Below are 72,089 nucleotides of genomic sequence, written 5' to 3' on the forward strand. Positions count from 1 at the left end.
TCAGTAACTTTAACATTATTGCCATTTGTATTTTTTTTTCCAGAACACACTATGGTTTTCACCTATATTTATAGTTCTTACATTTAGAGAAAATTTATTATATATCATTGAACACAGTCTCTACCTCATGTGTTTGCAGTCCATTTATCTTTCTATTGGCTTATCTCTATTTGAGTTTATATGGATTATCTTCTCTCTCACTCCTTTAGTTTGTTTTTTTCCTTTGCATTCATTGTGATCATTTCAAGCTTTTTTTCTCTTTAGCTGGCAATTGAATTTAATGGATCTGTTTTCATACATACATACATTTTTTTCTGGTGTTATTTTAGCCCACTTCCTAACATCCAATTTTTACAAGAGGTAGATATTATATAATTTTTAACTGTGGAAATAGGTAAGTAAACCCCATAGGATTGCAGTGGAGTTTTTTATTAGTAAAAGAGAAGGGATTCAGACTCCAGTTTTCCGAGCAACATTCTTCCTTCTCTACTTTTTCACTACCTATACCTAGTAACTTAAATTGTGTAAAATTAAATTATATTAAATTTTTGAATCTTTGCAACCAAACCAATTTTAGGCTTTTTAGTTCAACTCTTTGCTGCAAAACTGGAAACTCTTCCATTATTTTTTATAGAAAATAGTTAATTTAAATATACTTACATAAGGAGAATAGAATATTTGTTCAGTCACTCGTGATCTATGGCTTGGAATGTTAAAGCAAAAGAGAAAGAATATTTAAAGAATTGTTTTCTACCTTTTTTTCATCATTTCAAATGTCTTAAAGTCTGAAACATTTGAAGGTTCTGTGTTGCATAGATCTGTTAGGGAAAGATCACACATGGTTAAGTATGACTTTGCAAAAGCCTACGTAGGGTTGTTAAACTCTGCCAAACGGCTTATTAAACGTCTTTTAGGATTTATAAGCATGCTGTCTTTGCTTTCCTGTAAAGTAGAACTTCACAAAGAGGAACACATTCTGTTCAAATGATGACACACATAGCTTGTTTGGTTAAATTTATTCATTTATAAACAATTACAAAAATTAAAGGAAAAGGGGTATGTTTAAGAACTTCAAGGGTTGCTAGCAGAATTGGGAAGAGAGACAGAGTCTGGGGAACATCTGGAGTGTCTATTCAAAAATCAGTTGTTCCATCAAGAGACTATTGGAGAGGTCCGAGAATGAGGGACTTGAGCATGAGTTAACCTGATGCCCAAGTTTTTACACCTTTATCCTTTACATTTGGGTATTCTAAAGGGAAATAGTAAACTTGACCTCAGTGAAATCAATGGGATAGTTTGAGTAGCCAACTTCTTTCTTTGCAGATTGGAATGTCAGTAGTTAAAAATTATGTTTTAACCAGATTTGACATTATAAATCCTCTAACACTTAGATTAAGAATAAAATATTGTATCTAATTTTCCCAGAGCAAGAACTCAATAAATTTTGTGGAAGAAATAAAAGGAACAGTGTTTTTGAGAGCAAGCATGAGCCTGTATCCAAAAAGGACATAGAAACCCAGATGTGTGTGCATGTGCACATGTATGTATCTTTTTTTTTTTTTTTTTTTTGTCTTTTTCGTGACCGGTATTCAGCCAGTGAGCACACGGCCATTCCTATATAGGATCCGAACCCGCGGCGGGAGCGTCGCTGCGCTCCCAGCATCGCACTCTCCCGAGTACGCCAAGGGGTAGGCCGGTGTATGTATCTTTAAACAAGGGGAATAAGACACATCTGAGCCCCTGGAGGTGGACATGTTATCCCCGAGCACACTCTGGACCTGTTCACATTGTTGCCTGAGCCACAAAAATAGACAGATCTTTAATTGCCCTTCTCTCTTTCTATCAAGTCTATTTTACTCAAATTTACAAGTGTATAAATGTTAGCAAAACCTTGACTATTCCTTTGAAGAACTATTTTTCTCATACAGTAAATGCAATCATGTAATATTACAGAACTGACCATTTGGTTTATTGAGAGGTTAAAATAATATCTGAAGCTAATATTTCGTTGGGCCATATGTTCTGTTGATTTAAACCTTCTGCCTTTGTGGGCAGATGTCCTACATCTCTTCCCATATTGGTCTTACACACCAGTAGCTTCTGTGGCATATTTAGTACCTGGCACTCATATTTTTTAGCTCATTTTCAGCTCTGCTAAGAAATAGGCCCGATTCTGACTGTAACAATAAAGTGTCCTCTTTCCTTTTCTTTAGTACCACAAAGAAATATTTAAGACTTCATACCATTCATCTTAGTTCTTTTGGGAGGACCTCAACTGTTTTAATAAACTGTTTTTCATTATGTTAAATAGGATCGTCAAGCCTTTGAGCACAATTCATTTTTCCTAAAGAACCAATTTTACTTTTGCAGTAATGAATGGATATAATATCCCCAAACAAGATTAAAAGCTCTTTGTCAGTGCCAAATTGAGGATTAGGGGATTTTTCTTTGGCTTGTATTCTTTCCTATATCTTTTTGTCTTTTTCCCTGCTTAGTAAATGTGGCAATTTTCAAATGTAGAAGTAGCCATGTCTCTTGAAGATGTGTGTTGTATCGCTCTCATTTTTTTGAGCAAAGCAAAGATTTTTTGATACACTCATTTATCTAGATCTCAGAGTAAAGTTTGTCGGCATATACACAAACAGCCTGATAAATTCTGAAAAGGGACTAGTGCCTCAGTACTTTGATTTAGATATTTCCATTGAAGTTCAATAATTCTCTTTCACGTGACTTTGAAATTAAAATGTTTTCTATGCAAAACAGCAAAGAATGGGCTAAAATTAAACTTAATGCTTTAAACATTCCCAGGAATTAGTAAAAAACAATTATTTAATAGGGACAAAGAATCAGGAAAATATCAAATATCTCTCGATAATATTCCCAAAACCATTTTTTTTAAGCTTACAGTTCTAAAGTTTTCATTCCACCAGAAGTGTTTGACTTTCATCACTTTCATCTTTTACAGAAAACCGTCAAGAGGCTAGAATGCTGGCTGGACTGAATTAAAAGTGCTATGCTCATGGATAATCCCTGAGTTGAGCAAACAGAAACCTGAAAAGAAGATATTGTCATATCAGCACAATCATATGCTGTGAATTTGGGAATATCCTGTGCTAATTTGCACCATTTAGTTCTAAAAATGTGGGTTACTTAGCTATCAACAAACTTTTGGATATTTAGGACAGTTTTGGAAAGAACCTCAACATTCAAGCCAGATATATTTAAAATCTATTCCCAAATTTGCTATTTAACAGCCTTGTGAAAGCCAAGGGTCTTAAATGCTTCTCAGTTAATAAGTTGACAATCTGTGGTGCTAAATACTGGTAACTTTCAAGCTTTGGTAAGATATAACAAGCAGCTATCTTCTCAGCTGTCCTTAAAAAGGAGTTGAGAAAGAATTGGCAAGGTGAACAAATTGTATGAGTATTTGGAATATTTTCCATTTTCCACTTTATGTTTGTTTATTTCTCATTTCACTATTGAAAGTGTCATGGATTTACAGTGGAGCCTCACAATATAGTAAATTATGCTTATTGGAAAGTACCTTAAAACAGATTTTCTAGATTATTGATGACATCTCTTTTCCAACTTTTAATTATAACCTGATTATTACTAAAATCTCTAGGAGTTATTTGTTTAATTCATTTGGATAATTTCCAAATGGCTTAAGATTTTATTTGTTCAAATAATTTTCCAATATCTCAATTACATAAATTAAAAAAAAAAACACTTAAAATCAATGAATACACTTTTTTAGTGTGTTTTACAAACCTGAAAAAGACATCCCAGACCTCACCTTAAAAAACTATGTACTTTATTCACTCAAAGGCTAAAATCAAAACAAACCTGAAGTTGGTTATCTGATTTTTTCCCAGTAGATGGCACTTAATTAGAGTTAGAAATTACAATTTGGGCCAGAGGAGACAGTAGAAAAGATGCAAACTCCAGGCATAATATTATTAGAATGGCAGCATGCTGGCTTAGTTTAGCATACTGGAAAAGAGTTTCATTCACTTGGAATAATTTCTGAAAATCACCGTTTTTCTAGCCTAGTAAAATATCTGCATAAAAATTTAACCAAGTTAGGTATGTAAAATATTTTAGAAATATTTCTGTTTGTAGTTTTAAAATGTTTTGGGACTTACCTTGCTTCTCTTACCAAATAGTGAAACTTTGGGAATATTAGGCAACTCCAGCAAAACTGGATTTTCAACTGAGCATTATGGATAGACTGAGATTAATAAAAAGGAAACAAAAACCATCTAAATAAAGAGTGAAAATTTTCCATATTAACAATAAAAATTGCTTTCAGAAATGGTAAATATAAATGGCAGTTCCACGTTTTTTGTTATTGCTTGTTTTGCTTTTTATGCCTCAAATTTCCTTTAATGGCTTTTGTTCTGTGTCTAAAAATACAACATTTTAAAAAATATTAATATTTGTAACCAAGCATTGGTAAATCTCTTCTATCTGCTCTTAAAAAAATATTTGTTGATAGCATTTTTTCCTCATTCTGCATTTTTTAATTTACATTTTCCAAAATAAAAATTAACAAATTTAGAAATTGATTTGAACTGTATTGTTTTTTAAATTCAAAAGCAATTTTGCTGGGTTTATTTTAAAACATTAACATCTAATTTTTAAACACTGTAGATAGAAGATTTTCATAATTTTGGCTGGCAGATGTTCATAATTATTTTAAGTATCTGACACACAGCAAGTTTTTTCCAGTTTACAATAAAAGTAGTTATACAGCTATGATAGCCTCATTGGTGAACTTTTTGATATAAGTGTTTGTGGAATTCTAGATTATTACACAGGATCGATAATGTAAACTAGCTGTTAAACCACCCATCACCAAAAGCATTAGTGAATGTTCAAATTGCTAGACTCAGTTTATGTTTATATGATAGAATCAAATACTGAATCAAGCAATCTTTCAACGAGAGCCAGTCTGTCAATTTTCTCTATTAACTCCCTATATTTAGAAATTATGTTTTAAGTCCCAGAGATGTTTTGAGAATGTGTTCTTTAGTCCTTAAGAGTTCTTATTATGCCTAAACTGATTTTTTTTATGCTTTTCCTCCGATTATTATGCCTCCATAATAGCCACCCGTTCTAGCTCAGCTTAATTTCTATCTTGCCAGTAAATATGCCCCCATTACATGGCTGTGACCTTTCTCTGCTTTCTCATTTTCAGGGATAAAGATCTCTCAACATCTGGCAGTTCAGGTTATTCAGGATTTATCTGGCAGTGGCAACTCAACAGGCATTGGAAGATAGCATGGCCCAGTAGAAATCAAATTGGCAAGCTGGGCCTCTATTTTGATGGATTTTGGAGAGGAATAGAGGTTAGTTTGAAAATTTTCTGGTTTTAGGTGCAGGGGGAACGGTGACACTTAAACTTTAGCATGCATCAAATGGAGGACTTATTAAAAATAAAACAGATTGTTGGGTACCAAACCCAAATGGTCTGATTCAGTCGGTAGGAGATGGATCCCCCAAATTTGCATTTAAACGAGTTCTCAGGAGATACTGGTGCTGCTGGTCCAAAGAATCACATACTGAAAAACTGCACCTTAGCCCTACCCTGCAAATCATTGTTGATGTTGCCAGAGAGTATAGCTAGACTCTTCAAGAACTGTGCAGAATAAGTGGCCAGGGTCTGTTCTTCTTGCTTTTCTTAAGGATAAGACTGTTCTGGGCCGAGCCCGTGGCGCACTTGGTAGAGTGCGGCGCTGGGAGCGCTGCGACGCTCCCGCCGCGGGTTCGGATCCTATATAGAACTGGCCGGTGCACTCACTGGCTGAGTGCTGGTCATGAAAAAGGACAAAAAAAAAAAAAAAAAGACTGTTCTACCAGTTGATCCACTAACCAGTAAATGTACTCTTAAAAATATATAATTGGTAATATTTGTTTCATAAATCACTTGCCCAGCAGCCAGACTTCAATTTGAGGAAGCACCACACTTTATACGTGAACCTTCTCTAGCAGCTTTCTAAGTAACACTTTAATCAGCTCTCTAACAGGTTCTAAAATTGGCTCCAACAAGATTGTTTGGTTTCCAGAGGAATAGCAGCAAGGAGTTGCAATAAAGAAAGAATCAGAAACGTTTCCTCACGTTACTCAGACTTTCTTTTTTTCAGAATCTGGCTCTACCTCTTTTTTATTAGAATATGCTAATTTTGTATAATAACTGCTTCTTTCTCTCCAGTAGTGGTTTTTGACTAGGGGCAGTTTTGCCCCTCAGGAGACATGTGGCAAAGTATGGAAACATTTCTGGTTAACACTTTTGTGGAGGTGCTACTGAAATCTAGTGGGTTGAGGCCAACTATGCTACTAAACATTTTACAATTATAGAACAGCTCCCCACCAAGAGAATTATCCATTTCAAGATGTCAATAGTGCTGAGGTGGAGAAACCTTGCTCTAGAATAGGGGTTGGTAAACTATGACAGTGGGCCAAATCCAGCCCCATGACTTGTTTTTGTAAATACAAGTATTCAAACACAGCCATAATCATTTGTTGGCTTTTAAGCTACAATGGCAGAGTTGAGAAGTTGTGATAGAGATGATATGGCCCACAAGCCTAAAATGTTTACTATATTGCTCTTTACAGAAAAAAGCTTGCAGACTGAAGAGCGACCCTTGAACCACATCATCATTACCGTCACTTGGGAACATGTTGGGAATACAAATTTTGGGGACACATTCCAGACCTACTGACTTGGAAATTTGGGGGGTGGGTCCCAGCAATCTGTATTTTGACAAGATCTTTAAGAGATTCTGATTTAGGTCAAAATTTGAGATTACTGCTGCAGAGTATTGTATTCTATAAAATATTATCCAGACTGGTATAGAGTTTATAATGTGATAATTACTTCTTTTCTTATAACTTAATAAGATATTGGAGAACTTAAGTATTGAATATATATTGTTAGTAGACTTTGCAATAAGTAAAGACTAAGTTTATTATGGTCTACAATCCCGTATCCCAAACTCCAAAGTCCAACAGTCTCTGAATTTTTATTTTTATATAATTATTTGGTGGAAAAATGTGACTTAAATTGACCTGAGCTTATTTACAGTTTTTATTCCTTTTTAGGGTGAATATTTAGATGTTTCGCTATAGCAATAATATTGTATTTATTTATGCCTAGCTCTTACAGATACCATTTCAATCTGAGGTTCTGCCACAAAGGAGGAGCTGCATTATAATAGACTGAAGTTCCTAAGCCATGAGTTAAACATGGAACAGTTTTTCTTCCCAGTCTTAATAGAATATAGATTTGTGTGTACCATCTCGGACCTAATAATTTAGAATCTCCATTCATATGATCTGGGCTACTGTACTTCTAGCTGCTCTCCAAATGACTTTGGCACCAGCCAGGCCCCAAAATAAAGAATTGCACAAGATGTTTTAATTTCTAGATTCAAAAGAGAAATCGAAGTCAAAATGGTTATTGTTTGGCTCTTTTTCTTTTTTCTTTTTTTTTTTTGGTAGGAATCTGAGGGAATAGAATATTGTAGTTAACTGACTGCTTTGGTAAATGAAGAATTCTGAGTTTTCAAAGCATAAGGATTCCAAAAAATATTATTAAATCAGTTAAGACAAAAATAAACTAAGTTAGGCTTAAATCAATGAGAACATTCATGTTGTGCTTTAAGTCACGGGTAACTCTTCTTTGGTTATCAATATGGTCAACGATCCAGGCTCATTCAGCCCTTTCCCTTTGCTAACTCCTTTGTGATTTCTGACTCTCCATCTCCACCTGATCTCAGTATGGCTGCTGAGGCTTAAACAATCATGCCTATGCCTTCTTCACACAGGAGCAATGTCCAAATTAAGGAGCAACGGGTTACTGGAAAGAGAACTTATTTTTCTTCCATACCTTTCCTTTGTCATGGAGAAAAATTATTATCCAGAAGTTCTCAGCAGATGTTTATTGTGTTTTATTGAAACGAGGTCCAATGACCACTCTTAGAGCAGTTATTGACAAAGTATGATGAGAAGGTCATAACTGACTTACACTATGATTAATCCCTTTGGACTGGGCACATATCAAACCAGAGCATGGCTTCTGAGGAGGTAGGAAACCAGTCATGTATGATGCAACCATAAGCATTAAGAAGTTATTGAAAGTAATTTATTATCTAATGTTTACAAATGTGCTTTAGGATGTTGTAGTTCTGCATGTCACCCATATGAATGCATTTCCATCAGGTTTCTTTTTGAGACTCCTATTAAACCATGAGCCTGGGATATGTTATACATGTGTCTTACTTCCTCTGGCTTAGTGTCTTCACCTTCACTTCCCTCAATCTCCTCATCGTTCAGTTCAGAAGGCTACCTTCAGATATATAACTTACAAGAAATCCAGCTTAAGGAAGTTTGGACATTTGTTACAACTCAATACACACATATTTTGAAACATGCAAATTCAGGAACTTGCTTAAATATCTCAAAATTCCATGAGAATGCTTTCAAACACCATTTATTCAAGAATATGAAATTGTTTAATTCTTGGGTACAAGTTTTTTTTTCTTTTTTTCATATTGTACTCTCCAAACTCTTTAATAATATTTTGATCCTATGATTGTAAAAACTGAACAAATGATATTGGTAAAAATTCATATCCAAAATTCCAAAATTATGCTAGTTAACTTCACATTAAAATTTAAGTTTTTTATTATTTGTCTTGAAATTACAATAGTGGCCAATTGCTAAAAACCCAAATCTCAATTTTTTTTCCTAATATGAGGATGGGTTATAATAAATGACAGAGGCTTTGTTCTTTCATGACCAGTATGACATGTTTGTGACACAGATGACCTTCAGTAAAGATGCAAGGAAGATGATCTGCAATTAAATAGAAAATGGCTTTTACTCTCCATAAAGCTGCTTATGATTACAATTAAATACAATTTTCTTTTTACTTATTATTTTTTTATTTACTTATTTTTTATTTACTTATTATTTTTTATTTACTTATTATTTTTTTACTTATCAACTGAAGTGTTGATAATAGGAAGTTCCATTTAAGAAAAGCAATTTTTTAAAAAAATTCATTTCTCTCTTAAGTGACCTTTGTAAGCAAGAAACAATTTGCTCTTTTCTCATTGCAGGGTAAAATGAATAATTACGCAAGGAACTCACTTATGGATTGTAACAGATTTACAGTGACTTGACACTGTTCCTTAACTATGTCAATTGCAGATTATGTTTGTGAGTGTTTCTACTCTATAAATTGATAAACATCAGAATTCTGTGTATAGTTTTATAGAAGTTGATAAATATCTGTATCTGTTTAAATTGTTTTACATTTTTTAAAAGTGTTATAAACTTAAAAACACAAAGTGCGAATATGCCATTTGATATTTATGAATTGGCTAGAAATCTTGAAATGACTATTTTTAACACTTTATTTATAGGATTTCCTATTCCCTATTTCACTAAGAATAAGAATTAATGAGTATAAACCAGTAAACAGACATTATCAATGTTAAAGTATGAAGAGCAACATAGTTTCTCCTGCCATGAATCTTCCTGTCCATATGGTAAAGGTACAATATTGGCACTGAAACTTTCAGTCCATCTGGACAGATCCTAATTTTCCTGGATAAGGCAAAGCTTTCTAAATCACACCATCTGCTTGTATGCCTTAAAAGAACCTGTAAATAAAGCAAGGCAATATGTACACATGAAAAGAGAGATCAGAGTTAGTTTGACATTGATTAGCACAAAATAGAACCAATTATGAACACATATTGATAATTGTCAAATGCATTGTTTTTGCTCTCTTGGACCAATAAATGTAACGTATGGCTGATAAAGAATAGCTAATGCATGTATTAATTATCAAGACCCAAAGTCTATAAAACTAGAATAGACCTCAAATTTTTATCAGTCCAGCCAGCTACTCTTTTTTGTTACCTACTGAAAAACATCCACTTGTTGCTTTTATCAAGGCACTTTGTAAAACTCTTTCAGAAAAATTTTACAAGTGCATCTTCACAAGAACATATAAGGAATGAGTTTGAATGGGTTACTCCAGAAAAAGATATGAAATGATGTGTTCAAGAGAAATTGTTAATACTTGTCCATTATAAAGCAGCTTTAGTATACAGTTATGATAGGCAAAATTCTAAGATGGCTCCTGTATTCATTCATTTCTATTTCTTATAACAGAATACCTGAAACTGGGTAATTTATAAAGAAAATGAAGTTTATTTCACTTTATTTCAGCCTCCAGTTTTGGAGGCTGGGAAGTCTAAGGTCCTGCAGGCACATCTGGTGAGGGAGTTCTTTTGGATAGGAACTCTTTACAGCAATGCAGAGTATCACCTGGCAAGAGAATGGCACAAGCAAGAGACCTAACCTTCTCACTTGCTCTCTCCTTTTAAAACCATCAGAACCATGCCCATGACAATCTATTAGGCCGTAAACCCATTACTCCATGAATGGATCAATCTATTCACAAGTCCTTGGAATCCAATCACCTCTTTTTTTCCTTTCTTTTTATTTTATTTTTAAATTTTCTTTCATTTTAATATTTCCTTGTACATATTTGTGGGGTATAGTGTGTTCTCTCAATGGATGTTCTGCGCAATGATTCACTTAGGGTAGATAGCATAGTTTTGTACCCATTAGTTAACCACTTAAGGCCCCATCTTCCAACACCATATTGGGAGTTAAGTTTCCAACATGATCTTGGGGTGACATTCAAACCACAGCAGCTCCCATGACTCCTTTTGTCCCTAGGTGTTAATCCTGTAATTATATTACTTTACATGGCAAAAGTGGTTTTGCCCATGTAATTAAGGTTACTGAACAGTTGACCTTAAAACAAGGAGATAATATGAATGGGGCTATCCTAGTCACATGGGCTGTTTAAAAACAGAGAAGTAGCAGAATCAGAGTTGTGCTCACGCTGGCCTGAAAGGTAGTAAACGTGCAGTTTTTGAGTAGCCTGTGTGTGCTACAGGGTAAAAAACTGTGGGCAGAAACTAGGGGATGAGAGCAGCCCCTGGTCAAGTGCTAGCATGAAAACAGGGGCCTCGGTGATCTAATTGTAGGATTTCAATTCTGTCAACAGCTAGTGAATTTGGAAAAGAACCATAGGACTCATATCAGAACTTCAGACCTGGACAACATCTTGATTTTACCCTGGTGAAACCTGAGCAGAGAACCCAGCCATACCATGCTTGAGCTTCTAATGTGCAGAAGCTGACTGTGTGATAATAAATTTGTATTGTTTAAGGCTGCTAAATTTTTGGTAATTAGGTCTATAGCAATAGAGAACTAATAGTTGTATAGAAGGCTGTTCACTGTGTCATGTCCCTGAACTGTCTGGCACTTTAAAATGGGATGATATGGGCCATGTGGGAACTATTAGCCCCTCAAAATTTAGTACTAAAGCAAATTTCTTCTTGTGCTGGCTTATCATATGTTGCTTATATCAGAAAAATCAATAAATATCAGAGATTCTCCAATGATTACTTGGCTTTACTCTGTTTCGGTGATTGAGGTGCATAAGGAGTTTGAATGAATAAAGTTGTTCAGTATGATCTGTTTTAAGTGATATATTTTAAAAATGCTTTTAGTTCAAATTATTCAAATTCAAAGGTCAAGGGCTTACTGGTTAGCTCACTTGGGAGAGCACGGTGCTGATAACACCAAGGTCAAGGGTTCAGATCCCTGTACTGGCGAGCTGCCCAAATAAATAAATAAATTATAATAAAATAATAAAATAAATCCAAAGATCAAACTATAAGATCAGATAGCTTATTTTAGTATATTTCCTACTGGAAACAGTAGTTCTCTCATGTAATACCCACAGCATTTTGAAAACTCTCTTTGTCTCTCTCGTTTTAGTACTGATGCAGTGTTGGAGCACATGGATGCAAAATCCTCTGAAAGTGGCTTGACCTCATGCAGACCACATTTTCTCTGTTGTTTATAAGTTGGAAGCAGATATACTCTGGTAACATCTAGTTGTTCTAGAATAGTAAATGTGATGTCATTAGGCACATGTATATAATATACTGTTGCAATGATGTGAATTAAATTAATCTTATATGCTTTTAGTTATGCACGTGATAATTATTGTAGACCATGGTATTTAGGCATAAATATTATGTATTTGACACTCTTTGTTAAAGCTCTACACAAATGTAAATTTTTTTCTTAATTTCTTAGTTCTCTCATATATAATCAGTTGATATGATAAATTTCCACAAAATATATGCATTTAATCATAATAATTATCAATAATTAAAATACTCACGCTCACAGACACTTGTTCTAGATTGGATTTCTTAATACATTGGGTTCTCTCAAATCCAAATTTTCTTGCCACATTCCTGGTTGATAGTTCACTTTTCAATTTTACATTTTCCCATAGGCCTCTCCAGTTCTTCTTGTGATTGTGTGGGTATTTTCCATTTTCCCTTAGATCAGGATTTTGGGGACATTAATAACCAGAATTGAGAAGGAGGAATTTGACAATAAAAAAGAAAAGAAATGAAAAGAACTAGAATTCCTAAGACATAAGTTACTGCTAAAGCACTATGTGATTTTTGTAGTAAAATATGAAAGGCAGAGAAAGGCACCCAGAAGGGGTCTTTGATAGATGGACCAGGAAGGGTTTTGTTTTTTTGTTTAAAAAATACAAACTAAGAAGAAGAGATCTGTGTCTTCTCATCTTTCTCCACAAGCCTACATCAGAGCCAGGAATGAGGGCTTACTGGGCTTATTTAAAAGGTCCCTCCAACCAAAAAATTATATCCTCCTGCTACCATTATCTAAACTTTATATGGCAAGAAAGCCTTTATTGCCACAGTTAAGAGAAAAAGACTTTAAAAAGGAAAACGCATGGTTTTTAGTTATCATATCTAAATGCACGTGTGTTATCACAGTATTTAATACCATATTAGATGTGTTCCCTTTTTAATACTGTAAAAGGCCTGAAAACCACCAGGGTGTTGAATTGGAGAAAGTGAATTTTATTAAAGGTGAAAAAGGAATAAAAAGAGACTGTCAGTGACTAGGAACAAATTTCCTCACCCTGAGCTATTTGTCTAATCGCTGCCCTATTTATCTTAATTTGTGTGAAAAGGAAAATTGAACACGAGGGTAAACAGAAGTCGTACCTTTGTGGACCTGTGCACCTGTGCAGCTGATTGGCAAACCACTGTTCACAACCAACCCGCTTTTATTTGAAAACCTTCAAACCAACTCTGAATAGCAGGAAACAGATAGTCAACTTTTACTCCATATAAACTTTTCAGATGTTTGGGGCAATGTGTAAGGCCTACATTTTGCAGAAAAAAGTAAAGCGTCACTTTTATTTTAAAAGATTCCATGTTAAAGTTTCGGTGGAAAACTGTTGGACATCTCCTTTGGCAACAGACCTACTGATTAATTCTTGAGCCAATATGGGTAGAACACAGGCACTGGAGAGATATGGCATGGTGTGGAAAGAGAGCAGTGGAATAGTTTCTCCATGTTTAGCCTATTAAGAATGTTTGTCCTCTGCACTGGAAATTCAGACACTTAGAGAAATTGGCTGAACTAGTGCTGCCTTGTGGGTTAGAGGAACACACGACAAGAGGCTCTGGGACTATATACTCTTCTTGCTAGTGCTGAAAAAATGTGAAAAAATTCATTGTAGCTGGAACTTCATGGCAATCTGTAAAATGGGAGAGCTTATAGAACACTTCAAAGAGTTCACACAAGAGCCCCAAGAGAGAGCAAGCTCTCAGAGAAGGCACCGAGGGTCAGCAGGGTTGGCCAAGGAGGCAGTAACAACTGAAAGAGACACCCGTCCCTTTTCCACTACCCCTCCCATCGCTTTCTCACTCTAGCAAAGAAAAAAGTAGGATTTCAATAGAGAGGGAAAAGCAGTTATCTGAGAACCAGAATCATTCCCCACCCTTGTCTCCAAACAGTCTGGATAAGACTTCCAGGAGGGTAGAAAGAGGATGGAATGTAGCTAGTTTGAGCTCACAACATGAAACTGAATGGATCAAAACTGTTATCTGATTATAATGAAAGAAAATCACAATTTAGTACAGTATGATTTATGGTAATGATGGGAGAAAATCAAATTTCATATTTAGACTTCACCGAAGTAAGTCTGAATCAAAACAAAATAAAACAAAAAAGTGTCACTTAAAACTCATGAGCTAGTTATATTTGTCAGAGTTCTAGACATAACTGCACAACCTGTGAAAGACTCTAAATGTCCCATCGCCAAAAATCAATTTGTGTTTACCCCACTAATGCAGGAAATACCCTGTGCCCTCAACTAAACAGAAAATGTAATTTCATAGATTTTCCTTTCTTTTAGAATTCTGTTTATGTGAAGTTTGAGGAAACTGAACAAATGCAGTAAATATAAGTGCTATTATTTTTCTCCATTTATTCAATTAATATAAAGGTGAAGCTATTTGTATTGCTTAGTTTTCAGAAAATTTATAAAAAATAACTAATATTGAGGTGACTTGAGCACTTAAAGCGATTACCTTATTGATTTAAAGAGAATATTTGGGAGGTAACTCCATCAACTGCATTAAATCAAAAGTGCATATTAAAAACATAAACATGTAATTATTAATTCAACAAATTCATTATCTCTGAGAATCTGATCCATATTCTCTTACTGTATGTTTATTTTTATTTATATATTTTAGTTATTCTTGCACACAAGTACTGAAATTCCAGTTTTGTGCAAATGTCCTCATCAAAAATTACAAGTCTAGATATGGAGCCTTGGAGTAGCTGATCTAAACTTCCCTCATGTAGTTTTAATATTCTTTCTAATTCTAACAAGAAGGGATGACTCGAGTGACTGTTGATTGTGTTTGCAGAGCATGTGGACATAAAAACAACGTTTTAGTGATTTAGACTTTATCTATATTTGACTCTATCTGTAATTGGGAGAACAGGCTCCTCAAAGGTTATGCACTTGGTTTTAAAATCAAAATAGTTTTCAAGTACAAAAAAATCTCAGAAACACCAAATAGACAACAGAACATTAATTACCAGACAGCAATCTCAGTCACTACCTAGTCACTGATTATTTTCAATTTATAAAATGAAGAAAAGCTATTAATGTTTCACAATCAAATAAAGGTAAATATTAGAGTCTCTAAAAATTACTTCAAATATTTTGGCTGGCAAATCCCTGTTATTTTCAGGATGTACAGTGATAAGTTATAGAAATACTCATTATTATAATACTGACATCATAAAAGAAACAAAACCCCATGACAGTGCTTTTCTCTGGAAAATGGTGATGTGTTTGTGAGCAGTACATTTTTGGACAAGATTATGATTAAAAAAAAAAAAACAAACAGGAGTAACAAATTAAGTAAACACCTCCTCACATAAATGAATTTGAATGATTCTAGCATAGATTCCAAAAGTTTCAAAAATATGTAAAATTTTTAGGTAATATGCTTAAATATAATATCAATATATTATAATACATAAAATAAGTATATCTATTTATTATAGCTACATAAAATACTAGTACTTTAATAATAACAATAATTGTGTGTGTACATATGTGATTTTGGCTGTTGTGTAGTGAAAAGAGGGGAGGAAAGGACAATGTTTGATGCTTTCCTAAATGAAATCACAACTTTGGACTAGTCATATAACTAATATGAATGTCAGATACTTAATCTGCAAAATAGAAGTAATAATGACAACTTTGCAGGTTTGTTGGGAGGATTAAATTAAATGGCCTAATATAGAAAATTACAATTAATAGTGCTTGAAATATAGAAAGACACCAATAAACATTTATATTTGAAGCTCACTATATACATATTGCAAGTAATAGTTTTGTTAGACTCCAATTTTATTAAAGTTTAATAATTGTTAATATGTACAATATTTCTTAAAATGTACATACACCTAACCCCATTCTTTGTGATGGCAGAATACACTTTATTGTGTAGGCAAGTTTGGGGTTTGAGGTCTGATCTGTACCACTTAGACCAGATATTTTTGCTGTGTTGAAAAAGGACTTAAGTTAGGGAAATTTGTACAAACATCAGTGTACTTCTTTCACAATCAGTGCTGCAGCACATTTCTGAGCTGTAGAGAACTTTGCTTCTTCCACTGATTTGACATGAAAGGGCACAGCATGGGACAACCTTCCCACCTCGAGGCTGGTTTAATTCATTCTCGGTTATAAGAGCATAGAAGATCATTGCAATACACAGACACACACACATACAATGAAGGGAATAATCTTAAGTCTCTCTGACAGTTATTCACCATGACTCCTGCAGCCTATCAAAATTGTATGACTCATTCAGAGTGAAGATTATTGTACCATATCTCCTAAATCATCCTGTCACAAAATAATTTTTCCAGATATAGTTCTTTAAATATGTTTTGATCTTCTACGTAGTCAGCATTTGTTACTATATATGATTTAGACGAAGTATTTTTGCCAAGACCCCTGCCCTTGAGAGGCATAGTACAAAATATGACCAGAAATTGATATCTTAATTAATCTGGTCAAATAGACAATCAATGTCTAAGCCATCAGAGAAAACAGCAATTAGTGTTGATTTTAATAGCTTCACAAAGCCCTGCTGGGAGTAGATTGATCAGAGTTGGCTACTGAAAAATGGATACAGTTTAGATTTGGGAAGAGGACTAAGAAGGTAATTGGAAGGAAGACAGTCTAAGAGACCACTACGATGAAGGTGAGTTCTGGGTTCTGTGATGGCAGGGCACAGACAGGAAGCTTGGGCAAACCTGGCTCTCACCACGGAGGTGAAGGTGCTACTAACAGAGCCATGATCTCAGGGAAATGGACCATGGAGTGAAATAATCCCAGTCAGAAGAAGAGGGTTCTGGTCGTCACAGAGCAGCTGGGGGATCAGAGAAGACAGTTAATCTCTCAAATTCAACTTCCTCAACCAAAATATGAAGGGCTTGAGCTAGATAACTTGACAGTCATCCTCAAATACCTGGCCACAGAGCAGTTGCATCAGAATCACCTGCAAAACAGGGCTTTCTCGTGTGTGTTCTGACATCCTGATTCCTGAAGATCCCAAGATCTTTATTTTTACCCATCTCTCCAGGACGTTTTGATATGAAGCTTGGATTTGAAGGCACTGCTGCTGGTGGCATAAGCATTCCAAGTTTGCGTAACTCTCTGGCTCACTTCAGGAAAAATAATGAGCATTTCTTTTTCCTCTGTTCTATTATGCAGCATCTGTTATAGTGTTTTCTTTGTGTATTAAACTTCTCTGAAACAAGTAAAGTTTGTCTCTCGACTGCCCCTGTTAATTATGGTTCTTGGTTCAATTACTGGACATAGTATATGTTGGTGGAACTACTCAGAAAAAAAAAAAAATCCCTTACTTGATGAAATATTGGCACAGTCCTTTCTGCACAGGAGCATGATGGATAGTCAGTCCCTGAGAGCTCTAGGAAAATTCCTGCATCAGACATCATGATTTCTGCTTACATCCCCTAAGCAAGCAGGTTTTCACTTTGGTCTTCCACTGGTTTCTTTTTCAAATCCTGTACCTTAAAAGAAAAAATGAGCAAACATAATGTAACAGAAGTTTTGGGGGATATATCCAATTCTGCAATGCATTAGAGCTGCCAGTAAAAGAAATGTTTGTTGGAATACTCAGGGATGGAATAAAATTGAGAAGAGTCTGAAAAAAAAACAGCTGCTTATAGACCAGGGGCTGGAAAACGATGATGTGGGAGCCAAATCCAGCTCACTGGAGCACAGACACCCGATTTGTTTACATACTGTGTTAGTCTGTTTCTGTTGCTTATAACAAAATACCTGGAACTGGGTAATTTATGAGAAAACAAAATTTATTGCTTACAGTTTCTGAGGCTGGGAAGTCCAAAGTCCAGGGAACACATCTGGTGAGGGTCTTGGTGATGTTGACAGTGACCCACATTGCAGAAAATGGTGGAGCAGAGAAAGAGAGAGTTCCTCATACACTCTCCTTTTAAAGCCCTCAGAACCATGCTAATGACCACCATTTTTAATCCATTCGCTAGGCATCGTTCTACAATCTAATCACCTCTTCAATGCCTGAACTTTCAATTACCATAATAGGATTTCCTACCCTCAACAGTTACAGTGGGAATTAAGCTTCTAATATGTGAGCTTTGGGGACACAATTCAATCCATCCATAGCACATAGTGTCTATGGATGATTTCGTATTACAGCAGCAGAGTTGAGTCATTATAATAGAGACCATGTGGTCCACAAAGCCTAAAATATTTACAGGAAATGTTTGCCAGACCCTGCTGTAGTCTTTCCTTTGCCTCTGACATATTTTTGTTTCACAGGAAGTCTGTAGGTAACACATGTCTGTAGTTACTATCAGAATTGTTTGTCTCCTCTTACCCTAGTAGCAAACAGAGTGAAACTGAAATCAAGATGAGAAAGAATGTCACTGGTAAAAATGCCTGAATTATAAATAATAATCATGGACTAAATGAAATATTTAATGAGCAAAGGCACAGGAAGAGAAATGTATGCACTGCAATGAAAACTCAGCATTCCGAGAAATTTGCAACTATAAGAATTATTTTTAAAAGGCAATTAATTGTAACTGTTTTATAAGAATCAGAGGTCTTCAAATATATGTTGGGCGGTGGAATGAAAAAATAAACAAAGATGTAAACATCTTGGATACTAGTAGACTGAACAAAATGTCAAGTTATCTAAAAGGCAGCATAGTATCCTAAATCAATTGCAAATGTGTGTGTGTGTGTGTGTGTGTGTGTGTGTGTTTTCATCACCCAGTAGAATAGAGATGGTGATTTATTTGGTAAAGCAAGCATCAACTTTCAAATTTTCTGTTGAGATTTGCTACTGATTTTACGAGAGCTGTTTTGAGAGATTTGTCAACATTTTCAAAACATTTTTATTAATTTGCACATCTCAAACTTTATTTGTACAATTCCTGGAAACATTGAGTTTCACTCTTCAGTTTCAATATGATATAATTGGCCTCTCCTTGATGCTGGTACCTGACAATCCCCAGGCACAGTGAGACCTTGAAATCAATCACACTTCATTCATTTTTCATTGTATTATAGCAAACAAGGGACATGGAGTGTCCCACCTGCTTTGACATTACAAATCGTGATGTAAAATCTGATGATACACTCAAATAACATAAATTTAAATTAACCACCAGGTGAAAGAGCAGTTTCCCAATGTGCAGTGCACTTCAACTTGATGGTGCTGGTTTTATCCTGGTTTAGTACATAATTCTGCTCAGGCAAATGAGCACTGACAGAAAAACACTGGGTAAAGAGAAAGCAATAGAAAATAAGGATAATACTATTCATAAATAGTAGACAAATTAGTATATTTAAATAAGAAGTTAATGGGAATGGAATTATAGAATTTTTTTCCTTAAAAATTGTGCAATTTTGGTTGATCTTAAGAAAGGTTCCAATTTATCCTTCTCACAGAGCCTCTTGGGGTCCAAATCTTCTGAGGCTTACAGCTGCTATTTACTAAAGCCTGGGTGCCTTGCTCTTACGCAGCTGCTACCAGTTAGTACCTGCAACCTGCAAGACCTAGGCAAGATGAATGGTGATTAGCTTCTTTCTCATCAGAAATCATTGTAAAGTTTTACATGAGCCAAAGAACTGGTCCAGTTTTTAACACTGTTTTATGTGGTAGTCTTGTTGCTGGCTTCTGCTGATACTTTTCTTCTGTGTCCCTCTTGGCTTTTGTGTAGTGTCTTGCCCTTTTGAGCCAGCTGTAGTGATTGGACCATTGGTAATGCTGCTCTTCCCCTAATCTATGACTTACTCCTTGTATGCCCTTCTCTGTCAATGAGTGCTTTGCAGAAAAATAAACATGTTCTGAATTTCCTAGTTCTTTAGAGTTGGGAAGAAAGAGTTAAAGCATCTGGCCTATGATCCATCTACCTCTTGGTTGGGGGGAGAGGCCTTCGGTAAGAAAAAGTAACCTGAGGTAATTTCTTTGTCAATTGAATCCCCAAGTAAGTAAACTAATGATATTTCCCAGGAAAAAGAGACCATATCTCTGAAATGTATTTACTAAAATTTCCTTGGTTAAGAATTACCTGTAGTAAGTAGAAACGAAAATTTGTGAGTCATGGCTACCTGGAGAATGTCATGTAGGTGATACTACTCTCTAAAGATATATAGGGGAAATGTTTCATGATTTAAATGCTCTTCACTGCATGAGATGCTCTTGGGAATCTCACTTAGAAACACCTTTCTGGAGCAAAGGGGCATGTCCAGTGCAGGGAAGATCTAGGGAGAGGCCTTTTACATCCCTTCATACATCTGAGCCTTTGATTGCCTGTGGGTTAGCTCTGTATTTTGGCCCTTTTGTGAAAGTTCCTGTATTAGAATCCCTATTCTTCTAATTATTACCTAATCGAAATCTTTTAGTCATTTAATTTCCCTATGCTTAAAATAGTGATGACAAGTAGTTTCTATTGAATTAATTGATGTAAACCTAAAACAGTGTTTGAGTCAAAGTATTATCATTAAGATTCAATTCAAGAAGTTCTGTCTACTAGCATTTAATGTGAATTCTTATGCATTATATACCAGACACTGTTTCAAGCACTTTATAAGAATTATTTCTCCTCTAAACACCCTTTGCAGTAGAGTGCAGTATTTATACAAATATGAGAAAGGAGAATGAGACTGGCATTTTCCCTATTAACTCTCAAGTTATATGTTTCATCCAAAATAAAATATAATTACATTCAATTTTTCTCAACCAAATTAAACTAATCTCCAGGATCTTGCTACTCAAAATATCGTCCATGGCATCTGTTTCTCCTGAGCCCCACCAGAGACCTACTGTATGCAAATCTGCATTTTTAAAAAGATCCCTGTATGATATTCATGCACATTAATGTTTGAGAAATACTGCTAGGGCACAAGCTCTGTCTCCACCATGAAGCTCAGTGAGTCCATGATCCGCTTGCCCAGGCTCTTGTTCTCCATCCCAGTGTTCAGCCAAGGGGAGGGAATATCACTCACGATTAGATTCTTTCTCTATATTAGTCAGTTTTTGCTGTGAAATTTAGCTGTTTCTTTCCAGTATTTTGTCACAAAATATGCCTGTACTTATTACCTGCCATGATTTATAATCAGTGATTTTAATGACTGCAAGTTTCTATTGACCTTTAAGGTTTAATCTTCACCTACATGTCTGATAGTCACTTTACTGATGACTAATGACAATATGGATAGAAGAATATAAGGGAGAAAATAGAGGAGGAACTTTAAGAAAAAGAGAATTTTTAAAATTGATCTGTTTATTTCCTGCTAAATTCACTACCCCAATTTTACTGAAGAGTGAATAAATGAGACTTCTATCTTCTATTCTATTATAGAATGATGGGAAAATAACTCCTTAAAAAGATAAAGCCTGATTATCTACAATATCATTACATTTTTAGCACAGTAGAAAGCTGAGGATTCTGGATATTAAATTAGCTGAAACCCAAGACAACCAAAGATAAATGGAATGTGAGCATTGATTTACCCCTGATAGAGCATGGGTTGAAATGAAGTCATAATACAAGTAGGTAGAAAGAATTTTGATAACATTTTAATAAAATACAAAAGGCTAGGTGTGGTCCTACGTGAAAGTATAGTATCTTGGTGGCTGCAAACAGAAAGAAAGTTTGCACCCACTCACACATTCTGTTTCACAGATCACCACCAGATATTCATGAAAAAGATTCAGGGCAAGGCAGGAGAAAGCCAAACTTGGTGGAGGAGAGGATCAACTACTGTTATAAAAATACATGAAGCCCAGACAAGTCTCCTCAACCCAAAGAAACAAAAATTTTAAATTGCTGGAAGAAGGACAGCAAAATCTCTCATACCCAGGTCAGAGATGAAGACCCAATGTGACCAGGAAAAAAAAATCAAGGGAACAAAATCCCCTGATCCTAGAGAAAAGTAGTGAATTGTCCTGAACCCAAACAGTTAGAAGGTAGTGAAATGTCCTGGACCCCAACACTGACCAAAATAAATTTGAGGGGCTATATTAATATCTCAAAAGTCAACTTCAAAACAAGATGCTGATAATGAGGTTATTTCACCAGGAAGACATAACAATACTAAATATAAATGCACCTAAAAACAGAATGTCAAAATATGTAAAGGATCAGATCCCCAATTGGCCAGCTGCCAAAAGAAAGCAAAACCATAAAAACAAAAATACATATGGGTATCCATATGTAGAAGAATGAAACTTGATTTGTATCTCTTGCCATATACCAAAATCAACTCAGACTGGATTAAAGACAAATATGAGATCTGAAATTTTAAAACTCCTAGAAGAAAACATAAGGAAAACACTCCAGGATGTAGGACTGTGGAAAGACTTTATGAATAAGACCCAAAAGCACAGACAACAAAAGAAAAAATAAACCAATGTGATTATATCAAGCTAAAAAGCCTCTGAACAGTGAAAGAAACAATCAACAGAGTGGAGTGACAACTGACAGAATGGGAGAAAATATTTGCAAACTACATATCCAGCAAGGGATTAATATCCAGAATATACAAAGAGCTCAAACAATGTTACAGTAAAAAACCAAATAATCCAATTAAAAAATGGGCAAGGGGGCCGAATAGACATTTCTCAAAGAAGGACATACAAGTGGCAAACAGGCAATGAGAAAATGCTCAACATCACTAATCACCAAGGAAATGCAAATCAAAACCACATTGAGATATCATCTCACCCCAGTTAGACTGGCTGTTGTCAAAAAGACTGAGAAGAACAAATGCGGGTGAAGATGTGGAGAAATGGGAACCATTCTACACTGTTGGTGGGACTTTAAATTAGTTCAGCCATCATGGAAAACAGTATGGAGGTTCCTCAAGGAAGTATGGCTAGAACTACAATATGATCCAGCAACCCCACTTCTGGGTATATCCAGAGGATTGGAAATCATCATGTTGAAGGTATATCTGAACTCTCATGTTTACTGCAGCTCTGTTTACAGTAGCTAGGCTATGGAACCATCCTAAATATCCATCCATGGATGACTGGATAAGGAAAATGTGGTATATATACAAAATAGAATACCGCTCAGCTGTAAAAACAAAAACAAACAAACAAACAAAGAATGAAATTCTGCCATTTGCAACCACATGAATGAGCCTGGAGAAAATTATACTAAGTGAAAGAACCAAGGTTCAGAAAGAGAAATGCCACATGTCCTCACTCATAAGTGGGAGTTGAATCCATAAATAAATATACGAGAGAGAGAAAGAGAGAGAGAGAGAACAATCACAATAACGTGTTGAACTTTTAGAAGGAGAGAAAAGAACTGTTTTACTAGAGGTGGAAAAGGGGAAAGGAGAGGAAGAGGGAGGCAGATTAACAAGGAACTGGTTAATGGAGAAAGAATGATTACACATTGTAATGATGAATAATCTAACTATCCTGGTCTGACCAGCACACATTGTACAAAACTATTGAAAGCCAACTTTGTATCCCACATATATGTATAAGACATTATCTTTTAAAAAAAATACTTAAAGAAAGCAATGATAGTACTAAAATAAGTAGAATAATCTGTAAGGATAGTTAGTAGTATAATACTTTTCCCAAAGCAAACAACAGAACGGGAGTCATATTAGTAAGAATATTGAATAATAAACAAGATTATCAATCAATTTGACCATATTGTCATTTCTAAAAAACTCTCAACAGAGAAAAGTACACATTCTTTAAATGTCACTAAATTAAATACACCAAAATAAACCTTATTCTGTTCAATAAAACACATCTCATCAAATTTAAAACTTGAAATCATACAAAGTACCTCTCTGACACAAAAAAGCACTTGTAATTATTACCTCATTATATGTCACTAATTTTGTCTGCAAAATATGCAAATATCTAGCAAGTAAACAACACAAATGTGCTAAAGAGAATATCACAAAGGGAATTAGAAAAGTTTGAATTAGATGATAATAAAAGTATACCATATTAAAATTATAAAACCACAGTTCATTAGTGCTTAGATGGAAATCTGTAATATGAAATATATTAGAAAATTTAAAAATGACTAAAATCAAGGATCAAATTTCTACCTTAAAAAATAAAATACAAGAGAAAATTCAGCACAAAGTAAACACAAGGAAAGAAGTAATAAAACAAGACCAAAAAAAATTTAAATTGAAAACAGAATAACAACAGAAAAAAAATAAAAGGAAACCTGTCTTGAGGACTTGGGAAAGCCCCCACCAACAGCCAGCACTAGCACAGGGACCAAGGCTGCTGCAGCAACCACCACCACCATTCAGGTGGCCCACTGAACACTTGACTGCATTGACACAAGGACAGTCTACAGCGGAGCCCAGGGAAAGTGGTGAGCAAGCACTCAACTGTGACCCAGTGGCCCAACCCAAGGGGGAATTATGCTGGCCATCCATGGGAACACACATAGGGATAGGAGGTACATGCACAGTCTGTGCAAGTGCCTTGATCTAGGGAGAGACATATGCAGAACCCCCACATAGCCAAATAGAATAAGGAAGAAAATTCACAACAATCCCCAACTCATCTCCCAACCAAGGAAAGCAAGGACCTAGGAGTAGTCTCTGCCTGTAAGAAAGAAGAAAGAGAAATCCCACCCAGGGTCATGCATTCAAACTGAGGAGCTCCGGTACACCCTTGTGCACCCATCAGGGTCATGGGACACTAGCCTGCATGCCAACCAGCGCATTCGGGGTCATCCACACTAGCCAAAGAGTATCAGGGCACTGAGGCACTTCTTCTAAGAACTAGAATGCTCACCCACATCCTTGAAGACCCAACACAGTGTCACTAACTTCAGCAAGGAATCATTAAGTTCCCCATTGCCTAGGTCACAAAGGCATTCACACACAACTGTGACACTGAATATGGCCAAAGTACTCACATGGAAACTGAACTACTGCATCTACCCAGAACCAATGCTATAATATCCTACTCAACTGTCAATAGAAAACACATCTACAGAAGGAAATCTCTCTCCTCCAAAACTTCCCCAGAGTAATGGAAGAGGAAATTTCTCTACCAGATGATAAGACATTGATGTAGAGAACTAGAAATACATCTAAAAAAAAAAAAACCCAAGAAAATATAACACCTTCAAAGGAATACAGTAATTACCAGAACCCATAGAGCAGGAAAACCATTGAAATAACTGAAAAGGAATTCTGAGCAACAATCTTAAGGAGATTTAATGAGATACAAGAAGACTTAGTTATATAACACAATGGAATGAGAAAAACTATCCAGGATATTAATGATGAAATTCATAAAGGGATTAATACCTTAAAAAAGAAAGCAGCAGAAATCTGGGAACTGAAGGATTCATTCAAATACATAAAAAACGTGACTGAGAACTTAAGCAGCAGACTAGAGTAAGCAGAAGAAAGAATTTCTGATCTTGAAGAAAGTCTTTTTGAAATAACCCAAGTGAACATAAAAAAAGAAAGAAAAAATAATTTAAATAATAAAGAAAATCTAACAGAGCTAGCAGACAGCCTTAAGTGCAAAACATCCAAATCATGGGTGTTCTGGAAGAGGAGGAGAAAGGAAAAGGTACTAAAAAACTATTCAATGAAACAATAGCAGAAAATTTCCCATGTATAGGGAGACGCATGGATTTTCAGATCCTGGAGGCTTAAAGATCCCCAAACATACTCAATCCAAAAAAATCTTCTCTGAGACACATTATAACTAAACTGGCAAAGCTCAAAGAGAAAGAGAGAATCCTAAAAACAGCAAAAGAAAAGTGTCAAGTCACCTATAAGGGAGTCCCCATCAGACTAACAGCAGACTTCTCAACAGAAACTCTACAGTCCAGAAGAGAATCGAATCACGTATTCAAAATACTAAAGTAATAAAATACAACAATAAAAAAAACCCTGCCACCCAATAATACTATACCTAGCAAGGCTACCCTCCAGAAATGAAGGTGAAATAGTATGTTTCTCAGAAAAGCAAAAACTGCAGGAGTTCACCACCACATGACCAGCCCTACAAGAAATCCTCAAGGGAGTCCTGCATCTGGAATCCAACAAATGATAATCAGTACTGTGAATACACAAGAAAGAACAACACCCACTGGTAGAATAAAAATGCAAATGAGAAAAGGAAAGAGATTTTATCCAACTACCTCAAAAAACCAATAAACACAAAGGTGAATAATAAAAGGGGAATAAAGTAACAAAAGATAATTAAACATCCAAATGAAAATCAATAAAATGCCAGAAGTAAGATAAAACCTTTCAATAATAACCATAAATGTAAATGGATTAAATTCCCTCCTCAAAAGAAACAAACTGACTGATTGGATTAGAAAGCTAGACCCAACAATATGCTGTCTACAAGAGATTTACCTCACTTCTAAAGACACAAACAGACTAACAGTTAAGGGATGTAAAAAGGCAACCACACAAATGGAAACCAAAAATGAGCAGGAATAGCTTACCTTATACCATATAAAATATACTTTAAACCAAAAACCATATAAAGAGACAAAGAAGGCCCTTATAAAATGACAAAGGGATATATCCAGAAAGAGGACATAACAATCACAAATATATATATGCATCCAACACTGGAGCACCCAGATATATAAAGCAAACACTATTAGACATGGAGAAAGAGAATAGACCTCAATAATACTTGTGAACCTGAACACCTGTCTTACAACTGTGGACAGATCATCTAGGCAACAAATCAACAGAGAAACACAGGATTTAAACCACACCTTAGACCAATTGTACTTGGAAGATACTTACAGAATATTTAATTCAACAACCACAGAATACATATTCTTCTCATCAGCACATGGAACATTCTCCAGGATAAGCTACATGTTAAGTCAGAGATCAAGACTCAACAAATTTTTAAAAATCGAAATCACTTCAAGTATCTTTTAAGATCACAACAGTTCAAAAACTTGCAATCTATAACAAGTGAAACTTTGGAAACTATGCAAATACACAGAAATTAAACAACATGTTTCTGAATGAAATACGGGTCTAAGAAGAAATTAAACAGGAAGTCAAAAATTTCTTGGAGCTAATTAAAATAAAGATACATCATACCAAAACATGTGAGATACTGCAAAAGCAGTACTAACAGGGAAGTTTATTGAAATAAATGCTTACATAAAAAAAAAATAGAGGAACAGCCCGAGGAGGCAGCAGCCGAGAACAGGGAAGGTGACAAACCAGAGACAGAGAGTGAACACCCGACCTGGCACAACCCTGTGAGTGACCCCTGGCCCAGCTCTGTTCGGAGGGATCACACCCACCCGGCTCCCGCCTGCACCACCAGGCCACTCACCACCCTGGGGCTGCCTCCATTTTCCCAGGTGCTGGCAGCTCCGCCCGGCTCGGCCATCACTGAGCCTTCCCACTTGCTTGGCCTGGCGCGGGGCTTTCTGGAGCCTGCGGGCTGGCCTCCCCTCCCACTCCCTCCGCGGGTCCCTGGCGGGGCTGGTGGCGGGGGGCGTCCCCGGCCAGTGTCGGGAGGGCAAGGAAGTACGGGCGGACCGACTGTCACTCCACCACACCCTGGACTCTGGCCCACAGTAAACTTCCAGTTACTGGGAGGCAGATACCATCTCTGCGGCCAGCAGTTCGGAAAAAAGCCTAACCAATTTTTGGTTGGGAATAGTGTGGTAGGAGAGTTCCCAGGTCCACTTGAACCTGCCGGAGAGCAGGCTGCAGGTGGGCGCTAGATTCGGTCTATGCCGGTGGGATACAAAGGTGAACAAGCCCCGAGAAAGATCTACACAGTGCTACAAAGGCACCCAGAGAGACCGGTCGTCGGTGCCTAGCAGAAACCTGGTAGACTTTCTGGGCGAGGCGGTGCCGAGAAGGGTCTTGAAGGCCCAGCTGATAGAAGAGGGGCACAGAAGACACGCCCCAGCCCAGCACAGTGCACACAGAGTGGGGAGACGTGCGACCTGGGAGGCGGAGACTTGACAGAAACCACACACCCGGTGGGGTCGCCACTGCACGATCCAACAGCCTGGACCAGAGCACAGGGAACAGGGAGAAGTCCTGCACAGGAAGTGAAAGCTCAACAGAGATCACACACCCTGTGGTATGTGATCCACCAGCCCAGCAGAGTCCAAGCTGACCAGAAAGGTGGCTCCCCGGAGAAGCCCAAGACCCGAGGCAACCACACACACAAGGCACTAGAGGCCAACTGAGTAGTCACGGAGGGAGCCATATGAAATTGGCAACCACAGCAACATCCTAGTTAGTCATTAGTCTCAAACCGGTGGTCTGTGAAACCCCCTGCCACAATGAATAAACACCAAAAAAAAAGATACCAGAAATACAAAAAATCAAGAAAGTACACCACCAAAAGTTAATAAATTTCAAACTCTAGATCCTATAGAACAAGAAGCCACTGAAATAACTGACAAGGAATTTCGAGTGATAATTCTAAGGAAACTGAATGAGATACAAGAAAACTCAGCTAGACATCATGATGAAACGAGGAAAAGTATACAGGATCTGAAAGAGGAAATGTACAAGGAAATCAATGTCCTGAAAAACAATGTAGCAGAACTTGCTGAACTGAAGAAGTTAATCAGCGAAATAAAAAACACAACGGAGAGTTTAACCAGCAGGCTTATCGAAGTTGAAGAGAGAACCTCTGAACTTGAAGATGGGCTGTTTGAAATAACACAAGCAGACAAAAAGAAAGAAAAAAGAATCAAGGACATTGAAGAAAATCTGAGAGAGATATCAGACAACCTCAAGCGCTCAAATATCCGAGTCATGGGTATTCCAGAAGGGGAGGAAAATGGAGATTCCATGGAAAACATATTCAAAAAAATAGTGGCAGAAAACTTCCCAGATATAGGAAAAATCACAGATCTTCAGATCCAGGAAGCTCAACGATCTCCAAACGTATTGAACCCAAAAAGGCCTTCTCCAAGACATGTCATAGTCAAATTGGCAAAACTCAGAGACAAAGAGAGAATCTTAAAAGCTGCAAGAGAGAAGCATCAAATCACCTCTAAGGGAGCCCGAATCAGGCTAACATCAGACTTCTCATCACAAACCCTAAAAGCTAGAAAGGAATGGGATGATATTTTCAAAATACTAAAAGACAAAGATTGCCAGCCAAGAATACTCTACCCTGCAAGGCTATCCTTCCGAAATGAAGGGCAAATAGTATATTTCTAAGACAAACAAATACTGCGGGAGTTCACTACCACACGACCACCCTTACAAGAAATCCTCAAGGGAGTACTGGGTTTGGTTCCTGAAAAATAACTACCACTGCCATAAAATCCCAAGAAAAATCAATACCCACTAGTATAATAAAAATGGCATCCATGAAGAGAAAACAAGCAAAAAAAAATGCTATCTACAATCTAAGGAACCAACAAACATAGAAACCAAACAGTAAATCAGAAAGCAAGGAACAAAAGACACCTAAGACAACCAAACAACCAATAAAATGCTAGGAATAAATCAACATCTTTCAATAACAACTCTTGATGTAAAAGGCTTAAATTCCCCAATCAAAAGACACAGACTGGCTGACTGGATCAAAAAGGAGGACCCAACTATATGCTGCCTACAAGAGACCCACCTCACCCATAAAGATTCACACAGACTAAGAGTGAAAGGATGGAAAAAGATTTACCATGCAAACAGAAAAGAAAAACGAGCTGGAGTAGCTATTCTTATATCTGACAAAATAGACTTTAAACTAAAAACCATAAAAAGAGACAATGAGGGACACTACTTAATGATAAAAGGACTGATCCATCAAGAAGACATAACAATCATAAATATGTACACACCCAATGTTGGAGCAGCCAGATATATAAAACAAACTCTATTAGACCTAAAGAAGAAAATAGACACTAATACCATAATAGCAGGGGACCTGAACACCCCACTGTCAATATTAGACAGATCATCTAGGCAAAGAATCAGTAGAGAAACACATGATCTAAACAAGACTCTAGACCAATTGGAATTGGCAGATATCTACAGAACATTCCACCCAACAACCTCAGAATATTCATTCTTCTCATCAGCACAAGGATCATTCTCCAGGATAGATCACATATTAGGTCACAAATCAAGTCTCAATAAATTCAAAAAAATTGGAATTATCCCATGTATCTTCTCAGACCACAATGGATTAAAACTAGAAATTAATAACAAACGAAACTCTGGAAACTATACAAACACATGGAAATTAAACAGCATTCTACTTAATGACATATGGGTCCAAGAAGAAATCAAGCAGGAAATCAAAAAATTTATTGAAACTAATGAAAACAATGACACATCATACCAAAACCTGTGGGATACTGCAAAAGCAGTATTGAGGGGAAAATTTATTGCATTAAACGCTCACTTCAGAAGAATGGAAAGATGGCAAGTGAACACCCTAACACTTCACCTTAAAGATCTAGAAAAACAAGAACAATCCAAACCTAAACAATCCAAACCTAAACAGTCTAAACCTAATGGAAAGAAATCATTAAGATCAGAGCAGAACTGAATGAAATTGAAAACCAAAAAACAATTCAAAAGATCAACGAATCAAAAAGTTGGTTTTTTGAAAAGATAAATCAAATTGACAAACCGTTAGCATGGCTAACAAAAAAAGAACACAGAAGACTCAAATAACAAAAATTAGAAATGAAAAAGGGGATATTACAAATGATTCATCTGAAATACAAGGGATCATTCGAGACTACTATAAACAACTATACGCCAACAAATTTGAAAATCTGGAGGAAATGGATAAATTTCTGGACACACACAAGCTCCTAAAACTGAACCATGAATACGTAGAAAATTTGAACAGACCAATAACAATAAAGGAGATTGAAGCTGTTATCAGAAGGCTCCCAACAAAGAAAAGCCCAGGACCAGATGAATTCACAGCAGAATTTTACCAAACATTCAAAGAGGAATTGACACCGATTCTTTACAAACTATTCCAAAAGATTGAAAAGGACGCAAATCTCCCAAACTCATTCTATGAAGCAAACATCATCCTGATACCAAAAGCAGGGAAAGATATAACCAAAACAGAAAACTACAGGCTGATATCCTTGATGAATATAGATGCAAAAATCCTCACTAAAATACTAGCAAACAGAATACAGCAACACATACGTAAAATTATTCATCACAATCAAGTGGGATTCATCCCAGGGATGCAAGGTTGGTTCAACATACGCAAATCAATAAATGTGATACACCATATTAATAAAGTCAAACACAAGGACCATATGATCATCTCTATAGATGCTGAAAAAGCATTTGATAAAGTTCAGCACTCATTCATGACAAAGACCCTCTATAAGTTAGGTATACAGGGAAAATATCTCAACATAATTAAAGCCATATATGCCAAACCCACTGCCAATATCATCCTGAATGGGGAAAAGCTGAAACCTTTTCCTTTAAGAACAGGAACTAGACAAGGATGCCCACTCTCACCACTCCTATTCAACATAGTGTTGGAAGTACTAGCCAGAGCAATCAGAGAAGAGAAGGAAATAAAGGGCATCCAGATTGGAAAAGATGAAGTCAAACTGTCCCTGTTTGCAGATGACATGATCCTATATATCGAACAGCCCAAAACCTCTACAAAAAAACTGTTGGAATTGATAAATGATTTCAGCACAGTAGCAGGATACAAAATCAACACGCAAAAATCAGTAGCATTTCTCTTCTCCAATAGTGAACATGCAGAATGAGAAATCAAGAAAGCCTGCCCATTTACAATAGCAACCAAAAAAATAAAATACTTAGGAATTGAGTTAACCAAGGAGGTGAAAAATCTCTATAATGAGAACTACAAACCACTGCTGAGAGAAATTAGAGAGGATACAAGAAGATGGAAAGATATCCCATGCTCTTGGATTGGAAGAATCAACATAGTGAAAATGTCCATACTACCCAAAGTGATATAACAATTCAATGCAATCCCCAACAAAATTCCAAAGACATTTTTCTCAGAAATGGAAAAAACTATCCAGACATTTATATGGAACAATAAAAGACCACACATAGCCAAAGCAATGCTGAGCAAAAAAAATGAGGCTGGAGGCATAACACTACCTGACTTTAAGCTATACTACAAAGTTATAATAACCAAAACAGTATGGTACTGGCATAAAAACAGACACACTGACCAGTGGAATAGAATATAGAATCCAGAAATCAACCCACACACTTACTGCCATCTGATCTTTGACAAAGGCACCAAGCCTATTCACTGGGGAAGGGACTGCCTCTTCAGCAAATGGTGCTGGGATAACTGGAAATCCATATGAAGGAGAATGAAACTAGATCCATACCTCTCACCGTATACAAAAATCAACTCAAAATGGATAAAGGACTTAAATATACACCCTGAAACAATAAAACTTCTTAAAGAAAACATAGGAGAAACACTTCAGTAAATAGGACTGGGCACAGACTTCATGAATACGACCCCAAAAGCATGGGCAACCAAAGGAAAAATAAACAAATGGGATTATATCAAACTAAAAAGCTTCTGCACAGCAAAACAAACAATTAGCAGGTTAAAAGACAACCAACAGAGTGGGAGAAAATATTTGCAAAATATACATCTGACAAAGGATTAATATCCAGAATATATAAGGAACTCAAACAACTTTACAAGAAGAAAACAAGCAACCCAATTAAAAAATGGGCAAAAGAGCTAAGTAGGCATTTCTCTAAGGAAGACATACAAATGGCCAACAGACATATGAAAAAATGCTCAACATCACTCAGCATCCGGGAAATGCAAATCAAAACCACATTGAGATACCTTCTAACCCCAGTTAGGATGGCTAAAATCCAAAAGTCTCTGAACGATAAATGCTGGCAAGGTTGCGGAGAAAAAGGAACTCTCATACATTGTTGGTGGGACTGCAAAATGGTGCAGCCTCTATGGAAAATGGTATGGAGGTTCCTCAAACAATTGCAGATAGATCTACCATACGACCCAGCTATCCCACTGTTGGGAATATACCCAGAGGAATGGAAATCATCAAGTCGAAGGTATACCTGTTCCCCAATGTTCATCGCAGCACTCTTTACAATAGCCAAGAGTTGGAACCAGCCCAAATGTCCATCATCAGAAGAGTGGATACAGAAAATGTGGTACGTCTACACAATGGAATACTACTCAGCTATAAAAACGAATGAAATACTGCCATTTGCAACAACATGGATGGACCTTGAGAGAATTATATTAAGTGAAACAAGTCAGGCACAGAAAGAGAAATACCACATGTTCTCACTTATTGGTGGGAGCTAAAAATTAATATATAAATTCACACACAGACACACACACACACACACACACACACACACACACACAAACCGGGGGGGAGGGGGAAGAAGATATAACAACCACAACTACTTGAAGTTGATATGACAAACAAACAGAAAGGACCTCGTTGGGGGGGAGGGGGGGAGAGAGAAGGGAGGGAGGTTTTGGTGATGGGGAGCAATAATCAGCCACAATGTATATTGACAAAATAAAACTTTAAAAAAAAAATGACATTTAAAAAAAAAATGGAAAAACTTAAACAACCTAATATCATACCTAAAATAATTAGAAAAACAAGAACAATTTAATTTTGAAGTTAGTAGTCAGAAAGAAATAATTAAGACCATAGGAGGGTAAAATGAAATAGAGACCAAAAAATGGTACCAAAGATCAATGAAACAAAGTTTGTTTTTTGAGAAGATAACCAAACTAGACAAGCCATTAGCTAGACTAACTATAAAAAAAGAGAGAAGATGCAAATAACAAAATTCAGAAATGAAAAAGGAAATATTACAACTGATACCACAGATACAAAGAATCATTACAGACTACTATGAAAAACTATATACCAACAAATTTGAAAACCTGTAGGAAATAGATAAATTTCTGGACACATAGAAATTACCAAAACTGGACCAAAAGAAATAGGATACCAGAATAGACCAATATTTATTCAACAGTCTCCAAATAAAAAAAAAGCCCAAGACTGGATGGCTTTACTGCTGATTTCTACCAAACATTTAAAGAGGAATTAATGCCAATTCTTTTCAAACTACTCCAAAAAATTGAAACGAATTCATTATTCCAAACTCATTCTATGAGGCCAGGATCAACCTGATACCTAAACCAGACAAAGATACAAAAAAGAAAGAAAACTACAGGCCACTATCCTTGATGAACACAGACACAAAAATTGTAAACAAAATATGGGCAAACAGGAAGCAGCAATACATCAAATAGATTATATATCATGATTAATTCAGATTCATTCAAGGGATGCAAGAATGGTTCAACATAAACAAATAAATGTGATACATCACAAAATCAAGGACAAAAATGATATGATTTTCCCAATAGACACACAAAAAGCATTTGACAAAATTCGATATCCCTCCAAGACAAAGATTCACAGCAATTCAAGTATAAAAGAAAAATATCACAACACAATGAATGTCATATATGACACACTCACTGCCAATATCATCCTGAACAGGAACAAGATGAGGATGCCCACTCTCACCACTTCTATTTGACTTACTATTGGAAGTACTAGCCTGAGGAATTAGGCAAGAGGAAGAAATAAAGGGCATCCAGATTGGAAAAGATGAAGTCAAACTGTCCCTGATCTAGATGATATGATCCTATATGCAGAAAAAACTAAAGATTGTACCAAAAAAACCTCTTAGAGCTGATAAACAATTTCAGTAAAGTTGTATTGTATAAAATTAATACACAATAATCAGTAGTGATTTTAGACTCTAATAACAAACTACCAGAAAAAGAAATAAGGAAACCAAGCCCATTTTCAATAGTCACAAAAATAAAATACCTAGGAATAAGTTTAACAAAGGAGGTGAAGAATCTCTACAATGAAAACTGTAAATCACTGCTGAAAGAAATTAAAGGAGACACAAAAAGATGGAAAGACAGTAAATGCTCTTTGATTGGAAAAATTAACATTGTGAAAATGTCCATACTACACAAAGCAATATACAAATTCAATTCAATCCCCATCAAAATGCCAATGACGGGCTGGCCCCGTGGCACACTCGGGAGAGTGCAGCGCTTCCGCCACGGGTTCGGATCCTATATAGGAATGGCTGGTGCGCTCACTGGCTGCGCGCAGTGCAGGCGACACCAAGCCAAGAGTTGTGATCCCCTTACCGGTCACAAAAAGACAAAAAAAAAAAAAAAAAAAAAAAAAAAGCCAATGACATTCTTCATAGAAATAGAAAAAAAAAATTCCTAACATTATATGGAAAAACAAAAGACCCCAAAAAGTCAAAACAATCCTGAGCAACAAAAATAAAGCGAGAGGCATTACAATACCATCTGAATTCAAATTATACTACAAGCTATAGTAAACAAAACAGCATGGTACTGGCATAAAAATAGACACTCAGACCAATGGAACAGAACAGAGAACCCAGAAAACAACCCACATACTTACAGCCAACTGATCTTTGATAGTCACCAAGAACATACATCAGGGAAAAGATTGCCTCTTCAGGAAATGATGCTGAGAAAACTGGACATCCATATGTAAAGTAATGAAACTAGACCACACCTCTTACCATATACCAAATGGATTAAAAACTTAAATATAAGACCTGAAACTATAAAACTCATAGAAGGAAAATTAGGGGAAACATTTCAGGAAGTGGGACTGGACAAAGACTTTATAAATAATACCCCAAAAACACAGGCAACAAAAGGAAAAATAAAGAAATGGGATTATATCAAACTAAAAAACTGTGCACAGCAAAAGAAACAATTAACAAAGCAAAAAGACAGCTTATAGAAAGGGAGAAAATATTTGCAAACTATGCATCCAACAAGAGGTTCATATCCAGTATAGACAAGGAACTCAAACTCCTTAATATTAAAAAAAACAAGTAACTCTTTAATCCATTTTGAGTTTATTTTAGTATATGGTGAGAGGTATGTGTCTAGTTTCATTCTCCTGCATATGGATATCCAGTTAGCCCAGCACCATTTGCTGAAGAGGCAGTCTCTTTCACAGTGTATAGGCTTGATGCCTTTGTCAAAGATCAGATGGCTGTAGGTGTGTGGGTTGACTTCTGTAGTCTCTGTTCTATTCCATTGTTCAGTGTGTCTGTTTTTATGCCAGTACCATGCTGTTCTTGTTATTATAACTTTGTAGTATAGTTTTAATTCAGGTAGTGTTATGCCTCCAGCTTCATTTATTTTGCTCAGCATTCCTTTGCCTATGCATAGTCTTTTGTTATTCCATATAAATGTCTGGATGGTTTTTTCCATCTCATAGAAAAATGTCACTGGAATTTTGATGGGGATTGTATTGAATTTGTATATCACATTGGGTAGTATGGACATTTTCACAGTGTTGATTCTTCCAATCCAAGAGCATGGGATATCTTTGAATCTTCTTGTGTCCTCTTTAATTTCTCTCAGCAGTGGTTTGTAATTCTCATTACAGAGATTTTTCACATCCTTGGTTAATGCTATTCCTAAGTATTTCATTTTTTTGGTGGCTATTGTAAATGGGCAAGCTTTCTTGATTTCTCTTTCTGCATGTTCACTATTGGAGAATAGAAATGCTACTGATTTTTTTTTTTTTTTTTTTTTTTTTAATTTTATTTTGTCGATATACATTGTAGCTGATTAATGCTCCCCATCACCAAAACCTCCCTCCCTTCTCCCTCCCCCCCTCCCCCCCAACAATGTCCTTTCTGTTTGCTTGTTGTATCAACTTCAAATAATTGTGGTAGTTATATCTTCTTCCCCCCCCCCCCGGTTTGTGTGTGTATGTGTGTATGTGTGTGTGTGAATTTATATATTAATTTTTAGCTCCCACCAATAAGTGAGAACATGTGGTATTTCTCTTTCTGTGCCTGACTTGTTTCACTTAATATAATTCTCTCAAGGTCCATCCATGTTGTTGCAAATGGCAGTATTTCATTCGTTTTTATAGCTGAGTAGTATTCCATTGTGTAGATGTACCACATTTTCCGTATCCACTCATCTGATGATGGGCATTTGGGCTGGTTCCAACTCTTGGCTATTGTAAAGAGTGCTGCGATGAACATTGGGGAACAGGTATACCTTCGACTTGATGATTTCCATTCCTCTGGGTATATTCCCAACAGTGGGATGGCTGGGTCGTATGGTAGATCTATTTGCAATTGTTTAAGGAACCTCCATACCATTTTCCATAGAGGCTGCACCATTTTGCAGTCCCACCAACAATGTATGAGAGTTCCTTTTTCTCCGCAGCCTCGCCAGCATTTATCGTTCATAGTCTTTTCGATTTTAGCCATCCTAACTGGGGTTAGATGGTATCTCAATGTGGTTTTGATTTGCATTTCCCGGATGCTGAGTGATGTTGAGCATTTTTTCATATGTCTGTTGGCCATTTGGATATCTTCCTTAGAGAAATGCCTACTTAGCTCTTTTGCCCATTTTTTAATTGGGTTGCTTGTTTTCTTCTTGTAAAGTTGTTTGAGTTCCTTATATATTCTGGATATTAATCCTTTGTCAGATGTATATTTTGCAAATATTTTCTCCCACTCTGTTGGTTGTCTTTTAACTCTTTTAATTGTTTCTTTTGCTGTGCAGAAGCTTTTTAGTTTGATATAATCCCATTTGTTTATTTTTCCTTTGGTTGCCCGTGCTTTTGGGGTCGTATTCATGAAGTCTGTGCCCAGTCCTATTTCCTGAAGTGTTTCCCCTATGTTTTCTTTAAGAAGTTTTATTGTCTCAGGGTGTATATTTAAATCCTTAATCCATTTTGAGTTGATTTTAGTATACGGTGAGAGGTATGGATCTAGTTTCATTCTCCTGCATATCGATATCCAGTTATCCCAGCACCACTTGCTGAAGAGGCAGTCCCTTCCCCAGTGAATAGGCTTGGTGCCTTTGTCAGAGATCAGATGGCAGTAAGTGTGAGGGTTGATTTCTGGGTTCTCTATTCTATTCCATTGGTCAGTGTGTCTGTTTTTATGCCAGTACCATACTGTTTTGGTTATTATAGCTTTGTAGTATAGCTTAAAGTCAGGTAGTGTTATGCCTCCAGCTTTATTTTTTTTGCTGAGCATTGCTTTGGCTATTCGTGGTCTTTTATTGTTCCATATAAATGTCTGAATAGTTTTTTCCATTTCTGAGAAAAATGTCTTTGGAATTTTGAATGGAGATTGCATTGAATTTGTATATCACTTTGGGTAGTATGGACATTTTCACTATGTTGATTCTTCCAATCCAAGAGCATGGAATATCTTTCCATCTTCTTGTATCCTCTCTAATTTCTCTCAGCAGTGGTTTGTAGTTCTCATTATAGAGATTTTTCACCTCCTTGCTTAACTCAATTCCTAAGTATTTTATTTTTTTGGTGGCTATTGTAAATGGGCAGGCTTTCTTGATTTCTCCTTCTGCATGTTCACTATTGGAGAAAAGAAATGCTACTGATTTTTGTGTGTTGATTTTGTATCCTGCTACTGTGCTGAAATCATTTATCAATTCCAACAGTTTTTTTGTAGAGGTTTTAGGCTGTTCGATATATAGGATCATGTCATCTGCAAACAGGGACAGTTTGACTTCATCTTTTCCAATCTGGATGCCCTTTATTTCCTTCTCTTCTCTGATTGCTCTGGCTAGTACTTCCAACACTATGTTGAATAGGAGTGGTGAGAGTGGGCATCCTTGTCTAGTGCCTGTTCTTAAAGGAAAAGCTTTCAGCTTTTCCCCATTCAGGATGATATTGGCAGTGGGTTTGTCATATATGGCTTTAATTATGTTGAGATACTTTCCCTCTATACCTAACTTATAGAGGGTCTTTGTCATGAATGAGTGCTGAACTTTATCAAATGCTTTTTCAGCATCTATAGAGATGATCATATGGTCCTTGTGTTTGAGTTTATTAATATGGTGTATCACATTTATTGATTTGCGTATGTTGAACCAACCTTGCATCCCTGGGATGAATCCCACTTGATCGTGATGAATAATTTTTCGTATGTGTTGCTGTATTCTGTTGGCTAGTATTTTAGTGAGGATTTTTGCATCTATATTCATCAAGGATATCGGCCTGTAGTTTTCTTTTTTGGTTATATCTTTACCTGGTTTTGGTATCAGGATGATGTTTGCTTCATAGAATGAGTTTGGGAGATTTGCGTCCGTTTCAATCTTTTGGAATAGTTTGTAAAGAATCGGTGTCAATTCCTCTTTGAATGTTTGGTAAAATTCTGCTGTGAATCCATCTGGTCCTGGGCTTTTCTTTGTTGGGAGCCTTCTGATAACAGCTTCAATCTCCTTTATTGTTATTGGTCTGTTCAAATTTTCTACGTCTTCACGGTTCAGTTTTGGGAGCTTGTGTGTGTCCAGAAATTTATCCATTTCCTCCAGATTTTCAAATTTGTTGGCGTATAGTTGTTTATAGTAGTCTCGAATGATTCCTTGTATTTCAGATGAATCAGTTGTAATATCGCCTTTTTCATTTCTAATTTTTGTTATTTGAGTCTTCTCTCTTCTTTTTTTTGTTAGCCATGCTAATGGTTTGTCAATTTTATTTATCTTTTCAAAAAACCAACTTTTTGATTCGTTGATCTTTTGAATTGTTTTTTGGTTTTCAATTTCATTCAGTTCTGCTCTGATCTTAATGATTTCTTTCCGTCTGCTAACTTTAGGATTGGATTGTTCTTGTTTTTCTAGTTCTTTAAGGTGAAGTGTTAGGTTGTTCACTTGCCATCTTTCCATTCTTCTGAAGTGAGCATTTAATGCAATAAATTTTCCCCTCAATACTGCTTTTGCAGTATCCCACAGGTTTTGGTATGATGTATCATTGTTTTCATTAGTTTCAATAAACTTTTTGATTTCCTGCTTGATTTCTTCTTGGACCCATATGTCATTAAGTAGAATGCTGTTTAATTTCCATGTGTTTGTATAGTTTCCAGAGTTTTGTTTGTTATTAATTTCTAGTTTTAATCCATTGTGGTCTGAGAAGATACATGGGATAATTCCAATTTTTTTGAATTTATTGAGACTTGATTTGTGACCTAATATGTGATCTATCTTGGAGAATGATCCATGTGCTGATGAGAAGAATGAATATTCTGAGGTTGTTGGGTGGAATGTTCTGTAGATATCTGCCAATTCCAATTGGTCTAGAGTCTTGTTTAGATCTTGTGTTTCTCTACTGATTCTTTGCCTAGATGATCTGTCTAATATTGACAGTGGAGTGTTCAGGTCCCCTGCTATTATGGTATTAGTGTCTATTTCCTTCTTTAGGTCTAATAGAGTTTGTTTTATAAATCTGGCTGCTCCAACATTGGGTGCGTACATATTTATGATTGTTATGTCTTCTTGATGGATCAGTCCTTTTATCATTAAGTAGTGTCCCTCATTGTCTCTTTTTATGGTTTTTAGTTTAAAGTCTATTTTGTCAGATATAAGAATAGCCACTCCAGCTCGTTTTTCTTTTCTGTTTGCATGGTAAATCTTTTTCCATCCTTTCACTCTTAGTCTGTGTGAATCTTTATGGGTGAGGTGGGTCTCTTGTAGGCAGCATATAGTTGGGTCCTGCTTTTTGATCCAGTCAGCCAGTCTGTGTCTTTTAATTGGGGAATTTAAGCCTTTAACATTAAGAGTTGTTATTGAAAGGTGTTGATTTATTCTTAGCATTTTATTGGTTGTTTGGTTGTCTTAGGTGTCTTTTGTTCCTTGCTTTCTGATTTACTGTTTGGTTTCTTTGTTTGTTGGTTCCTTAGGTTGTAGATAGTGTTTTTGTTAGCTTGTTTTCTCTTCATGAATGCCATTTTTATTGTACTAGCGGGTTTAGATTTTTCTTAGGTTTTTATGGCAGTGGTAGTTATTTTTCAGGAACCAAACCCAGTACTCCCTTGAGGATTTCTTGTAAGGGTGGTCTTGTGGTAGTGAACTCCCGCAGTTTTTGTTTGTCTGAGAAATATACTATTTGCCCCTCATTTCGGAAGGATAGCCTTGCAGGGTAGAGTATTCTTGGCTGGCAATCTTTGTCTTTTAGTATTTTGAATATATCATCCCATTCCTTTCTAGCTTTTAGGGTTTGTGATGAAAAGTCTGATGTTAACCTGATTGGGGCTCCCTTATAGGTGATTTGACGCTTCTCTCTTGCAGCTTTTAAGATTCTCTCTTTGTCTCTGAGTTTTGCCAATTTGACTATGACATGTCTTGGAGAAGGCCTTTTTGGGTTGAATACGTTTGGAGATCGTTGAGCTTCCTGGATCTGAAGATCTGTGATTTTTCCTATACCTGGGAAGTTTTCTGCCACTATTTTGTTGAATATGTTTTCAATGGAATCTCCATTTTCCTCCCCTTCTGGAATACCCATGACTCGGATATTTGAGCGCTTGAGGTTGTCTGATATCTCTCTCAGATTTTCTTCCATGTCCTTGATTCTTTTTTCTTTCTTTTTGTCTGCTTGTGTTATTTCAAACAGCCCATCTTCAAGTTCAGAGGTTCTCTCTTCAACTTCAACAAGCCTGCTGGTTAAACTCTCCGTTGTGTTTTTTATTTCGCTGAATAACTTCTTCAGTTCAGCAAGTTCTGCTACATTTTTTTTCAGGACATTGATTTCCTTGTATATTTCCTCTTTCAGATCCTGTATACTTTTCCTCATTTCATCATGATGTCTAGCTGAGTTTTCTTGTATCTCATTCAGTTTCCTTAGAATTATCACTCGAAATTCCTTGTCAGTTATTTCAAGGGCTTCTTGTTCTATAGGATCTAGAGTATGAGATTTATTAACTTTTGGTGGTGTACTTTCTTGATTTTTTGTATTTCTGGTGTCTTTTTTTTGGTGTTTATTCATTGTGGCAGGGGGTTTCACAGTCCACCGGTTTAAGACTAATGACTAACTAGGATGTTGCTGTGGTTGCCAATTTGGTATGGCTCCCGCCGTGACTGCTCAGTTGGCCTCTAGTGTCTTGTGTGTGTGGTTGCCTCGGGTCTTGGGCTTCTCCGGGGATCCACCTTTCTGGTCAGCTTGTACTCTGCTGGGCTGCTGGATCACGTACCACAGGGTGTGTGATCTCTGTTGAGCTTTCACTTTCTGTACAGGACTTCTCCCCGTTCCGTGTGCTCTGGCCCAGGCTGTTAGATCGTGCAGTGGTGACCCCACCGGGTGTATGGTTTCTGTCGAGTCTCCGCCTCCCTGGCCGCACGTCTCCCCCCTCTGTGCACACTGTGCTGGGTTGGGGTGTGTCTTCTGCACCCCTCGTCTATCAGCTGGGCCTTCAAGACCCTGCTCAGCACCGCCTCGCCCAGGAAGTCTACCAGGTTTCTGCTAGGCACAGACGACCGGTCTCTCTGGGTGCCTTTGTAGCACTGTGTAGATCTTTCTCGGGTCTTGTTCACCTTTGTATCCCCCCGGTATAAACCGAGTCTAGTGCCCGCCTGCGGCCTGCTCTCCGGCAGGTTCAAGCGGACCTGGGAACTCTCCTACCACACTATTCCCAACCAGAAATTCGTTAGGCTTTTTTCCAAACTGGTGGTCGCAGAGATGGTATCTGCCTCCCAGTCACAGGAAGTTTACCGGGGCCGGAGTCCAGGGTGTGGTGGAGTGACAGTCGGCCCGCCCGTACTTCCTAGCCCTCCCAAAACTGGTCAGGACGCCCCACACCCCCAGCCCTGCCAGAGAACCGTGGAGGGAGTGGGAGAGGAGGTCGGCCCGCAGGGTCCGGAAAGCCCCGCGCCAGGCCAAGCAAATGGGCTCAGTGATGGCCGAGCAGGGCGGAGCTGCCCGCACCTGGGAAAATGGAGGCAGCACGGGGCAGTGAGTGGCCTGGTGGTGCAGGCGAGGAGCCGCGTGGGCATCCACCCCCCGAACAGAGCTGTGCCAGGGATCACTCACAGTGCTGTGCCAGGTCGGGCGCTCGCTCTGTCTCTGGTTTGTTGCCTTCCGTGTTCTCGGCGCTGCCGCCTCGGGCTGTTCAGTCGCGGCGCCACTCGGGCGCTCCCAGGAGTCTTCTTTAATGCCGGCCTGAAACCTCGAATCCTGAATAGGGCAGCTGGCCGCCTTCAGTGCGGCCCCAGCCTCCGGGATCCTGGCTGCATCCACAGCAGCCCTGGCGCCGTGTTCCCTGTTTCGAGACTCACTTTTGCAGCTAAGAATCAGTTCTTTTCCTGCTCCACACTTCAAAGCTGTTGCCTGTAAATGAGGCAGCCTCTCCTGCCGGGGGCAAAGTGGCGTTGAGCCCCCACGACCGGCCAGCAGCAGCAGTCCTCCCTTAAGAGATGGCCAGAGGAAGGTCCACAAGTTTCCCGGCTGCCTGAGGCCCAGTGGCCACCTTTTCCACCTCAGCTACTCCGCGCCAGCCGCCGCAGCTGCCGCCATCTTGAAACTCCTCGCTACTGATTTTTGTGTGTTGATTTTGCATCCTGCAACTTTGCTGAAATCATTTATCAATTCCAAGAGTTTTTCTGTAGAGGCTTTAGGCTGTTTGATATATAAGATCATGTCATCTGCAAACAGGGACAGTTTGACTTCATCTTTTCCAATCTGGGTGCCCTTTATTTCCTTCTCTTCTCTGATTGCTCTGGCTAGTACTTCCAACACTATGTTGAATAGGAGTGGTGAGAGTGGGCATCCTTGTTTAGTTCCTGTTATTAAAGGAAAAGCTTTCGGCTTTTCCCCATTCAGGATGATATTGGCAGTGGGTTTATCATAGATGGCTTTAATTATGTTGAGATACTTTCCATCTATACCTAACTTGTAGAGAGTCTTTCTCATGAATGAGTGTTGAATTTTATCAAATGCTTTTTCAGCATAAATAGAGATGATCATAAGGTCCTTGTGTTTGATTTTATTGATATAGTGTATCACATTTATTGATTTGTGTATGTTGAACCAACCTTGCATCCCTGTGATGAATCCCACTTGATCATGGTGTATAATTTTGCATATGTGTTGCTGTATTCTGTTAACTAGTATTTTATTGACAATTTTTGCATCTATATTCATCAAGGATATTGGCCTGTAGTTTTCTCTTTTAGGTGTGTCTTTACCTGGTTTTGGTATCAGGGTGATGTTTGCTTCATAGAATGAGTTTGGGAGAATTGCCTTGCTTTAATCTTTTGGAATAGTTTGTAGAGAATTGGTGTCAATTCCTGTTGGAATGTTTGGTAGAATTCTGCTGTGAATCCATCTGGTCCTGGGCTTTTCTTTGTTGGGAGCCTTCTGATAACAGCTTCAATCTCTTTTATTGTTATTGGTCTGCTCATATTTTCTACATCTTCTTGGCTCGGTTTTGGTAGTTTGTGTGTGCCCAGAAATTTATCCATTTCCTCCAGATTTTCAAATTTGTTGGCATATAGTTGTTTATAGTATTCTCTAATGATTCATTATGAACATAGATGTTAAAATCCTCAACAAAATTTTAGTACATTGAATCCAAAATATTTTAATAAGATAACAACACACCATGGTTAATTAGAGGTTTTTCCCAGAAATGCAATGCTAGTTCTAAATTTGAAAACCAGATAATATATTTTGTCATATATACAGACTAAGGAAGAGAAACTATATATATGCTTTAATAGATGCAGGGGGGGAAAAAGCTTTTGACACATTTCAAATTCATTTTGAAGAGAAAGAAAATTCAACTGTATAAGAACATTTCAAGTAAAACTAGAGCTAATATCATCCTTAATAATGAAAGACTAGATACTTTCTAAGATTTCAAAAAAGGAAAGGATATCTGCTTTCACTCCTCCAAAATTATACCGAAATTCTTATTACAGTAAGACAATAAAAAGAAAGCAAAATGCATATAGATTGCGAAGGAAGAAATAGAATTATCTCTATTTGTAGGGAGCCTGATTGTCTATTTAGAAATTCCCAAAGAATTTACAAACGTGCTATAGAACTAATTAACGAATTTAGTGATGTTTTAGGTTACAAGGTCAGCATATAAAAATACATTGTGTTGCTATATAGTGACATTTAAAATAGATCATTATTGTTAAAATTGGGAATCATTAATGCAATATTGACAGAAAGGAACCTGGGTGAGTTGGAAGGTTTTGTGAACATCATAGCAAGTCCTAGTTAAGACCTGTGTGACTAACTTGAGAAATGGACCACAAAAATTACTTTAATTAACTTAACTTGTACGCTGTGTCAGCCACAATATTCTGTGCTAGTGATTAAAACAAATAATAATAGCAATAGTAATAAAAACAATAACAATATTAATAATAATTCAGCCTTCAAGCAGATTTAAATAATTGCTTTGTGTTTCAGACATAAAATTTAATCACTATTTTTATTTTTCGGAATGAACTATGGCACCTACATGATTTTTTTTTTTAACCAGTTGATGTGTAATTGTGCTACTTTTAAAGGATAGGGATTTCATGCCGTTTATTCATAACAATTATCTTGTTTGCTTGCTATTATGAATGTCAAGCATATGTATAAATGGTATCAAAAACTTTGTATCTTATCACTGAAAAGGTTTTACAACCTCTTTATTCAATATATTTAAGATCAATATATGAAGTGAGGCTTACGAGTATTGCTGTATTTGTAGTAAATTGTCAATGAAAGCATTTATAGTTAACTCAAATTGACCAAAAGTAGTGTTGATACATAGATGCTATTGTTATCAGAAATTATACTATATTTTATACAAAATTTTATTTACCCATGAAGTACAGTAAATGACATTATAATTTCATATTTTTTGAAAGCTACTCTGAGGGTCTGCAAATTTTTTGAAACCCCCTATTTTGGAGTTCTAATAGCTGTTCCCAGGTACTTTCTTGGCAAATTCATGTACGGTGTAATAAGTGCTCATATTGATAGCTGAAGAATAAAACAATGATAAGCAGAGTTGTTTATAAAATTAAAAATGTCATAAATAATTAGACTCCAATAACAATAACTTTTTCTTAATTCATATGCACACTTCCTTTAATAAGTATAAACATACTGGTAGTTTGGAATGTTACATCTTTTTTAAAAAATTCTGGTAATACTGATAAGGCAACATAAAGAATGCAGCCTCACATATTTTGCCTTTATATAAGTATTTTTTCAATTGTCTTCTCTAAGTAGTAGAGCTAAATATTAATAAAACCCTTAGTTTAGAAAACATCTCATAAAAGTTGTGTGTCTCTGGTATACAATTCCAGGTATCTAATTTTTAATTTATTTTTTAATGAAACAAGTTAGTAGAGGTTCTCAAGCTGGGCATGTTAAAATACTCAAGTGAAATGACAGGCAGCGTGGCAGCGTGATGGAGCCTGGGCTTTGTTGCACACAGGTCCACCCCCAAACCAGCCCCTGACATGCTTCACGATGCTGGACAAGTAACTTGGAACCTCGTGCTTCAGTTTCCTCGTAGTAATTTTTAGTTTGTTGACTAGGGAAGAAAATTAGTTGGAAGAACTCTTATAGTTATTTATAAATACAGGATAAAGCAGAAGGTAAGTCTTGTAAGCCTTCCAATCAAATTGATTTTAGGACAATCAGATGTTAGAAAAGTGAGAGATATTTGTATTGTAAGCAGGGATGATATGCTAGAATTTAGATACATGTCTGAATCCACGAACACTTTGTTTATTCTACGCTTTGCTTAAAAACTTTTGAAATTGTGACCTCTTTTCTAAGACTTACAGGCAATTCACATTTCTTTGCAAGTTCTTGTAAGTGTTTATCCTTGCTTTTTAACAGGGTATTTACACTACTAAATTTTTAAAATTAGTATATGTGAGATTCATTAGTTAGTTGGTTTAGTTTCTTTTTTCTTTAAAATAACGTCAGAAGGACAACAGTGTGCTTAAAAGTGATCTATATTTGGCAAATAGAGAATGTAAGTATATTCAAATGCTCAAAGAGGTTTGGGAACTACTGTATCAGGATTGCTTAATGTTTACTGTTTTTTTAAAATATATACATATTCGTTTTATGACATATGTTGATGCTTTTATATATATATATATGCATTTATCGCCTGCTTTTAGTTTAATTTGCTTTTTCACTGTCAATTAGTTAATGACTCATTTAAAATTTAATTTTAGCAATTGAGGATGAGCTCTTCCTTAATCCTAAACAAAGGGACTGTATCCCGCATGTTTTTTTTGTGTGTGTACCACTGGAACTTTTCACCCATAAAAGTGTCTTTTCACCAAAGGTCTGTTATCAGCCTTACTGCCCACATCTGTAATATCTCTTTATTTTCAAAACCCTTCATCACCATCCACCTTAGAGCTCAGAAAAATGAAAGATTCTATAATTAACAGGATCCATCCTCATAAGCAAGCCATCTACAGACCTACCTTTGAGGCCTAACTTGGGAGTCTCACCCCCTCCCCACCCACCAAAAAGTGATTCATCCCCATAAGTAACTTTTCTTCAAAGGGACTTGTCTCTCTTCCAAATATATTCAATCTTACCTCAAGGCAAGATTTCTTACTGGTTCTTAAGAATATGCCATTTATGCAAATCCATACATAATCACTTGGCTTTACCACATGTACTCCATTTCAATATTTTATTTTAAGGATTCCTTTAAAGTAAACTTATTTTTTTAGACATTTAGCAAATGTTAATAAGGATAATAACAGTCTCAACTTTAAAAGCAAAATATAGAAATTATTCTCTGCATGTAAATTTTAAAAATGGAAACCACATGGAATTTTAAGAAACATAATTAGTTTCATCATTAAATACTTAAAACATGTAGCCTTTGAACTTTTTTTTTGGAGAGGGGAACTCTCCATTTTTTAAATTGTAGGTGTATATATGCAGACAGGGTGACACTCTGGTCAGCGTGCTGGAAGTGACTTTCATTATGTTCCATGTAAGAGAATTGGAATTGCTCTGAAGATATATTACTTTAGCTTTTCTTTCACTTTTCTTTGAAAAACAAATAATTCTAATAATTGCTGAAGAGAAAAACTCACATGGCTATATCATGATTGAGGACGTCATTTTAAATTATGGGATATAAAATATTAATAAATTAACCAATGTCTATATTTTGGGCATTCTGCTTATTTTGGATGGGTAAAATACACATTTTAAAACTGTACACTTTTAGTGATTTGATTTTGTTTGAAAGAAATAACCACTTTGTGCAGCACATCTTGAAAATTGTGCAATAATTGAAGTTACTTGCTCCTTGTCTGAAAGGAGATAATACAAATGAGAGAGCTAACAAGTAAGTGATTTTTCTGTCAGAAGCAATCTCAGTACTTGATAAAAGTAAATACTGAATATTTTTAATCAAATAACTTGCATGTACGTAATATGGTAATCCATTTTTGTTTGATCAACTCATGGCATGGGGGCATAGGAACTCTAGGTTCCATTGCAAACCAGTAAATCCTGAGTGTGATGTTGTTAATATCCACAGTCTTGCTACTAATCGCTAGGTTTTTTTAGGAACTTCATATTTTCAAATACTACAGTAAATCAAATGGTTAGAGATTTGGGGAGTTAGACCTTCCTATAAATATGGAAAAATAAAAGATTCCTTTTTCTTGAATGAATTTTGTATCTTATGCTTTCACAAAATGAAGTTGATAAATTGTTCATACAGTTTTTCTAAAACCCTGGAGACATATTTAACTTCTGTTTCCAAGCTATATTTCATTTCTTTTGATGCTACTTAGATTAAGAAGCTTATTTATCGTCCTCCTCAAAATTGGTAATTTGTTTTCTTTTAACAAGTGTTCTTGAAACATCAGTTTTTTAGATTGTCCAAAATAAAAATAATTATCATCCTTAAAATGAATTTCAGATCCATGTTAGAAAGAGGCAGCTTATGTGAAAAATAGAAAAAAAAATCATAGATCACAAATTTAAAAGTTAAATCATCCTTTTAATTACAAAGATTTAACATTTTGGAAAATACTCAGCAAAAAAAGAATGAAGGAATTACAGGGCATTAAGGTATAACCCATAAATACATAGTAAAAATATGTAGCAAAACAACTTATGTAGTAAAAAAAAAAATGTGGTAAAAAAATGTTCAGTAAAGCTGTTTGGTTGATTAATTTCTTCCCATTCCTGTAAGCTATGTCGAGAGACTTAATGACTTACAGCAAACTAAAGGACACTTGAGAACTTATTTTAATTCATTTATATCCTGAATGATGTCGGTTAGGGATTAAATATAATCAAATTAGTAAATTAGTTCAAATAACAACACGCAATGGGTAGCTACAAATTAGCATGCTCTATCAGTGGTTTAAATGTTTGAAAATGTAGCCTAATGTTGTTTCTAAGCATGTTGTTCTCAAGAGAAAAAATAAAGACAATAATATCCATGGAAATTCATGAAATTGGATACTACAATATCTTAACACTCCACAGATGAACAACATTATTTTTTAAAGTTTTGAAGGTGACTGATAAAACATTTCTTATGTTCTTTCCTGCCAAAACTAGAACATTGGAGACATCCCGTCAAATGTGATGTGACTTGCTCCCTTCAAGGTTGATTATCCAGGCTTTCTTTTGGCCACGCAGGCTAAAGTCTCATTTTCACGTAAGAGATATAATTTTGTTGATTTATTTTTCCAACTTTTTCCTAAAGCATCATTGAATCTAATAAAATAGATAATCACCTCTATGCTTTTAATTGTCAAGACTAAGAAAACAGTTATATACACATGTAGATATAAGACATAATTCGAAGTGTTTCAAGGGCTACGTTTGTAAGTTGTTTTATTCAGAACCTTTTTGTTACATTTTACATTTATTTATTTTGGAGTCCTCTATCAATTCAAAGTTATTTCTAAAATCTCAAACTCAAATGCAACTTTTATTGATCGCTATCTACCCCTTCGATCTCGTGCCGTGATTCCCCATTCCTTCGATGACAATGTATTGGTTGTCATTCTCTCTGCATATCTGGCTGTTTCTTTCTTCCAAGCCCCCGCATGTGGTCAGGTTAGCTTTACCTTCCTTCTTCCCTAAGGCTGACTGCTAGTCAAACTAGTCAAGCTGATCTCAGGGGTCAACTCTGAAAGATGCCTGCACTGATCCAGACTTGAGTTAGATGCCTTCCTGCCCACCACCACCATAATGTGCCCCTTACCACAGCTGCTGTGGTAGAACACTTAGTAGCAGCAATATTCCCATCTTTTCTACCAGATATTGAGCTCCTTAAAGGCAAGGACTATGTGTGTACTCTAAAAGCTGAAACCACATTACACTCAGCAAGAATTTGTTGAAGAAGTCAATAAATAGGTGAGTAACTGGATGTCTGGGTGGATTGATGAATAAATGTGCAAATGGCCAAGTGGTGGTTGCCCATACTTAGTAGAGTGGCATTGGGGGCAATTTTAAGTAGTTTCGTTGTTGTCATTTTCTGAAACATCTCACTATATAATTTAAAGTAACCCTTCTGATTTAGCTTCTATATTGTGGGGGAGAGGCACTATAATTCATTCATATGAGAATCGTCAGTTTTTCTAACATTTCACATCACTAGGATAAATCTGAGCTCCTTTTTAGCTACCAGACATATTAAGCTAACAGACATTCATATGTACTGTCATAGACCATAATTACTTTGGGGAAAGACCTGCAATGTTGATGAACGGAATCTGTTGGTTAGAGATAATGCACTTAATGTAAATACATGTATGTTTTTGTCCAGTTGGTAGGCAGAGATGATACTTTTGTCTTTTAATATCATCGCATTAAGTTATTCTCGGGATTCTACATGTGTTTGAAAATAACTAATGATTTTGAACTTCTTCCAGACATTGTATATGTTTAGAATTCTAGCTTTGTTTGGTTTAGGAAAGCAGGACATGTTGCCCTTCTTTAAATAAACAAAAATGCTGTCTTAGTTTACCTTGTGCATGGACTTACTACAGTTTCCAACAACAACAAAAAAAAATAGATGTTGATTATTGCTTTGCACCTTTGTAACAGCTTTATTTGTTTCATTAAACAGCTTGAAATGGTTTCAAGCTAAATTGAAAATGTAGGTTACTCAAAGGATTAATTATCATTGCTAGTTCAGCCTAAAGAAATTCCAAGCTCACCCATATTAAGCATTTCATTTCCCTATCATTCCACTGAAAACAGTTTTTTACAATGATTATAATTATATATACCATTCTTTTGTAAATAAATTGTTAAAAACCTATACCTTATATGTCTGCTAAACAATGAAACTTTTAAGACAGTAATTGTTAGTGACTGACAAAGTACTTGAAGGTTTCAATATCATAGAACAGTATTTCCCCAAAATGCATTCCATAGAACATTAATTTACTTATATATTAAGGTGTGATATTTGAAAAATCATTCAATTATCAAAAAAATTTTGAAACATCTAATTAAACTATTATGTGTGTGCCAATAATGCAGAAGTTCTCAGTCTGTATGTGCTATGGGAAATTAGCAACAGGTCCTCAATGTACTTTACTTTTCAACTCTATTCAACATTGTCAATTGCCCTCCTTTACTTTTACAATTCAAGTTATTTATTTACTTAAAAGATAATGCATTTACTAGCATTAAGATATATAATCAAGTATAAATTTAAAATCTTCCTTCAACCAACTTCACACTCTTATCCACTCTCCCCACTCAGATATACAGTGTCAATAGCACCTAGTTTATCTTCCACCCTTTCTTTATGCATCGACTAGTATATACATATCTGTATCTTTTCTAATTTACCCAAGGATTAATACAGCAGTAAATAGATTGGAATACTCAAACACCTTACCCTTTTACTTAACAGAATATCTTACAGATCTTTCCAAATCAGTGCATAGATGGATGCATCGTTCTCCCATTTTTTTAACAGCTATATAGGATTCTGTTCTATAGATATAATTGATCTACCATGTAGAGTTAGATATAAATTTGTGTCTAAAATGTTTCTACTACAAATTACTTTGCATCTATGTTAGTATATATGAGTGATGAATTCATCAAAGTGAAATTGCCAACTAAAAATGTGCTGCATTTATAATTTTAATAGGTATTATAAAAATGCCACCCATAACTAATACACCAAACACATTACAATAGACATACAGTGTGATCAGTAGAAAGTGGTGCCACTTTTTTTTTTTCTTGTCCAATCTGATAGGTGGGAAATACTATCTAAGTGCCATTTTACTATGCAGTTCTCTTACTCTGAGTATAGTTGAGTATCTTTCCATTGGTTTAAGAGTTATTTTCCTTTTCTGTTCTGTCTTTTCATATGCTTTTCTCATTTTTCTTTTAGATTTATGTTCATTTTTTTCTTACAACTTTGGAGGACTCTTTTTATATAATACAGATATATAGATGGAGATAGAGATGTTTCTCTTGTTAAATTTATTCCAAGTTATTTAATATTTTTAAGTTATATTTAAAAGGTGGGGTTTCCCCTCCATATTTTTCCACTTTTTGAAGTTTCTTATAGTTTATAGTAGTTTTACTTGTAGAATTTCTCTTATGTAATTACATTAATTATGATTATAGTTATAATTTTATTAAGTAAATTAAATTATCAGTATTATATTAATGTATCTTATATTTTGTATATTAATATCGTGCATAATATATTATATTATATTACACATATTAATTATATTTTGAGTAAATAATGATAGTCTTACTGCTTCTTCACAATTTTTTTTTTACTTAAAACCTAGAAAAAATGTAAACTAATAGTGTTGATAATTGGAAGACGAATCTTATTTTTTCCAGTACCTTGGAAATGACCATATAATTCTCCCCCTACATGTATAGGACTAAGGAGAGCTGTATTAATACATTCCTAAAATTTAAATGCTTTTGTGATTTCTGATATATCTCAATTATAGCATATTATTTTTTGAAGTGTTGCTGTTAAAATAATTATTGTCAACTTTGGATTTTTGTCCTGACAATTTTGTAAACTTCCTTGTCGCTGGACCCTTCCAAAGCTCTTAATGCTTCTCCTTTTCCTTTCGCCATGTGAGCTTGGGCTGATCTTAGGTGTTTTCTGCAGTTTTAATGTGGGTTTACAATCTGCTAGTTATAGCATCCTCCTTGTTTTGATGAAAATGAGGAATATGTTTTTATTCTTCATTTAGATTTTTAAAATTATGTTCAAGAGGTAAAGAAAGTATATCTATTTCTTCTTTCTTAAAATTGTCTTCCCCTGGGCCTCCACATCACAGTGTTCTCTTGCGCTCCCTCCTTCCTTTTTGGTTAGCTCTTCAACATCCTGGTAGAGTCATCTTCCCTAATCGAGCCAGCAACTTTTGGAGTTCTTTTAGGTGTGTTTCTGAGATTTCTCTCTTCATTACATATTTTCTCTCTGGGCATTAACATACTTTGGGGGCAGTACTCACAAATTATAACTCCAAGTCAGTATCCTTCTGGATTTTTCTGTCATGTACAGGAAGTTTCAATATAACAAAAACTGATCTCAAAATCTTCTCGCCCATACCAAGTGTGGTGACCAGACTCTAGGTTGGCCCCTGATGCCTGCTTTTTTGTGTTTATGAATTTCTGTGATTTCTTCCCCCTTAGTGTGGGTGGAGCTTGCTTCTAACCAAAAGAATACAATAAAAATTAAATAATGTACATGGTCATGTGTGTGTGTTAATGCTAAGTGAGATGTAGCATTCATCTTGTTAGGAAGCTATCTTTCCCTTACTGGCTTTCTGGCAGCAAGTAGTCATTTTTGGAAGGGCCACATGGTGAGGCAATGAGTCTGGCCAATAAGATAGCCAGTAAGAAAATGAGGCCCTCAGTAGGAGAGCTGAAGAAAAGTTGAATGCTGCCAACAACCACTGAGCTTGGAAGCAAATTCTTTTATAGTTGAGGCTTGGATGATACCAAACCCCTTGCCAACACTTTGACTGGAACTCGGTGAGACCCTGAAGCACAGGACCCAGCTACACCATGAACAAATTATTGACACACAGAAACTGTGAAACAATGTGCGTCTTGTTTTAAGCCACTAAGTTTGTGCAATACATAAAGTTGTACAGTAGAAACAGCAATAGACAATTAACATATCAACTATGGCTCCAGATCTCCTGTATCAATGAGCTATATCTTTCCTGGTCAATTATGCAAGCCAGAGATCTAATGCTCATCTTTGTGATCCCCTTTCTGTTTTTCTCTATATTTATTCCATCACCTAACTATTTCACAAAACCAAAACTGATACTTCATCAGTGATAGGGCAGACCAAACTCAGAACATTTATGACCTTGAACTCTCTTCAAATATTCGACTGGCCAATTTAGGACATTTCTAGTTTAGCTCCGATCTTTTCTCTGAACCCAGGATATTCTTAACACAAAGAGTCATTTCATACCTCTTGTAAACATTTGTTGAATGGCTTTCCTTCTTCAACAAGAACACAATCTCCAGTTGGCTCAAGGGCTTTGAAACCTTGATTCTTCAGCACTTACACAGTCTAGAAGTGCTTTCTTTGCCTCTGCCAAATGGGTCTGCTTTCGGTTAGTCTTACAGTGTCACTCTCCTTTCTGCCACTGGGCTTCTGCTCATTTTTTACTTACTAGAAATATCTTTGTTCCTCTTTTTCCTAGTCAAATAAGGAATATCCATTTAATCTCATTTCAATTGTCACTTCCTCAAGAAAGACTTGGTTGACTGCCCAGACTAATAAGAACCTCAGAATATTAAGTACCTTTTGTCTGTATGATATTTTACATTTGTTGTTTTAATTACTTATTTTCATTATTGCTTTGTTAATGCTGTTCCCTTGACAAGATGTATCAATAGACTATCCAAGGCAGTTTAATCTCACAATAGGGTATTATGTAAATGTATATCAAATAAATAAAGTGTGAAAATTCCCAAATGAATTTAATCACAAAACCCTCATTTTGAGGTGGAATAGCTTGCAGGACTAGGGTTCCTAGTTACCTTTTCAATAAACTTTGGGAAATATTGCATAGAATAATTAAAGCACAAAAAGAAACTTTAAGGTTGAGTTGAATTCCTTCATTGTTTACATGACAGACCTGGTGCCAAGAGAAGTAAGTGACCTGGCCAAACCCAGAAAACAAGGTATTGACAGGGCTGGAAGAGAATAAGAATCACTTGACTCTTGATCTAGCCTTATTTTCATGATGCTTTAAAATTAAAAATAAACATCAGTATTTTTTTGTTTGTGTTTTTTAAATGTTAGGCTTTTTACACGTAATGAAACTATTTGTTTTATGAATTAGAATAAAGAAGGGAAAGCCCCTGTGATCATATTTTTCTTTGGAAACTTTAAAAAAGATAGTTAAAGAGACAGATGATGCCTTATCAAAATATGGGTGATATATAAGAACTTTCATTTAAATGCACTTTCAGATGACATGCAAATTATCTTTGAAGAAATAAAAAGAACATTTTCCCCATCTTAAGCCTGCCATTCTTTCTTACTGATCAGTACTGCTTCCTACAAAGAGTAGAAAATCAATTCATTTTTTCCTCTTTATTTTTACTTTTTACTGTGATGGATGAGTCTTGTTCAGTGGAGCCTTCCATGAGGTCTTCAGAGTCAAAGTCAGAAAACACTCTTGAAACAGATCCCCATGAGGTCCAGGGTTTTTTTTTAGATCATGTAATGAGAACCAGGTTGGAAGAAATGTCAGATTTCTAAATTATTTACAATATTAATCCCCATTTTCTAAAGCCAAATTTGTTTAATTAAATATGGAGGCTATCTTTAATTGCCTGGAAAATTGTTGAGTGCCTGTGTAAAAACTCATTGGCCCTAACAACAGCTCAAACTCATTAGATATCTGTGCCATCCATTGATCCCACTTGGCTGTACTGACCTATTCTGAGATCTAGAAACTAAGTAGGCATGTTTTCCCATTTGACTTGTGCAAAGTTCATTATGGATTTAGGAGCAGATGGGCTGCCTATAACATCCAAAGATGTTTTACGTTCTGGTTATATCTACTTTCATGTGTAATTATTTTAGATGAGATGAGAAAATAATTAATAAAATAAGTTTTTCAAATCTATTTATACACACACATAAAGACAATATAGACATCTATATTTTACATATGTACATATGTATTTTATATACATATATTTACACACATCACACATATGATAATATGTCCTAGGCACAATTTTTTATGAAATTTTGCCAAAATATGTATTCTTAATGTGAATATTTGAATTGCTTCAGGTATATATTTTGAATAAAATGCCTGGGAGTCTCTCACTGCTCTCTCTGAGAGAACATAAATGGCAGATATAAGCTATAGGCAAGTGGAAGGTGTCTGGTCAATATTCACTGAGAATTTTATGATTATAATGGTTACCTTAGTGCTGGGACTTGAAAGTGAATTTTTTAAAATAGATCAAACACATCATTACCTGTGCCAAGTGATGGAGTAAATTTTTGGTAATTATGAAATTGATAGTGATGAAGATTATTTTCTAATTGAATGATATGTTGCATTCTAAAATTTTTCCATTTAGATGCCAGACTTGTCTAAAGAAAGCAGATTTTCCTATACTTTTGGCCAGTGGGGTTTACCACAGAAATGTAAAAAATGCTTTTTTATGCAATACTTGCCTTCTATTAGGGGATTTTAAAGTTTTTCCCAATTTGTAAACATGGTTTTTATACATTTTATAAATATATGTTTGTGACCTGGAGAAATAATTTACATTAAAATTGCTCAACAGTGACCTGTTCAAAGCAGTGTTACTTACCCACGATTTGAAATAGAATTTTACCCACTGGTAAAAAGGAGATACCCAAATAGAAAACAAAACAAAAAAACAAGTGGTTTAGCCCAGATGGATTCACTGGTGAATTCTACCAAATATTTAAGGAAGATATCCCAATTTTTTACAATCTTTTCCTGAAGATAGAAGCAGTGAGAATACTTTCTAACTTATTGTATGAGACCGACATTACCCTAATACCAAAATAAGACCAAGACATTAAAAGAAAGGAAAACAAACTAATATCTCTCATGAACATTGATGCAAAAATCCTCAAAATTTAGCAAATCAAATTTAACAATGTATAAAATTATTATAAATCATAACCAAATAGGATTTATTCTGGGTATGCAAGTCTTGTTTAACATTCAAAAATCAATTAATCTAATATAGCACATAAGCAGTTTAAAGAAGAAAAATCAAAAGATTACATCAATAAATGCAGTGAAAGCATTTGAAAAAAATGAAACACCAATTTGTGACAACACCTCTAAGCAAACTAGGAATAGAAGGAAACTTTATAAACTTGGTAAAGTGTATTTAAAAAAAGAAAACTACAGCTAACGTAATATTTGATGGTGAGAAACTAGATGCTATGCTTCTAAGATCAGAAAAAATTCAATAATGTCCTTTTTTACCACTCTTTTTCCCATCATAATGGAAATCCTAGCTAATGCAATAAAATGAGAAGAAGAAGTAAGAGATATACAAATAGGAAAAGAAAAAATAAATTTGTTTTATTTGCAGATGAAATGATTGTCTACATAGAAAGTCACAAAGAGTTGACCAAAAATTTTATGGAACTAATAAAAAATTATAGCAAGATCAGAGGACACAAGATTAATATAAAATAATCAGTTGTTATCCTATATATCAGCAATAAGCAGTTGGAATTTGAAATTAGCACCCCAAAAAAAAAATACTTAGGTATAAATCTAACAAAGTTTGTTTAAGATCTATATGAAGAGAACTTTAAATCTCTGATGAAAGAATTCAAAGAGTTAAATATATGGAGAGATAGTTCATGTTCACATATAGGAAGATTCAATATTTTCAAGATGTCAGTTCTTACCAACTTGATCTATAGATTCAATGCAATCTCAATCAAAATTCTAGGAAGTTATTTTGTGAATATCAAAAACTAATTCTAAAGTTTATATGGAGAGGCAAAAGATGCGGAATAGCCAAATGATAGAGTCTGGATGTGTTGTCCCCCAAAACTCATGTGGAAATCTGATCCTGAATGTGGCATTGTTTGGAGTTGTTTAGGTCACAGGGGGCAAATCTCTCATGAGTAAATTAACGTCTTCCCCGTGAGAGTAGTGAGTGAGTTCTCCCTTCATCAGTTCCCGGGAGAGCTTGTTGTTTATAGGACCATGGCACCTCCTCTCTCTCTCTCTTCCTTCTTCTCACCATGTGATCTGCTTGTACCTTCTGGCTGCCTGCCGCTTTCCACCATGAGTAGTAGCAGCCTGAGACCCACACCAGATGCAGTTGTTCCAGAATCACGAGCCAAATAAACCTCTTTTATTTATAAATTACCCAGTTTCATGTATTCTGTTATAAGCAACACAAAAACAAACTAATACACTAAGACAATACTGAAGAAGAACAAAGTTGAAGAACTGACACTACCTGACTACAAGTCTTACTATAAAGCTGCCATAGTCAAGACAATGTGGTATTGGTAAAAAAAAAAAAAAACAGACAGATAGATCTATAGAACAGAATGAGTCCAGAAATAGATCTGCACAAATGTAGTCAATTGATCTTTGACAAAGGAGCAAAGGCAATACAATGGAGAAAATATAAATAGTTTGTTTTTTCAACAAATGATGATGGAACAACTGGACATGACAAGTGTATTAGTATGCATGCAGGTATGGGGGTTGGGTCCACACATCTTCAGTCAGCTCCATTTCTATATCTTTCCTAGTCTGAGGCTGTGCTTCAGATCTCCCAGGCTGGTGTTGCATGCTGGTAGCTTCACAATTCTGGGGTTTCATGGTGGTCCCACTCTCAAAGCTCCACTAGACATGGTGCTGATGGGGTTTCTCTGCTGCAACTCCAGCCCCACATTTCTGTTTGGCCTTACTCTAGTGAAGGCTGTCTGTGGTGACCTTGCCCCTGCTACAGATCCCTTCCTGGGCCCCCAGGCATCTGCATACATCCTTTGAAATCAGGGTAGAGGCTCCCAAGCCTTCACAGCTCTGGCATTCTGTGAGCCTGCAAACTTAACATCACATGGACACCACCAATGCTTCTGGCTTGTATTTGCCAAAGCTGTGGGTCCTGCCACACCTGGTGTCAATTTAGCCACAGGTGAAATAGCCAGAGAAGCTAGGGTGCTGGTGCTGGAAGAAGCTTCCTGAGATGACCCTGTGCAGGGAGACCGTGGAGAATTTCTTGGGCCTCTTTCCCAAGACCGTTCTGTTTCCCTAGGCCTCTGGGCCTGTAATGGAAGAGATAGCCTCTGAAATGCCTGCAAGGCTTTTTATCCCTTCTCTCATACTCCGTTTCTTCAGTACTAATCTCCTTAGCATAGGATTGCTGGTCTACACCCTTGCATTTGTGGCCAGGTTGAAAGTTTTCCAAATTTTTACCCTCTGCTTTCTTTTAAATGATAAATTCTGGTTTTACCTCTTTCCTTTTCTGACATTACTCAGCATAGGCTTTTGCTAGTAGCCATGTGACTTCCTGAATACTTTGCTGCTTAGAAATTTTTCCTGCCATATACCCTGGGTCAACATCTTTAAGTTTCACATTCCATAGTACTTTTGAGCATGAACAGAATGTAACCAAATTTCTTACCAGTTCATAGGAAGGGTGATCTTTGCTCAACTGTCCAATAAGTCCCTTCTCATCTACATCTGAGACCTACTCAGAATGGCCTTTACTGTCCATATTTCTATCAACATTCTATTCACAACCATTTAACAAATCTCTAAAATGTTCCAAAATTTCCCTTGCCTTATTGTGTTCTCCTGAGTCTTCCAAAATCCTCCAATTACCCAGTTCCAAAGCCACTTTCACATTTTGAAGTATTTGTTATAAGCAAAACCCACTTCTCTGATACCAATTTTCTGTATTAGTCCATTTCCGTTGCTTATAATAAATCCCTGGAACTGGGTAATTTATTAAAAAATATATATGTTGCTTATAGTGTCATAGGCTGGGAAGTCCAAAGTCCAAGAAACACACCTGGTGAGGCTCTTCTTTGGTGGTGAATTTACAGCAATGTAGGGTCTTACATGACAGAAAATGGTGAAGCAAGCAGAGAGAGAGGATACTCCTCGTGCACTTTTTAAAGCCCTCAGAACCATGCCAATAACCACCATTGAACCATCAACTTAATCAACTCTTCAAGGCCCCACCTTTGAATTATCAAAATAGAATTTCTCACCCTTAACAATTGAAATGTTGATTAAACTTCAGTGACTTTGGGGGCCATTCAACCCATTGCATTTCACCACTGACTCCCTAAAACTCATGTCCTTTTCACATACAAATACATTCATTTCATCCCTAAAGTCTTTACTTGTTTCAACTCAAAAGTCCAAAGTTCAGAGTCCCATCTATGAAATCAAAACAAGTTATCTACTTCCAAGATACAATGGTGGGACAATCTTAGGGTACATGCTTCTATACAAAATGGGAGAAATTGGCCAAAAGAAAGGGGTAACAGGTCTTAAGCAAGTCCAAAACCTAGAAGGGCAGGTATTAAAACTCAAAGCCAGTGAATCATGTATCATGACTTCATGTTTGACACTTTCGGCATGCTGGTGTGAGAGTTGGGTCCCCAAATCCTCAGGCAGCTCTGCTTCTATCCATAATTTCCCCAGTTTTCTTGTCTAATCAATTCCTACCAGCAGGTAGTCTTTTTCTACCCTGCCCTTTCAAATTCTTCCAGCCTCTCCTCAAAATCCAGTGCTGGAACAACTGCACATGACAAGTCATTGTCATTTGGTAATGACTTTTTAGACACAGCACTTAGGACACAATCTGTGAAAGAAAGAATAGATGAGTTGGGATTCAGTAAAATTAAAAACAATGTCTCTGAAAAGGCACTGTCAAGAGAATAGAAGACAATCTACAGATTGTGAAAAAATATTTGCAAAAGACATATCTGATAAATAACTATTACCCAAAATATACAAAGAACTTCAAAATTCAACAATAAGAAAACTAATCCAATTTAAAAACGGACAAAATATACAAAAACACTCCTCACCTAAGAAGATCCAAAGATGGTAATTAAATGTACGACAAGATAATCAACAGCATACTTTGGTGTGGATTGGATACTGTGTCTGCCCAAAACTCATATGCTGTGCTTCTCTGTTAATTTGTTGCCTAGATGATCTGTCAGTGCTGAAAGATGGTTGTTCAGGAACCCAACTATTTTCATATTGGTGTCTATCTCTTTTCTTAGGTCAAATAGTAGTTGCTTTATATATCTGGATGCTCCAGTGTTGGGTGCACATATATTTATGATTGTTACATCTTCTTGCTGGATAAATCCCTTTATCATACAAAATGTCCTTCCTTGTCTTATTTTTTTATGGTTTTTGGCTTAAAGTGTATTTTATCCAATATAAGAAGAGCTACTCCTACTCATTTTCAGTTTGTATTTGCATGGTATATATATTCCGTCCCTTTAATATTAGTCTGTTGTGTCTTTACAGGTGAGGTGGGTCTCATGAATTCAGCATATATTTGGATCTGGCTATTTAACCAAGCTAGTCTATGTCTTTTGAGTGAGGAATTTAATCTACTTACATTTATGGTTATTATTGAAAAGTACCAACTTTCTCCTGGCCTTTTGTCATTTTTTGTTTGAATGTTTTAAAGGATTTTTTTTTCCTTTCTTCCCATTTTATTGTTTGTCTTCCCTGTTTGTTGATTTTTTTAGGTAGTTACATAAAGTTTCTTTCTCTTTCTCATTTGGATTTTTGTTCTACCAGTGGGTGTTTTTTGTTGTTTTTGTTTTTGTTTCTGTTTCTTGTGTGTTTATGGTAGTGTTTGTCTGTTTTTGGATTCCAGATATAGGATTCCAGATGTAGGATTCCCTTGAAGATTTCTTGTAGAGCTAGTCATGTGGTGGTGAACTTTGCAGTTTTTGTTTGTCTCGGAAAAATACTATTTCTCCCTCATTTTTAAGGAATAGCCTTATTGTATTCTTGGTTGGCAATTTATTTCTTTTAGTATTTTGAATTTATTGTACCATTCTCTTCTGGCCTTTAGGATTTCTCTTGAGATGTCTGCTGTTAGTCTGACGGGGACTCCCATCTAATCTACTTGATGCTTTTCTCCTGCTGTTTTTAAGATTCTCTCTTTGTCCCTGAGTTTTGCCAAGTTGGCTATAATGTGTCTCAGAAAGGATCTTTTTGGGTTAAATCTGTTTGGGGATCTTTGAGCCTCCTAGATTGAAGGTCTATGTCTGTCCCTATACCTGTCCCTAATAATCCCAATATTATTTCATTGAATAGATTTTCAATGCCTTTGCCTTTCTACTCCCTTCTGGAAAACCCATGATTCAGATGTTGGACACTTCAGATTGTCTACTAGCTCTTATAGATTTCCTTCTTTTTTGTTTTGTCTGCCTGGGTCATTTGAGATAGACCATCTTCAAGATCAGAAATCCTTTCTTCTGCCTGCTGTAACCTGCTGCTTCTGCTCTTGGTTGTGTTTTGTATTTCACTGAATGAATCCTTCTGCTCCAGGAGTTCTGCTACATTCTTTTAAAAGCATTAATATCTTTGTACATTTCTTTTTCAATATCCTGGATACTTTCCCTCATTTTATTGTGTCATCTAACTAAGTCTTCTTGTATCTCATTGAGTTCCCTTAAGATTGTTGCTTGGAATTCTTTCTCATTCATTTCAAAAGCTTTCCGCCCTATAGGGTATGGACTTAGGAAATATCATATTTTTTCAGTGGTGCAGTATTTTTCTTGTTTTTTCATATTTTTAGTATCTCTACATTGATGTCTAGTTATCTGGCAGAGCAGTTGCTTCTATTACTCCGAAGTGGGCTTCAAGGAAAGAAACTCCCTCTCATAGATGTGTTTTATATCAACTGTTGAGTGGGGTGTTTTAGTATTGGTTCCAGGTCGATGCAGTAGTGTGGTTTCCATGTGGATACTTTGGTCATATTCAGTATTGGAATTGTATGTGAGTGCCTCTGTGGCCTAGGCACTGGGGCATTTAGTGATTCCTTGCTGTCATTGGTGACACTATGTTGATTCATTCAGGATATAGGCAAACTTTCAAGTTCTTAGAAGAAGCACTTGGGTGCCCTGTCACTCTTTGTCTGTGCTGGGTAATACTTGCAAGGTGTGTTGGCATTCCATCTAGCCCCTCATGACCCTAATGGTATACTATTGCTCTTTATTGTGAATGGGTGGCCCTGGGTGAGATTGCTCTTTCTTATCGCCTATAGGCAGAGGCTCCTTCTGGAAACTTGCTTCCCACAGTTGAGGTCTGGGTTGGTGGTAGTTGAGAATTTTCTTCCTTCCTCAATTTGGGTATCCTAGGTTTCTGTACTCTTGGGGCTTCCACATGTGTCTCTCCCCAGAGGTATGGCCTGCATGCCTACCTTCCATGCCCATGTGTGCTATTGTGTATGGCAGTATAATTCACCCTGTGCATCAGACCCATGGGTCACAGGTCTACACTTGATCACCTCTTCCCCTGGGCTCCACTGGTGGCTTTCCTTCTGTCTGTGCTGATGAGACAAGTGCTCATCAGGCTGCCTATTATTTAGCAGTGGCTACTGGTGTAGCATTGAGGCACCCCTGTAGTACCAGTTGCTGTGGCAGTGGCTGTTGCAGAGTACTTGCAGAGCAGTGGTGTCTGCCACAGTGGTGGGGAGGACTTCTGGAGGCAAAGGTTACCAGACTTGCTGCTGTAGTCAGTAGGGCAGGCAGGGTCACTTCTAGGCCAACATATGTTTGGACAAAAACATTTATTTTTATTTTTTCTTTTTGTGACCAGTAAGGGGATCTCAACCCTTGGCTTGGTGTCGCCTGCACTGTGCTCAGCCAGTGAGTGTACCGGCCATCCCTATATAGGATCCGAACCCGTGGCAGGAGCGTCACTGCACTCCCAGCACCGCACTCTCCCGAGTGAGCCACAGGGTTGGCCCTGGACAAAAACATTTAAATTATTTTATTTTTCAACAAATTCTGAGCTCTTTGCTTTGTGAATAGAATGACAATGATTTTAGAGCTTATGGCCTTCTTTTTAAACATCTGCAAAGATGAATGTGTCTAAAATACATTCACATAGTTGGGAATTATGAAGTGAGCCCGATTGGAGAGGATGACCTTTTTATTTCAAATCTTTGTGCAAATTGTTACTACTTTTCAGTAGCCGAGCCTGCAGAACAAAAATGAGTCATTCAGATGTTTATTTCATGGAAGATGATTATAGAGAGTGCACCTGCCATGCCATAGGCATGACTTCTAAGGAAATTTGCTTGTTTTCACATCTAATGTAAATTACGGAAGGCATTCTTGGAACACAGTTTTGGTAGCCAGTTTTGACTTCAGCACTCACTGGCATCTAAAGTAGAATATTCAACCTAGAGATAATTAAATATTTAATATATAATACATATATAAGAAGATTTATTATAAATAAATTTCATTCTCCAAGGTGTAAATATATACACAGGAAATAATATATACCTTATGCAGAGGCAATAGCCTGTTACAACTTATGAGCATGGAGTCTGGAGCCAAACTACTTGAACTGGAACCAGATTTCTGTCACCCATAAAAGTTAATTATGAGATTAAGTAGATGAATACCTGACTGGTATATAGAAAGCTGTCTTGATGATATTGATGATGATGATGATGATGATGATAAAGGTGACGACGGTTACTTAGGTCAATTTATTTGTATAAAAGGCACTTTGTTTATCATTTCAATTAGGTATGGGACAGATGCTTTCAGAGACATGACAGGTCAGTTTAGAAGTAGAATAAAACTTGATTAATTTGGATAAAGAAAAAAATCTGAATTAATGTGTCTGAGAAAATGCCCTCTTTATTTCTTACAACTGCCCATTTTTTTAATGTACATGTTAATTCACACAAGGCACACAAACATAATTTGTGTTCTTTTCTTTCTTCATTCAAGTCTATTTGAAGGAAATAGTGAAGTAGGATGAACTATAATAAGAGAGAGTTGGTGTGTTACTCTAACTCTACTATTTTGACATGTGTTTATAAGCTTTCTCAGATATATCTATATCCATATCTGTAAGTTGGGACTTGTAAGTTATTTTAGTTAACAAATGAGATAGCCTGTGTATAATACTTAACCCTGTTTTTTTTTTAAATATGTTTTAAGGGCAGGAGCTTTGGTAAAAAGTACAAAATTGTTACTCAAAGTAGCATGGAAATTTTCGTAAGATTAAAAGTTTATTTCCTTAAAGATATTAAAATAGAATTAGAACTGCTCTAAGCACGTAGTGGTAAGTTTCTTGTTTCTGTTTTTATTTATTTTGTCTTGACAGCAAACATCAGGTTTCTGAATGAGAGGGAAATCAATCATTTATTCATAAAATCTGTTAGCATTGGGTCTCCATGCTCCATTTCTCCATTAAATGACATATCAGGACAGTTGTCATCCTTTATGTACAGGCAGAGCTTGCACCATAAAATATAAACCCTACATTATGAATTTCAGAGCTTTCATGGGCATGGTACATAGTTTTATTCCTTTCTTCCTAAAGGAGAAAGAGGAATCTTTGCTATCCAATGTAATCACATCATTTCTGGGAAGAGAAGAGGAAGGTATTTAGGTTGTTACAGAACTTTGTCATGTTAGCAAATGGACCTGGGTTATTATTATTTTTATTGTCCTTTGTAATGTGAACAGATAGCTCCAGGGAAGACAAACCCATATGTCTGTCTGGGATATTTCACTATCTTTCACTTCCAAGGCTTGTTTGCCATTCATTCATCCTTCATCTAGGTTGCCAATCATTTTTGCTCAGAAAATTTTGACCATAAAGAAACATGTATTTTCTATATTTAGGTTGAAATTAATATTAAGGTTATGAGTATAAAATGGCCATCAAGCATGTCATAGAATAGATGTGTCATGGAATGGAAATATAATGGAATAGATGCCTTTATAGACGTAGTAAACCTTTGACTTCCTTGATAGCATTCGTAAATAAGTTGCTTACTTGAAAAATATTTTAAAATAAACTAATAAAATTATCTTAGTTAAACGCAATTCACAGGAGAGGATCATATTTTCACAGCGGAAATGGTTTGTCAGATGCAGAATTTTAAGAATGTCAGTGAGCTAGGAGATTTTTACTAAAACATAAGGCCATGTAATCAAAAGAGTTCGTGATTCTGCACAGTAAGGAAGAGGGAATTACTTAGATATGACTATATCACTGTGTGGGGAATGTTGGCAACTACTTTAGTTTGGAGTGAAAGATTTTATAAGTAAGAAAACAAATTTAATGGGCCGGTTCACTTTTTGTCAATCAGGCTGTTAAAATTTATTATTGAAATATTCTAGGGAATTGCCATCCATTCAGTTTACTTGAAACCTCTGTCGTGTTTCAAGATATTATTTCTTAGAAAGATGAAATTCCAACAGCACAGTAAATCTGAAAACAACAAAAGTAATTGCACTTCTTTTGAAAAAAGGAAAATGTACACATTTACATGAGACACACAATATGAACTCATATGTTTTGAGCTTTTTTTGAATTGGAAATTTCTGCCACAGATAACATATTTCAAGCAGATTAAAAATGGAGATTATTTGTGTTTATTTAACCCACCCAGAGTATACTGAGCTTAAATAGTGATGATGTGTAAGGAAGCATCTTCTTAATGTCATAGAAATAAATGTACATTATCAAATTAATGTCAGAAATATACCTACACTGAAAGTCATTATCAAATGACTTTCATCTATATATGGATACTACACAAAATAAATTGATTAAATTAATTTTTATTGTTTTGTCTGGAAAATAATTGGCCTTACAGAAATTTTATTAATGCTTTTAAACTTTAAAAAACTTTTCTTTCTCCAAACTCTATGAAAAAGATGAGTCACTGACCATTATTGACATCTCTCTTAATAAATGTAGATTTTCTTATAAATAATATCACATGGAATTTCTCCCTTTCTGTGTCTGCCTTTCCTTTTTGTCCTTTCCCTTTCTCTTTCCCCCTCCCTGTGAATTTCTTGACTGTTACTAAAGAGCAGCTCCTGTGACTAAAACTATAGTTGATAGTGATTTTACTAATGAGTTTTACAAGTGAGTAAAGTGAGTTCTGACCCAGAGAAATAGGTGAGTTTGTTTAAAGCAAAAAGAAAACAAAGAAAGAGAAAAGCTCTATGAAGACCATATGTCTTTGTTGTATATTATTCGCAAACTTCAAATGAATGTGAGATTTATGTTACTGTAATTTTTTATTGTTTTTCTGCAACAAAATATTCAGAATTTTCTTAGAAATTTGATGGCAAATGTGGTAATAATTGAGAGAATTTATGTGATATCATAGTAATTCTTTCAGGAGAAAAATGCCATTGTGCCTTAAGGTTTAATTTCACGCAAAGGTGGAATTCGTAAAGCTGTGATTTTTTTTCTTCTTTCCTTGGCTGTGACTACGTATATGAGGGAACTAGAAAAATGTTAAGAACATTAAGATGGGATTCAAGAGAACAGAATTCTAGCATGGCTTTGCTTTTAATTATATAAGGGAAAAAAAGAGGTTGTAGTTGACTCTTTTGTGTCTATTAATAATAATAGTAGACTATTGGAAGAAATTTAAATGATATCAAGAGCATGTTTTTGCCCAAAAACTCAGCACCAGATTGCTTTGCAGGTGAGTTGTATCAACTACCAAGGAAAGTTAATGTCTGGCCTGTTATATAAGTAGTTCCAGAAAATAGAGCAAAAGCTGCTAAGTTTATTTTACGAGGATAGGGTAAACTATTTTGCCAGTAAACTTTTAAAAATCAAACTATACTTATATTTATAGAAAAGTATGCAAATAATAAAACAAATTCACACCTCAGTAAATCTTCTCAAAGTGAATACCTCTGTAACTATCATCAAGATCAAATAATAGAATATGACAAACTCCCTGGAAGCTGTACTCACACTGCCTTCCAAAAACCATGCTTCTGAAAGTTAATCACTACCCTGCCTTCCAAACACTGTTTCACCTGTTTTTGAAGTTTATATAAATCAAATCATACAGAAAGTAACGTTTTTTTCTGCCTGACTTCTTTCATTTTATAATTTTATTGTGAGATTCATCCATATAGTTGTAGTAGCTATTGTTCATTCCTTCTTGTCAATTTATAGAATTCCAAAGATTTAAATATGCTACGATTTTACTTACCCATCTTAATAGACCTTAGGGTGGTTTCAAGTGTTTGGTTAGTATAATTCATGTTCCTATGACCATTCTTGACTCTACCCATTGGTGTTCATACACATACATATTTACAGGGAGTGAATTTTCTAGGTCACAAGATATGCATCTGTTCAAGTCTAGTAGAGATTGCCAAACAGTTTTCCAAAATAGATGTACAAAATCACACAACCAAAAATCAATGTATAAATTCACATTGCTTCACAAACCCACTAACACATGGTATCAATATTTATTTATTTTTAGACATTCTGGTGGATAGTGATATCACATTATGGCATTAATATCAATTTATCTGATCATTAATACTAATTTCTCAGATAACTAAAAATGTTGAGTACTATTTTATATCTACTTTGGCCATTTTGATGGACATCCTTTTTTTATAAATTACTGTTTATTTTCCTCATTTTCTCTTGGGTTGTATTTACTTTTCTCATTGATTTTAGGATGTGTGTGTCTATGTGCATGTAAAAATATTAATATGTGTATGAATATGGACATTATCTATTTGTAGGTGCACAAATGTAGATATATAAATATATACTTGTAGCATTATACATAGAAATACATATGTATATTTTCCTTTTCAGATATCTTTTTCAATATATCTTCTCCAACTGTGTGATTATCTTTTTCTCTTTTTTTATTATTTTATTTTTTTATTTTAACTTCTCAATATACATTGCAGTTGATTTTTGTGACTCTTTACCTGTTCCTCTTTTCCTTCTCCCACTGTCCCCTCCTCTGCTACATCATATTTGTTCACTTGTCTTAACAAGCTCAAGGAATTATTGTGATTATTGTATCTTCTTCCCCTGTACCCTTTATTTGTGTGTTTATTTTTTTTGTTGTTTTTAGCTCCCACAAATAAGTGAGAACATGTGGTATTTCTCTTTCTATGTCTAACTTGTTTCAATGAATATAATTTTCTCAAAGTCGGTCCATGTTGTTGCAAATGGTAGCATTTCATTCTTTTTTATAGCAGGGTAGAATTCCATTGTGTAGATATATCACAGTTTCCTTATCCACTCATCTGGTGATGGACATTTGGGCTGGTTCCAACTCTTGGCTATTGTAAATAGTGCTTCAATAAACACTGGAGTGCAGGTATCCCTTCAGCATGATGATTTCCATTCCTCTGGTATATTCCCAGCAGTGGAATAGCTGGGTCATATGGTAAATCTGTCTGTAATTGTTTGAGGAACCTCCAAACCATTTTCTGTAAAGGCTGCACCATTTTGCAGTCCCACCAACAGTGCAGGAGGGTTCCTTTTCCTCCACAACCTCTCCGGCACTTATCATTCCCAGTCTTTTGGATATTAGCCATCCTGACTGGAGTGAGATGGTATCTCAGTGTGGTTTTGATCTGCATTTCCCAGATGCTGAGTGATGTTGAGCATTTTTTCATGTGTCTGTTGGCCATTCATATATCTTCCTTTGAGAAATGCCTATTCAGCTCCTTTGCTCATTTTTTAATTGAGTTATTTGTATTTTTGCTGTAAAGTTGTTTAAGTTCCTTGTATATTCTGGATATTAATCCTTTGTCAGATGTGTATTTGGCCAATATTTTCTCCCACTCCGTTGGTTGTCTTTTTACTTTGTTGATTGTTTCTTTTGCTGTGTAGAAGCTTTTTAGTTTGATATATTCCCATTCGTTTATTTTTCCTTTAGTTGCCTGTGTTTTGGGGGTCATATACATGAAGTCTTCTGATAACACTCCTACTTCCTGGAGTGTTTCCCCTACTTTTTCTTTAAAGAGTTTTATTGTTTCAAGATGTATATTTAATTTTTTAATCCACTTTGAGCTGATTTTGGTAGATGATGTGAGGTATTGGTCTATTTTCTTTCTCCTAAATATGAATATCCAGTTTTCCCAGCACTATTTGCTGAAGAGGCAGTCTCTTCGCCAGTGTGCAGATTTGCTGCCTTTGCCAAAGATCAGATGGCTGTTGGTATATGGGTTGATTTCTGGGTTCTCTATTCTATTCTATTGATCTGTGTGTCTGTTTTTATGCCAGTACAATGCAGTTTTGGTTATTATAGCTTTATAATATAGTTTAAAGTCAGGTAGTGTTATGCCTCCAGCTTTACTATTTTTGCTCAGGATTGTGTTAGCTATGCATGGTCTTTTGTTATTCCATGTTAAAGTCTGGATAGTTTTTTATCCATTGCTGAGAAAAATGTCATTGGAATTGGATGGGGATTGCATTGAATCTGTAGATCACTTTGGGTAATATGGACATATTCACAATGTTAATTCTTCCAATCCAAGAGCATGGGATATCTTTCCATCTTCTTGTGTCTTCTTTAATTTCTCTCAACAGTGGTTTGTAGTTCTCTTCATAGAGATTTTTTACATCCTTGGTTAACTTTATTCCTAAGTATTTTATTTTATTTTATTTTATTTTATTTGGTGGCTATTGTAAATGGGCTAGCTTTCTTGGTTTCTTTTTCTGCATATTCACTGTTGGAGTATAGAAACGCTACTGATTTTTCTGTTTTGATTTTGTATCCTGCAACTTTGCTGAAAAGATGAAGTCAAACCGTCCCTTTTTGCAGATATATGATCCTATATATTGAACAGCCTAAAGCCTCTCCAAAAATCTCTGATTTGATAACTGATTTCAGCAAAGTTGCATGATTGCCTTTCTTACTCTTTTAGTGGTGTCTTTTGATCAGTTGAAGTGCTTAATAATAAAATAATATAATTTATTATGTTTCACTCATGATTAGTACATTTTGAATCCTGTCATTATGGTGGTTGTAATTTTCAACTAACTAATAATTATTACATATGTTTACCTTTTCATATTTTTATTGGTTGTTTGCATATTGTTTTTGGTGAATTGCTTAAGATGTTTGTCCATTTTTCTGTTGAGTAGTCTTTTGTTTCTTATTGATATGTACAGGTACTATATTTATATTTTTATGGACACTTTGATAAATATATGCATTTTGATAATACCCTCCCATTTTGTTCTTTCCTTTTTAATTTTGTTAATGGTATCTTTGAAGTTATAACATCAATGTAGTTCAATCTGACTATTGCTTTCTTCATGGTTAGCACTTTTTGTCCTACTTAAAAAATCTTATGAATCCTATAGTCATGAACAACATTCATCTAAAAGTTTTATTTATTCATTTACTTATATTTTGTATTTATATCTATTATTTATCAGAGATTGATTTTTATATGTAATATAAGGTAGATATCAAGGTCATTGTTTTTCCCTTGTCAATGCCCAAATGACCCATCTGGCTCAAGGAAGGAGTTCATTGCAGGAAAGTAAAGACATATATCCTGCTCCCAGGTTCTATTGCAGCAGGTCCTAGGCCCTTCTTTAGGTGAATTTTGCTAGTAGAGGTCCAGCTACAGCTCTGTCAAGAGTTTTTCAGGCCTGAGTTAACCAAGCCATGGGTTAGGAATGGGTGAATACAAACACAGCAGTCTACTAGAGCTTTGGACACGATGTGAAGTTTCACAAACTGTACTTTGAAACCTTCATGCCTTCAGGAATAAACGGTTTTCCTTCTCTAGTTCTCAGGTTTTAGTTTGGGCAACTCAGGTATTCCCAGCCCAAGAGTGTGGCCCTGAAAAGGAACCGAGTAAAGGCATACCTGGAAGCTTTCTGTCAGGTTGTTAGGTGCTTTAGACATCTTCCTTTAACCCTAAGATCAGGTAGGGAAACTCACTTTGGCTTTTGGATTAAACGGGATTTTGTCAGTAGTGCCCAAACTTACCAAAACCTGCCAAGTGTTACAGTTCATGCATTGAAAAGAACATTCTCTATTGAATGGCATTGATTTTTTGCCATAAATAAAGCTATCATTTATAGGTGGGTCTATTTCTGGACTTCTGTTTTGTTTCATTG

The sequence above is a fragment of the Cynocephalus volans genome, chromosome 6, assembly GCF_027409185.1.
Source record: "Cynocephalus volans isolate mCynVol1 chromosome 6, mCynVol1.pri, whole genome shotgun sequence".
NCBI classification, from domain to species: Eukaryota; Metazoa; Chordata; class Mammalia; order Dermoptera; family Cynocephalidae; genus Cynocephalus; species Cynocephalus volans.